A 67,680-nucleotide genomic window follows, 5' to 3' on the forward strand; every position below is an offset into this window, starting at 1 on the left:
TAACTGGGCCACAGGTACCAAGGGAAGAACCTCATCTACAAAGCAGTAATTAAAGGCTGGATCCCAATGTGTGTGCCTCAGGGGGCTGAGCTGAGGTTGCACAGGTGGATGTAACGCTGGTGTTTCCTAAATGTGGGCACAGGAGTCTGCAGTGCGGGTGATGCTCATCTCTACATGATAACGTGCTGGGGTGTTGTTTTAAGTTAACTGGCAGCAAAACAGGAAGCACATCTTGAAGGTGCAGCGTGCAGATAGCTGTGCCCTGGGCAGGGCCCCAGGAGGCCACTGCGACAGCCCAGCAGCAGCAACACGTTGTCACCGATGACAAGAGCAAAGTGGACAGCTCAAAGCCAAGAAATCAGATCTGGAGAAGCTGGAAGCAAAGGAGGAGTGGGGTTGGGGACTAGGAAGACCTTCTGGCTGACTGACCCCTTGCAAATCCACTGCTCATGATGAGCATTGCAGCCCTGTGACTCTGCAGTCTGTATGTTCCCAGTAACAATATACATTTTCCATTACATATACATATTCCAATAAATAGCTCTGGCTGCAGGGGAAGGATTTGATGGTCTCGATGGCCATGTTTGTTCTGGAGATGTAAAGAGAAACTCAGAGCTTCTCTCTTGTCGATCTTCCAGTGCTGAGGAAGAGCTGATGCAGTGCAAATGAGATACACGGAGCTGGTGGAAAGTGCTGCTCACAAAATGCAATCAGGCTACAGGACTGCAAGAAGATGTCATGTGGAATGAGAAGGCAGCAAGCTTCCAAAGGGCTTACTCATGTAATTGCCTGTTGAGAAAATCCAGTGTTGATATACTTAGTGATAACAAACAAGCTGGAAAGCTTAATCAGCCTCTTGCTTCAGAGCTCTAATGATTAGAAGTTGGGATGAGATGTGGTGTGGGGGATCATCATAGAACCACAGAATGGTTTGTGTTGGAAAGGACCTTAAAGCTCACCCAGCTCCAACCCCTGCCATGGGCAGGGACCCCTTCCACTGGAGCAGCTTGCTCCAAGCCCCTGTGTCCAACCTGGCCTTGAGCACTGCCAGGGATGGGGCAGCCACAGCTTCTCTGGGCACCCTGTGCCAGCGCCTCAGCACCCTCACAGGGAAGAGCTTCTGCCTAAGAGCTCATCTCAGTCTCCCCTCGGGCAGGTTCAAGCCATTCCCCTTGTCCTGTCCCTACAGGCCCTTGTCCAAAGCCCCCCTCCAGGTTTCCTGCAGCCCCTTTAGGCACTGGAGCTGCTCTAAGGTCTCCCCTTCAGGAGCTTTCTCTTCTCGAGGCTGAACCAGCCCCACTCTCTCAGCCTGGCTCCAGAGCAGAGCTGCTCCAGCCCTCGCAGCATCTCCATGGCCTCCTCTGGCCTCGCTCCAGCAGCTCCACATCCCCCTTGTGCTGCTGCCCCAGAGCTGGATCAGAGCTGCAGGGGGGGTCTCCCCAGAGCGCAGCAGAGGGGCAGGATCCCCTCCCTGAGCTGCTGCTCACGCTCTGGGGGTGCAGCCCAGCACATGGGGGGGTTCTGGGCTCAAGTGCCCACTGAAGCCGGGTCATGGGGAGCTGCTCATTGACCATCACCCCCAAGTCCTTCTCCTCAGGCTGCCCCATCCATTCCCCAGCCTGTGGCTGTGCTGGGGATTGCCCTGACCCAGGGAAAGGACCTTGCACTTGGCCTGGTTGAACTCCATGATGTTCCCATTGTCCCATCTCTCTAGCCTGTCCCTCTGGATCCACCCCTTCTCTCCCATGTGTGTTTTCTGCGTTTCTACTGTTCCAAATTCCAGCTTTTTTTCTGTTATTTTACTACCAAGGAGGAAATCACCCACCCGGGCAGCAAGGGAGAAGGTGGAATCTCACTGGGACACCAGAAAATGAAGCTCATGGTTACAGGTACAAGCTGGGTGCTGCAGAGCCCACAGGAGCGAGTGGGAGCATTAAGAGGGAGGGGAAAAAAGGGGCCAAAAGTAAAAAACCCACCAGATTTTAATCGATTCAAGTGCAGCAGGAAGGGAAATGCCCCAGAGCAGGACAGCATCAGCTGAAACCTTCCTTCGCCTTTTATAGTTACAGAATAGAAAAGAAATCCTCGTTCACATTACAAATACAGTCCTGTATAAAACCAAGCCAACGGAAAAGGGGGAATAAGGAAACCCAAAAGGTCACGGCACCAGTGCCTGGCTCCCTCCGAGCTCAGGAGGGAGGGCAGCTCCTCTGAATGAGTTAGGATGATTCCAGGCTTTTCCTTCTGCTTCCTGCTGGTTTGGAGAAGGGTTTTGAGCAGGAGGGTGTCTGCCCTGCCCATCCCACCCAACCCCATCGCATCCCGCATCCCGCCCCGCAGCAGGTCAGCGACAGCATCCTTGGTCCTGGAGAGGAAAATCAACCCCGGAGATGGTGTTGTCCCCGGGGCTGGGCAGCGCTTTGGGGCTGGGAATGTGTTTTGGGGATTTTGGGGAATCTGTTGCCTGAAAAACATTGTTTTCCTTGGAAAAAAATAAGGGAAAGGGTGGAAAAATTATTGCCTGTAGAGTTCGCAGCTTGGCTGGAGGCGATGGAAGGGCTGGTGGGGGGGATGCAGCCAAATCCAGGGGGATTTGGGCTTGGGCAGCTTCAGCTGTTGGCACTTCCCAGCTGCTTGTTGGGAAACACAAAAAATATCCCCAAATAACCCCTTGGATGGGAGGACAAACCCCTGGGAGGCAGAATTCACCCCCTCTGCTGATTACAGATGCCAAGGGTGGGCCTGGGGCCAGAGCCTGGAGACACCACATCCCACCTCTGGGAAGCAAAGGAGAAGAAGGAGGTTGGGAGGAGCTGGGATGCTTCATGGAACTTCCTTTTCCTTGCAGCATCCTCTGAGACTTCCCAGCTCATCTCCACTCACAAAGCAATCACTTCCCAGTGGATCTCGACCATTCCCCCTCTTCCCAAATCACCTTTCCCCACATCCCGATGTCGCCCTGCTTCTGCTGCCAGACCTGATGGGGTGGATTTGCCCCCAAGATCCCACAGGGATGGAGGGACCAGGAGGAGGTTGCGAGGCCCCAGGGTGCCCCGGGGTGGGCAGAGCGCTGCTGAAGGCACGGTGTCGGCCAGGGGCTGGGGGGGGGGGGGGGGGGTCGTGTTCAGCCACTGCTCAGGCACTTCAAATTAATACAAATTAACCAAACCCAGTAATTAAAAAGGAGAAAACCAACCCAAAACATTCATGAGATGCGTTAAAACAGCCGGAAAGGGGCTGTGTCAAAGCAGCGTCAGTATTGCCAACTTTGAGCAAGACTCCCCCCCCCAAAAGGTGGGAGGGGTGGGGGGGCTCGCAGGGGGATTCGGGGGGCTCTGTGTCCCCTCCATGTCCCCAGGCAGGGGGGGAATTGAGGCAAGATGCTGACAGCCGGATCCAGCTCCTGATGGCAAAGGGAATCATCCCGGACCGAACCCCTCTGACACTGTTCCATCCAGTCAAGGGGCTGGGAAATTCCTTCTGGGAGCAAAACCCCCATTTTTGGGGCCAGCCCGACTCCCAGACCTGGAATTTTGGGCAAGTGTCCCAGCCTTGGAGAATGAAGCTGGTCCCTGTCCCCAAAGCACTGTTCATCCCCACGCCTGGTCCCACTTTGATCCAAACCAGCTGGGTTTTGCCCCAACCCTGCTCCAGCCTCCTCCTGCCCGGAACACCAGGAAGGGCCCTGCTGCTCCAAGGGAAAACCAGGCTGGGAGAAACAGAAGAAGACGGTGTCCAGTGAGTGATGCCACATCCCTGCGTGTCCCCGTGTCCCATCCTGGCGAGGCTTTGGGAGCATGATGGGGAGGACACAGTGCAGGGGGTCCACCTGTATCCAGCCCCCCCCGCCATCCTGCTGTGAGTGCATGGTTTGGGCTCGGAGGCTTCCTGGCTGGATGGACTTGCAGCTCCCGGCTCCATCCTCGGGGGTCTTGCAAGGTGCAGGGAGGGGATGGATGTCTTGGCATCGTGTCCCCCCCCATTGCCGGGGGTCGTGTCATTGGGTGTGGGGCAGTTCACTCTCAGGGGGTCCTGTGGCCTCTGGCTCCCAGGCTGGGCTGGGGCTGGATCCAGGGCAGGTTACCCGGACCTGGAGGGGAAAGAGGAGATGTATTAGGGGTGAGACCCGAGGCATGGAATCACAGTCCCAGCCTGGGTGGGGTTGGAAGGCCCCTTAAAGCCCATCCAGTAAAGAGCATCACTGGGGCACCTGGCTCGGGGAGGGCAGGACACCCACATCCATCCCCATGATGTGTGTGCTGCCACCCTCGGGGTGACACCGTCCATGTCCCCATCCCGGGAAGCTCCCACCCCACCGTGCCCCGCTCACACTGGAGGGCTGTGGTGGTGGTGGGGAAGGACCAGCTCCATGCAGTGGGGCGCAGCACCCAGGGGTGCTCACACATGCCCTGGGGTGGGCACACGAGAGCCTGTGTGTGCCTAAAGCGCAGGGAGGGCTGAACAGCCTCACAGATGCATTTGTTCCACCGCAGCTCTCTCATTGCAGGCTCTGCCCTTGAGTTTGCATAGAAGGCTTTGGATATAATTAATTCCTGGCACCCAACAGGAGGTGAATCCCTTTGGATTTCACAGCCTTATCTCATTTCAGCCTTTATCTGGTTAAGCTTAATGGGGAAGGGAGCAGAGAACAGGGAGCTCATTTATCTGCAGAGCTGCTGCTCCCCACCTGGCCTGTGGAGCTCAGCAAACAAAGCAGCAAACAAGGGCATGAACCCCCCTAAAACTGCCCAACCCCAACCCTGATGGAGACTCTGGTCTTTATGGTGAGGCAAGGAGGATGCAGACCCGCATCTTTTGGGTTATGATGGTGCGATGAGGGACCTTGGAGGCGCTCCTGCATCCCGGACCATCCCAGAGCATCCCCAAGCATCCGCAAGACTTCCCAGCCCGGCACAGACTCACGTGTAGAGTGGCTGTAGCTGTAGGTGTGATGTCTTCTGTGGTGCCTGATAGCCATAGGAGTCGAACCCGCCAATGAAGTCGACTGGAGAGAGGGGCAGAGGAGCGAGGTGAGCTGGGGAGGGTGGTGGGGACGCTTCCCTGCTCCTCCCTCCACCAGCAGCACCCATGGGTAACGCAGCATCCTGGCTTGCAGCAGCACCCTAGGGAGGTGCAGCAGCACAGGGAATGCTACATCTCAGCCTGCAGTGGTGTCCTGGGCCCCTGCAGCATCCCAGAGTCACTGAATCCCAGCCTGGTTTGGGTTGGAAGGGACCTTAAAGCTCATCCAGCTCCAACCCCTGCCACGGGCAGGGACCCCTTCCACTGGAGCAGCGACCCCTTCCACTGGAGCAGCTTGCTCCAAGCCCCTGTGTCCAACCTGGCCTTGAGCACTGCCAGGGATGGGGCAGCCACAGCTTCTCTGGGCACCCTGTGCCAGCGCCTCAGCACCCTCACAGGGAAGAGCTTCTGCCTAAGAGCTCAGCTCAGTCTCCCCTCGGGCAGGTTCAAGCCATTCCCCTTGGCCTGTCCCTACAGGCCCTTGCCCAAAGCCCCAGGTTTCCTGTATCCCCTTTAGGCACTGGAGCTGCTCTAAGGTCTCCCTGAAGCTTCTCTTTTCCATCCTAGGTCATGGCACCATCCCAGGTCACCACAACATCCTGGGGAAGTGCTGCATCCCAGGTCTTGGCAGCAGCTGTGGTCAGACCAGCATCACAGGGACACGCAGTATCCCAGGTCACAGCGGCATTCCAGGCCTCAGCAGCATCCCAGGGAAATGCCATTGAGAGACAGAGGAAAGGAGCTGGACTGACACGCAGAGATCCCTGTGGCTTTTCTCATCACAACAGGTCTTGCATTGCAGGCTGGACAAAGTGGGTAAAATTACCCTGTCATTACCTCCAGAGTGGGCATTTAAGGAGAACTGTGAGGGAATTACCCTTCCTTTAAGGTCTGTCATTTAGGGAATTGCAGACACCCATGGATCAATGTTCACTGGTGCCATTTCCAGCCTGGTGGCTCCTCATCCTGCATCAACCACCTATTGAGCCCTTGGGTGCTCACTGGAGGGGTCCTGGTGGCAAATCCCATCCCTTCACCATAGCTGGATGCAGTGGGAACTATGAGGGGGCCTCAACATCTCCCGCGATCACCCCATGTGGCCCCAGACCTGAACCCTCCACCAGCACCCCCAGGCTGTGGTGCCTGAGCTGCTGCAGGAGCCACAGCATGACCCATCTCTCCAAACCCAATCCATTCACCCCCATGGAGCAATGAGCTGGATGGGTTCGCACAGGGGTGTCCATTAAACAGCAGCGTGCTCAAAAGGGGAAGCAAATTTATCTTCCTGACTTAGTATTCAGCCCGCTCCCAGTTTTGACGCCATCCATCCATCCGTTTCCAAACCTAATATGATATTCCATTGAAAATGTGCATTTGAATCCTGGGCTCCAGCAGCATTAATATTAAAAGTGTATCAAATGCAGGAGCTGTTTGAATGCAAACACACTCCAAAGCCGGCGGCGCTGGATAAACCTTTTTGCCAGCTTCTTGGATACAGAAACAAGTTATTCCCGCTGACAGTGGCCACTTTCACATGGAGATTTCCCTTTTCCACTACACTGGTTCCCAGCAGGCGGAAAACATGGGGATGCTGCACCTCAGCATCACCTGGGATGGGCTGGGACCATCCCTGGCTCCGTGGTGCCATCCTGATTCCAAGGAAGGAGCTGGATGCTGGGGTGGCTTTTGCCATAGGGGCCATTGCAGAGCATCTCTGCCTGTGGTGGCTGCTGGGAGCTGCCAGCTGGCAGGAATTCATTAACAGCAGATGAGCATTTAATGTGGTTGGATGGCTCCAGCCTTCACAGCCTGGTTAATTGGGGTGCTTGGTGCTTCCGGAGGGGGTTTGCTGGGATCAGATTGGAAAGCACAATGTAGTTCCTATGAAAATCAGCCTGTAGCTATCTTAAATTGCTGTTTCCCTCCCTGTTTTGGGTGAAACCTGTTTGGGTGATGCTGTCCATGGGGATGCTGGCTGGGGACACCCAGTATTTCCCATTCCCTTGTCCCTGAGCCCCACATGGCTGTCAAAGGGATTGGCAGGCAATGGATGGAGATGGGAACAGGGCTCTCCCACAGCACCCTGGCTGCGGGTCCACACCAGGAGGAGCACCCACCATGAACATATCAAAGCACTGAGGTGGATCTTTGCAGCGAGGGCAATTCCCTGCCACTGCCACACTGGAGCAGGCACCTGGAGGAGATGCTCCGAATTTGGGTCAGTGGGGAGCAGCGAGAGGAATGCTGAACCCAAACCCGGCCATACATGGGGGTGAGCTTCCCGGCTTCAATGGGACCTGGGGGACTTCATGGGCTGCTGTGGTGTCAAAGCCCATCCCCATTCACTGGATGAAAGTGGTCCCATTCCAGCACCCAAAGACTGTGAATGCTGCAGTCCCATGGGAGATGCAGCAGCTCAGGGCTCAGCATCCCCGTCCCTGTCCTCTGCCAGCCCTGGCCATGCTGCAGCGCCCTCCCCAAGGCTGAGGAGGGGCACTGCACTGGTGGCACAGGGTGGCACATCACACCCCAGCCCGTCTGCCTCAATGGGGATGGGAAAATGGGGCAAAAAAAACCCAACTAAAGGTATTCCTTCACCTGTGACCCAGGCATCATTCCCCATCCCTGGCTGGGAGCTGCCACCCCAGCAAGACACTGATTGGTGTCAGCAGAGGCTGTTTTGCAGCTCTCACAGCCCATGACGGGTACCAGGAGCACTTACAGCTGTCTTCTTCCTCCAGGAACACTTTGCTGACGTAGCAGGCATAGACAAAGCCAAAGAGCTGCAAAACAGAAGCAGTCGGTCACTGGGGTGATGGGCAATGGACCAGCACGGAGCCTGGTGCTGCGAGGGGATGCCTGGAGCATCCCAAGGGCACTGGGAGCATCCTGGGCAGGATCAGTGCCTTCTCTGGGTTGGTGGTGCTGGAGCCCATCTGCAGTGGGTGCTGGTCTGGGATGCAACAAGGCTGGATGGTTTCAGCTGCACTATGGGGACAAGGGTGATGGCCCAGGGTGGGTGATGAGCCCCACACAGCACCTGATGGGTTCAGGGCAGCTGCTCTGGACCCCAATTCCCTTTCAAGCTTTATTTCCTTGCAGCCCCCAAGGCTCCAGAGGAGTTTTGCATCCAGGTGTGCCCCCATCCCACCTCCCCATGGGATGAGACAGCCACTGGGATGCGGGGACCATCCCTTGTGCCAAGCAGCGCATCCCAGCGGCTCATCCTCCAGCAACACCTCTGTGCGGATTACACTGAGAGCTCCCCAATCCCTGCAGCACCCAGCCCACAGCCTGACAGGCTTTAGGGTGAGCAGCACCCCAGGGTGCTGTCATGGGCTCATTGCCCTCGATGCTATAAACAGGCACCGATGCGCGATGGCACAGTGGGACACCTCCAGCTCTGCCCACCCCGGTCCATGCCATCACCCCCTTCTCCCACTCCATGATTTGGGATTGGGGATGAGGAGGAAAGGAGCAGTGCTCACCGCCAGGAAGATCTGCGTGGCGCTGCTCACCACCTCGATGTACTGGTAGTCGAGCAGGCAGCCGCTGACCGTGATGACGTGATGGTCCTCGGGCGCCAGGTTGGAGTTGAGCACCGGCGTCACCAGGCACCCCGGCCCGTTCTCCATCCACCACGAGCGGTGCAGTGAGGTATTGAAGGTCATGATGAAGTCTCGGTCCTGCGAGAGGGGAGCGCAGGAGGAGGCACAGAGCGTGGAGCTCGGGGTCTTTGCAGAGGGGTTGGACAGAAAATGGGGTTTTCCGAGCCAAGGATGCTCCGTGAGACCCAGAGCGCGCTAACACAGTGCAAGGCATCTCCCTAACCTGCAGCCAGCACCCAGGGTTTGTGGCTTCCTCCTATGCTGGTGTCCATACATTAGAGGGGAAGAATCCCCCTCCTTGACCTGCTGCTTGAGAGGCAGAACCATGGGACCACCCCACCAGCATGGTGCAGGGATCCCATGTTTCTGCTTGCTAAAACAGCCTCAGGTGACCTGGAGCCACATGGGAAGATGGTTTCATCCATCAAGTCCCCCCAGAAGCCCTTCTCCTCACTGTGGGCAGCCACAGAGTGAGCAGCGACCTATGTCCTGAGCCCTCTGGGATGGCATCCTCAGAGCAGGGCACATCCTCAGCATGGGTACCCCAACCACGGGCTGGGGATGCTCAAATCACCTAATAACGCATTATTACATGGAGTTTTCACTACATGAAGTTTTGCTCTTTTCCATGCACAAGCTCTAATTTTATAGCCATGGGAGGGAAGGAGAGACAAGGAAAGGAAGGGGAGGAAGAGGAGGAGCGTTACCTGCGACAGGCGTCCGACCTCCAGGTAGAAGCAGATGATGAAGGCGTTCCAGCCGACCCACAGCACCAGCCACACCGCATACTGCCAGGAAGAGAGGTGCTCAGGGAATGCCCAATGGACACCCCCTGCTCCATCCCACCTCCAACCTGCTCGAGGGATCCCACCGGATCCAGGGATACAGGGAGGGACCTGGGGTTGAGCCATCCCCAGGGGGGATGATGCTGTACACAGGAGCAGCATCCGCGGTGGTACCTACCACCATGAGGTATTTGGATCTGTACTGGATGGTCCCAAAAATGCCCAGGATGACGGCCATGATGTGTAGGAAATTAGCCAGGATGGGGGCCCATTGGTAGCCCAGGAAATCAAAGATCTGCCTCTCCAGCGCTGCCACCTGCAAGAGAGCATGGGAAGGGGCAGGTATGAAAGCATCGGTCACCACAGCATCCCGGGATGCTGGAGGCAAAGAGCAGCTGCTGATGAATGGGAATTCCTATGGATAATTGGTTGCAATGGACTGAAACATCCCTGTGATGCCTTGGCTGGTGGGGGGTGAAAGCACGGTGGGGAGTGAGGGGTTACTTGGAATATCTGGAGCTAGAAGGGGAAAGCAGGAGATGCCAGCTTGTACCCACCAGCACCCTCCATGCCTCAGTGTCCCCATTGCTCAGGTCTTGGGCACTGCTTTGATCACCCTTTGGGATGGGTTTATCCCTGGGATCAGCCTGTCCAGGGGGAAACCTGTTCGGCTCATGCATGAGGTCCTGGGTACCAGCCCTCCCATTTAACACCACTGGGGTGTGATTGCTGTTATCATTGATATTCCATAAATAAAGACTTGAAACAGCTGAATAAATCACACAACACACAAAATCAGGGCCGGTGGCTTCGGATGGAACCTGCCTTTACCCCAGTACTTATTTATGGCTCTATTTATATCAGCTCAGGGTCTATTACTCTTAATTACAGGATTAGCTCAAAGCGATGTGGTAGCAGAGGTGATGTGGGAGCACTGGGGCACTTATGAATGGTTTTAAGGTAAAAAATGGAGATTGGATGAGGCTTTGGGGGTTTTAGGGAGCTTTTAGGGCTCCTGAGGGCTGAGCTGCAGCATCCGTGCCTCAGCAGCTTTGCAAACCAAACCCCCTCTTACATTTATCTTTGTGACAGCCCAGCCCCATCTCATCGCTCTTTGAGATGCCCCAGATTCACCCATTAAACCCCGCAGGGCCCCAGGTCCTCCCTGCAGCACCGTGCCTCAGTTTCCCCTCCCAGGGCAAAGCCCTTCATCCTGGCAGGGAAACGGGAGCTTATCCTGCAAACCACAAGAGAAAATGGGCTTCCCATCCCCTGCTGCGCTCCCCAGCACACAGAGAGCTGGGCTTAGGGGAGCTCCATCCTGGTGCTTCCTGAAGCTCCCTTAGGAAAATGAGGGCTCCGCAGCATCCCTGCCCAGCCACAGCTTCTCTGGGCACCCTGTGCCAGCGCCTCAGCACCCTCACAGGGAAGAGCTTCTGCCTAAGAGCTCAGCTCAATCTCCCCTCTGGCAGGTTCAAGCCATTCCCCTTGGCCTGTCCCTACAGGCCCTTGTCCCAAGCCCCTCTCCAGGTTTCCTGCAGCCCCTTTAGGCACTGGGGCTGCTCTAAGGTCTCCCCTTCAGGAGCCTTCTCAGCAGAGGCAAGGACTGCTGTGTCCCATTCCCTACTCTATCACTGGGATCCACGCTGGCAGGACCCCAGTTTCAACTGAAGGCGATGCAAAGCCACAGAGCAGCCGCTGGGTCCGTGGTGCCGTGACTGAGGCTGTTTGCATTGAGCTTAATTCACTTCCACACTATTTAAACTCTCTGAGGAAACAGCCTTTGGAAATACAACGGGGCTGTAAATCCTTTAAATTGAGGGATGTAAATAATAGATGATAACAGGGAGCGTGGTGCCCGGGGGGTTAGAGCCATCCATCGAGCTGGTGGCTGTTGACAGAGCTGCTCAGCAGGAGCTGGATGCGAAGGCTGGGTTTTGGGTACCGGTGAGTCTCCGAAGCGAGGTAAGGGACTCTGAGAGCATCCCATGGAGCTGGAGTGATGGATGGCACCTGGATGGCTCCTTAATTCAAGCCCATTGAGCCAGGACAAGCTGGGAAGAGCCTGGTCAAACCAAATCCTTCATCCCAAGGAGAGGCAAAATGAGGAGCAAATACCACGGTGTCCTCGAGGATGAGCAAGGGCTCATCTCAGGCTTCAGCTGGGACATTTGGGGGCAGAATTAGGGGTTTGCATAGTTTTACTATGTGGGCAAAACACCTTTTTTTTTGGGGGGGGGGGAGCATCCCTTTTTGGGGGGATGAAAACTCCTGGCTCCCTAGGATGTGCAGGAGCAAACCTGCCCTTGTCTTACTGAATGTCTTCACCAAACCACCCAGGCAGGGGCAGGGGATGTTCCCCCCTCATTTTTCCTAGAAAGAGTCAAAAATAGACAGGAAGAGGCTCCACCCCCCCTCAAAAAAGGGATGTTTCCCTCTGAAAACGCTGTCCCTAAAGCCTGAAGAGCCCTGAGCATGCGGCTGCAGTTCTGCCCGCTGTCAGTGGCGCCGGAGCAGGCAGCGCAGGCAGGATGCTCCCGGCTGCCCGCAGCATCTGTGCATCGGGCTGAGCTAAAGCCTCTGCACTCCCCTGGCAGGAGCGGAGCGGTGCCCCCCGATGGGATATTCTCCTTCCCCGGGTGATTCCCTCCCGCACACCATATGCCCGCGGCTCGCCGGGGATTTAACCTTTCATTTCACTGCGTTTTGGAGAGATTTGGGGGTTTATTCCGCCTTGAATCCAGCCTGAAGGTGCTATGGGAGCATCACTGCCCCCGCTGCTGAGCCCGGCCTGGGGAACTGGGGCAGAAATGCCCCATTCTAGGAGCTTGGGGCAAAAAAGTACCAGGGTTCAGGGAGAAAACACCTCCCAGCAGAGCTGGAAAGCAGGATCTGGCCCTAAGGGGATGCCAGATGCTGTTGGTCCCCATGAGGGATGTTTCCCATAAGCCAGGCCTGGATGTCCTTGCAGCAGGTCATAGAACCAGAGAATCATCACAGCCTGGTTCGGGTTGTAGGGACCTTAAAGCTCATCCAGTAAAGAGCATCCTTGGGCAAACCACGCTCCTGGGGCTCCCTGATCCTGCCCCATCCCCAGGAGGAACAACCAAGTCCAGCTCCCATCCTGCTACAGGCACCACACCACCCTCAGCATCCTATTGCAGGCTCTGCCACCGTTCATTTTGAGGCAGTTTATGGCATTTTGCTCATCTTCTTTTTGCCATCGGAGGTGTTTCCATCATGTGGTTCCATTCCCAGCTCCACCCGGCTCCACTTTGGGGAATGGCTGCGATTGGAATGAGCGAATTGACTATTAAGGAGGTGCAAACACTGCTGTGAACCCGGGGACTTCAGTTAATGACTTGGAAACAAGTTCTTGACCTACTTCCAACTTGCAAAAGCCTTTGTGAAATCACAGAGAGAAAGAAATTAAAGGGGCCAGAGCCTTGATTGCTCTGTGCTATGGGGTGGACATGAGCAGAATGCAGCCCCTGGCCTAGAAGATGCTCTGAGATGGAGCAGTACGAGCAAAAAGTGGGGTGAAAGAGCCACAAACTGGGACCTTCCTCAGCTGTTGCAACCTCAGTGGGTTTGGGGGGGGAGGTTCTGGCCTTTGCAATGCCCCTTTTTCCCCATTCCCGATGCTGGCATCATGGATTTAGGAGCTCGTGGAGCAGCCCAGATCTCCAGGATGCAGCTGCAAGTGCTGGGGGCACAGGCAGAGATGTAGTGAGGGGTGAGATTCCTTGCCACAGCTCCCCATCACCCACCCAGCACCCACCACCCATCCCATGGGCTTTCCTTCCTCTCGCCTGTGTTTTCCCATCCCCATTCCCCGTTATTTATTTCATTTCCCTGCATCCGGCAGCGTTGCCATGGGAACGCGGCGGCTGGATGCGCTTGTCTAGACGCTGCGCCCCAGGAGCCCGCCGCCGGCATCCCCCACCATGGGCTGGGTGCTAGGTCACCCCTGCATCCCTATGGCTGCATCCCCTCCAAGCTCCTGGCTCCATCCATCCCTGGGGTTTCCCTACAAGGAGAGCTGGGAAATGCAGCTTTGGGGTGGATAATGGGGATAACAGTAACCATCATCATCATGGAATCATCCAGTCCCAGCCTGGTTTGGGTTGGAAGAGACCTGAAGGCTCTGGACCTGGGTTCCAACCCCAACACTTTCCACTAGAGCTGGGCCCATTGCTCCCAAACCTGGAAGTTTTGGGTGGATTTGGCTCTGTCTGGCTCCGATCGCCCCAGCAAGGACTGCAGGGGGTTGTTATCCCCGGAGGAATGTCAACAGGGGTTATCTTTCCCAGCAGACATCACAGCTTACCCTATGAGGAGGCTGCTTCAGCTCTAACGCAATGTCACATCCATTTAACTTCCATCCAGGATTCTATCTCTTATTTCCACTGTCCTATAAGTGCTGAGATGAGACTTTCTGCTTTCCCTCATCTCCCAGCAAGGGAGTCACTTTTCCATGCCAGGGAAAGCCAAGGAAATCCAAGCAGCTCAATTCCCCTATTGCCTGTCAGAGGCTGAAGCCCCAGGGTCTCTGGTGCTGGCTGGGAAGGGCTGATCCTGCACTGCCCGGGTGCTGTGCCATGCCTCAGTTTACCTTGGAATTGGGCCCAAGTCCCATTGGCCTCGCTCAGCACCACACTGGGAGCATTTGCTCTCTTGGTCAGCTCCATCAGTGTAGATCTAATGGGGAAACTGAGGCACAGAGGGATGGTGGAGGAGACCAGAATCCCAAGCCTTGGAGAACAGCTCTGCCTTGAGGACAATGGGTTGGGAGCTGCTCCAAAGCCACCGGAGCAGGGCTGGGACTGCTGGGCTGGCTGGGAGAGATGGGATATGGGCTGAGTTACAGCCATCAGGCTAAATTAAGCCACAGGAAGCTCCCAGCTCTCCCTGGGGATTCCGAGTGGAGCCGCATCCCTGACCCCGGCGCAGCATCTCTGGTACCCAGACTGGTCGCATCTCTCCGGTGCTGGTTTTCCCATGGGATGCAGTGAGGAAGGGGATATCCCCCACTGCCCATGGAGACCCCAGCACTCACCCAATGCCTTTTCCTGTGGATGAGGTGGGAGAAGGAGCCTTGAAGGAACCAGCGCTCCAGCAGGACACCCATGGGATCCTGCCCTGCTCTGCGTGGGGAAAGGGGCTTGGAGCTGGGAATCTCGGGCTGAAACCTGGGAGAATTTGGGCTTAGATCTGAGGATCTTGGGTTTAAATTTGTGGGATTTTTTGCTTAAATCTGAGGATTTTGGGATTAAATTCAAGCGGTCTTCATGTGAGATTTGGGGAGTTTGGGGTATGAATTTAGGGGATCTTGGACATAAGTCTGAGGGTTGTGGGGCTTAAATCTGGGGGATCTTGACCTTAAATTGGGGAGATCTTGTGTTTAAATTTGAGGGACTGAGACTTAACAATGGGAGATCTTGGGCTTCGTTTTAGGAGACCTTGGGCTTAAATCTGGGGAGTTTTGGGCTTAAATTTGGGGGATTTGGTGCTTAAATGTGGAGGATCTTTGGCTTAAATTTGGGGGGTGCACAGATACGACAAAAGAAATGGGGAACCAGGAGAGATGCAGGGAGCCTGACACATAAATAACAATTGATGGGGGTGAGACACAGCGGCTGGACAAGGAACGGGAGTGAGCAGGAGCCGGATGCTCCAGGAAAAGCAGGGTGGGAGGGGATGGATCCTGACCGAGATGTCCCCATCCACCCGCAGTGGCCGAGCTGTTTGGCCAAGGCTTAAGCCTCAGGCAATTTCGATGCTAATTCGCCCCGCTAAGTTCTTTAGCTGCCATCTGCGAGGAGCAAGAGGTGTTTTCCTCCACATCTCAAATGATGCCTCAAAGACAGCGTTAATATAATCCCATGGGGGAGGAAAGGAGGGGGAAATACATACAGAAATATATATAGATAGATACAAAAATCCAATTTACTGACTTATTTAGTGACACTTTGTGTAATCAATTCTCGCAGGAAAGAAAGGCTGATTAAAGCCAAGCGCATCGCTATGGAAACCGGCATTCCCTCCTCCCACGACCCGCCGGCTGGGAAGGGTGAGGAAATCTGCCTGGTAACAACCCCGTTAATGAGCCAGGGAGCCCAAAGAATCCCTGGAAGCGCCGCTGCAGCGAAAGGAGCAGCCGGGAGCAGCCGGTGGGGAGGCGAAACGGCGCCGCGCTCCCCAAATATTGATGCAGACGGAAGGGGTTTGGAGGAGGAGGGGATGCTCCTGCATCCAGGGTTGGTACCCAGGGGTGCACCCAGCGAGCCCTGGGAGTGCCGGTGTTTCTTATGCCGTTGTTTGGCCTTCAAAGAGAGGATGAAGCCACCCCGACACGAAGGTTTGAGAGATTCAGGAGGCAGCTGCCAGCACAAAAGGGGTTTCTACGATAAACCCAGCGGGTTTCCCTCTCTGCAGGGTGATTCCCCAGCCCATGGGCATCACTGCCCATCGCCTGTGCTCATCTGCCCCCATGGGCCAGAGTTCCTTGGGGAATTGGGGATTTATTCTTATCTCTTCATTGGATAATGGCCCTCATGGAGGGTTCAGGGGTCTCCTCCTGTCTGGATGCATCCCCCACCTCAGCACCCTACGAGGAGAAGATGCTTGAGGCACCCACGGGTGCTGCTGAGGCAAGGGTAAATATTCCCATGGGATGCATATAAGCCCTCCTTAGGTGGTGGGAAGCAGCTGGGGCTGGCAGTGAGCAGCACAGAAGGGACTTGGCCATTTCCTCATGCACCTGTGATGCTTTTTGGGGTGCTTTAAGGAGCGAAGGTCTGCACAGGGCATCATTACTGCTGCTCCTTGTCTATTGAGGGATTTAACAGCAATCCCATCCCGCATTTTCCTTAAATTCCTTCCATTATCACCACTGTCACTGTGACCAGGGATGTGAGTGGAGTCCCTCTGCTTCAGCAACAGGATCATGGTCCAGCCCGGGGACCAGAGCATCCAGACGCTGCATCACCCCATCCACCCACATCCCAGGACTATCACAAACCGGAGCATCCAAAGGGATGTGACATCCCACTAAAACCAGACACCTGGATATTTTGAACCATTCCAAGGAGCTGTTAAACCCTCCCATTCCTTCTGAGGAGCATTCACTCAGGCTCCTCTCAGTGTGTGCTGTGGCCACCGGCACGTTGTTAACGCATCCATCAGCAGCGGCGTGGCCGGGAGCTCATCAGAGACACCTCCAACAGCCGTAAAAGCCACTTGTATTAATGGCTCTCTCCTCTTTTTATCCCCACCACGTCCAGGAGGGGGGTTTGGGGGTTGATTTCACCACCCCTTTTGTTGCCTGGTGGTGGATGGGGAGCATTGGATCCATCCCAGTGCCCACACTGGGGCCTTCCTGCTCTACTCAGCCACATCCTTCAATGACACTGGGGTGACAACGCCACAGCTGGGATGATGCCACCCCAAGCATCCCAAACCCTGCGTCCAACAGGGATGTGAGCCCATCCCCCTGGCATCAGAGCCAGCCCCACATCAAGGAAAATAGGATTTTCCTCAAAACCTTGGGTTTTCTCCCCCATAACCCCATGGGATGACTTTGCCAGCTGGGTGATGGGTGCTGCTCCAAGCCACCCCCTTTTGGGTGCACCCACATGAGGGATGAAGATTTCCATCTCAAAATCTCTAGGGAAAACCCAACCCAGCAGCTCCCATGGCCTGGACACAGGAGTTGGGGGGACTCCTGGGGTCCCCATGTGGGACACCCCATGTCCTGGACACAGGACTGATGCTCCCACCACCTCCTGGAGTTCCCCTGTGGGTCCCCCCATGGGCAATGGGGCTCTCCCTATGTCCCCCTGCTCCATCCCCATCTCTGCTGGGTGGCGGACACTCACCTTGGCACTGATCCTGCTTCCCCATCCTTCCCAGCTCTGCTCTGTGTCCCTCCCAAGGGAAAGTGGGGGGATACCATGGGTGTCCCCTGGTGATGGAAATCTGACCATGGCCAGGCTGGGCATGAGGACCCCTGACCCTTGGGGACCAGCCCCACAGCATCATCCCCACCAAAGCCCGGCTCCGGTACCATGGAGCTCTCAGTGGCCCCACTGCCATACCAGGGGGATGCCACCACCAATACACAGGTGCCACCCTGCCACAAGCCCCATCAAGAGCCATCTCCAGCCCTGGGGAGCAAAGAGGCACCCCCAGACCCCCCAAACTTCGCTGCACTCCAAGCACCCCATCAGCCACCCCATAGGCAGGGACTCAGTGCCAGCCCTGAGCCACCCCGGTGCCTGTGTCCCCTCCTCCCTGAGCCAAGGGAAAGCAGAGCCAGATGCCACAGAAAGGGGCCAGGAGAGGATGGATTCGCCCAAGAGCACTGGCAGCTGCCAAAGGGAATTGGCAACCGGGTGGTGATGGGCTGGAAGGGGCAGCAAGGGAGGGGACAGCAGGGGCCAGGAGCAGTGGGGATCCTGGAGGTGCAGATGGGGATGCTGTGCCCCTGGGTAAGGGGGACAGGGCTGGTTCCTGAGCCAAAAGAGAGCGGAAAAGAAACGGATTGAGAGTGCAGGGAGAGAGCCCCGAGGGGGACGGGACAAGGACTGTGAGCGTGACATTTCCTGGCACCATCAATCTGAGCCATTACTGCACAGGAGCAGGAGCAGACAGGGCTTCCCAGGGGCTCCTGTTAGCGTCAGCATCCCGCCCTGTGCTGCACGAGCATCCTCCATCCCGCTCGAAGCATCCTTCATGCTCACCCGGAGCATCCTCCACGCTCATCTCAAGTACCCTCCATGCTCACTTCAAGCACCATCCACTCCCCGAGCGTGAGCACCCTGAGCACCCTCGACTCCCACCTGAGCATCCTCTGTGACGATGCCAAGCATCCTCCACTCCAACCGGAGCAGCCTCTGCTTCCACCAGGGACATTTCCCACTTGGGGCTCGTACCTGGGCGTCCCTACGGGATGGGACAAGGTGCCGGGCAGAGATGCACCACTCCAGTGACAGCAGAGTGGAGGGGATTCTCCTCTACTATTTAAACACGACCAGGGCTGCTCGCTGCCTTCCCACTTCTCCTGGCTGTGATGTCCAGAGATGGGCAATTGGAATAAACAGCAGCTTTCAAATGGGGGGAAGGAAAAAAGCCCCATGCCCAGGGGCCCGTCCTGAGCCCCTCCGAGCATCCCTTGGGATTCAGGAAGAACACCTCACTCAACCCCCAATGCTCCATCACTTCCAGCCAAAACACTGCCCCCAGCTCCACGCTGTGATAGGGATAAGGACATCCCAGGGCATCCCGGGAGGATGAGGCATGGGGATATAGCCTGGAATGCTGGGATGAGAGGGGTCTGAAGGCGCCTGCCCGTCTGCTGCTCGGCTTGGCCGGGCGCTGCAGCGATCAATAGCCAATAACCTGCATGGTGCTGAGGAGCTCTGAGGACGTGTGGCTGGTGCCGAAGGGAACGTCAGGGTCTTGGGGGGGGGGGGGTGTCTTTCAGTGCTGCCGGGGGGCTCCTGACCTTTTCCTTTCCCCTCTATAAGGATATCCCCAAATCCCCTCCCTGTCACCCCATGGACCACCAGAGACCAAGCTCCTCGAGACGCTGCTTTGCCACATCCTCCAAACTCAGCTCTCCATTCCCAATCCCCTCCTGATGTCCTGCGGGTGTATTTTGGGACGGGACACCCGGCTGGCAGGGATGTGGTCCCAGGAGTGATGCTCGCTGCCCCCCCTTCAGTCCACACGTTTCCTCCAGCGCTGGTTTTATTCCTCCTCTTCTTTCTTCCCATTACTGAAACGAGCATCATTGATTTTTTATAGTGCTAATTCTTCTCCTAACAGAAAGCCACCTGGGATCACATCAAATTGCTTATCAGCATCCAAACACTATTATGGCAGCTCAGGCCCTTTCAGCAGCCAAACCAGTGAGCTCAATAAGAAACAGCATCAAGTTTGGCTGGATGAGGCTCCTTTTCCCAGACATCAATTAGGCCACCTACTTTTAGGCTTTGCTGATCACATCATGCATCAACCTTCCCTTGCCGTGCTCTCATGGCTTCACTGTCAGGCCGTGCTCATCCTCTTTATTTGCTCTACAACCGAGACATTCATTTTCCAGTGCCCGTTGCTCCCAGCTCCGTCAGGAACGGGTAGGAATGATTTAAGGAGTTCTTCAACCACTCGTGTTAATGCTCTTGGGTGCACATTTGCTGGTCTTGTAAATGTAGACACACTGCACTTTAATCGCGGCTTTAATTGCGAGCGGGAACGTTCCTGCTTCCCAAACGTGCCCATAAACCTTTATAGCTCTGCCTGGGAATAATGCGGCTGCAATGGAGGATGCGCGTCCGTTGGGATGGAATAAGAGGATCCCAGGCTGGTTTGTGTTGAAGGGACCTCAAAGCTCCTCCAGCTCCAGCCCCTGCCACGGGCAGGGACCCCTTCCACTGGAGCAGCTTGCTCCAAGCCCCTGTGTCCAACCTGGCCTTGAGCACTGCCAGGGATGGGGCAGCCACAGCTTCTCTGGGCACCCTGTGCCTGTGCCTCAGCACCCTCACAGGGAAGAGCTTCTGCCTAAGAGCTCAGCTCAGCCTCCCCTCGGGCAGGTTCAAGCCATTCCCCTTGGCCTGTCCCTACAGGCCCTTGTCCAAAGCCCCTCTCCAGGTTTCCTGTAGCTCCTTTAGGTACTGGGAGCTGCTCCACAGCCACCCCAACCCATGGTCCCTTTTTGGCTTGGTCACCCAGGCTGGTGATGAGGTGGGTTGGGGTTTTTCATGCCTCTAATACACACAATTCCCACCTTGGAGCCATCTCCAGATCCTCAGCGCTGCCCATCCCTGGAGCATCCCTATCCCTCCACACCAGCACCCACCACCCCGCAGCATCCCTGGGCACGGAGGCATCACCGCACTCATTGTGTCCCATCCCATGGGATGGGGTGCAGGGATACGAGGGTCTCACCACCATCCCTACACCACTGCCAGCCCCCCATTGCCATGGCAACCATGCAAATGTGAAAGCTTTCCATAATCATTAGGGAGCAGAGCAGTATAAACAGTGACTGCAGCAGATTACATGCCTATTATGAACAGTCGCACCTTCTGAGTGCTGATAATTATACCTAATTGTGCATTTAATTGTGTAATTGAAAACCCCCATCCACTGTTCATCCCGGGCTCTGTTCCCCTTTCCCGGCAGCAGGAATGTGGTCAGGGGCCGCTCCGGCCCCGCTGTCCTCAGGTCATCCCTGTGCCGGGAATGGGGCACGATAGGAACCGCGTGAGGACAAAGGATGCCGGTGGATGTTGGAGGTGCCAGAGCTGGAGGGTTGGTGGCCAAAAGCAGGGAGATGGGGACAGCAGGGTCAGGAAGCACCCGAGGGTGCAGTGGGGTCCTGCTGGGGATGGGGATGTCAGAGAGGGCTGATGGGTGCTTCAGGGACACAGGGATGGCCTTTGCCCATCCTTCCTTAGGCCGACCCTGTTAGCTCTTCATCCAGGCTTGGTGATGGGGGGAATTCACATCCCAAAGGCTCTCAGTGCCCTGTGTGAAGCCCATGGATCAGGGAAGCAGGGTGGGATGGATCCGTGGCCCCGCTCCCTGCACCTCAACCCTGGGAGGCTGCGGGGGGAAGGATGCCAGTGCTGGAGTGGTACAGCACGGCACAGCACGGCACGGCACGGCACGGCACCGCGCGGCATGGCACAGCACCGCAAGCTGCCAGCCGAGCAGGCTCAGCCGGGCAGGAGGTGCCAATGGAGCTTTGCTTTTCCAGCCAATTAAAGGAGGAGAGGAACAAAGAAGGAAAAGGAGCCCTGGTTCGGAGCAAAGCTGAGCTGCATCCCACCCCCAGTGAGCCCTGTGCTGGGATGGGGTCACTGCGGGATGGAGGAGCCCACATGAGCAAGCACCAGCTCCTAAGCACGGCCCCAGGGTACAGAGCGGGATGGCCAGATCCAGCCAGACCTCAGCTTCCAGCATCCCACATCCTGATATCCTGTATTGCTGCCCACAAGGTTGGGTACAACCCTCGGCAGCAGCACAACTGTCCCGGTCTGCAGCCAACACCATTAGGCTTCAGAGTTAACAAGAATCATGGCTTGTGGCTCCATGTCCACACTTGCAGTGATGGGGTGGTATCACCACCAGGTCCATTTCCCATCCAACCACCTCAGCGGCTCTCATCTTCACGTAAAGATAAATCCTCCCAACAGCGTCCATCCCAGAGAAAGGATCCCAAAGCCCCCGGAACCCCCCAGGCTTTCCCAAATGATGGGAAGGACCAGCAAAAACCTGAGAGTTTCGATTTCATCCCATCTCATCTGCACAAATATCTCCCAGCAGCTCCTCTTGATGTGGGGCAGGGCCGGAGGGCATCTGGCAAATGCATCCCTGGGTTTTTCCCAAAGGAAAACCAAACAGAGGCAAAATCCAATCCCTTGGGAATGGTGACCCTGGCGTGCAGCATCGCCTCACTGAGTGCTCAAGGAGCACATGGGATGCTCCAAAGCTGCCGTGCCATGGCCCAAACACCGGTTTCCCAAACCTGGTTCAGGCACAGTCACTGCCCCAAGGGCTGCGCTGGGCTCTGCCTGCAGCGTCCTGCCCCTCCAGACCTGCCCTCTCCCACCCAGCACAGGGGACCTGGCCCCCAGTGGGTACCAGCAGCATCCTCTGTCACCATGAGCATCCCTCCCGGGGACACAGGGGACCAGGGGCGCTTCCCCAGGTTGCAAGCACTGGGGAAACCGATGGTTCCATGGTGGCACGCAGGGAGCAGCAGGAAGGTGCCTGCAGGAAGGGGGCCCAGCAGTGAGGACCAGCCAGAGGTGATGGTGTCACCCAGGGCAGGCTGCTCCTCTCCCACACTGCTTTGCTTAAGGGAAACTGAAGCTGATGAGGTTTGGCAACCAGCGTGCTGGCTGTTGGCACAAGGTGACCCTGCAGCAATGGGGCACCGCCAGCACACACCAGTCCAACCCCAGGCACTGGGAGCACTGGGAGCATGGCTGACATCTCCCCCCAACAGCACAGAGAGGCAGGGTCAGGCATCATCCCTGCTCCCCATCATCCCCTCCCAACCCTCAGTGCTGACCAGGCTGCACACCCCGACCATGCCACCCCAGGGATGAATATTGGCCTTGGTACCCAAGGGGACCCTGATGGCTCAGCCCAGGGCTGACCCCCCCCTCCATCCCAGGCAGGGCACCCCGTGGTACCTTTTCCTCATGGCCCACATGGGTTCCACTGCTGCGGAATGGGGTGCTGAGGGCAGAGAGCATCTCCCCATGGCCAGCCGGATGCAAGCTGCTGCCTCCAGAGCTGGGAGAGCATCCCACAGGCTGGGAGGGGATGAGCTGTAGGATGGGGTGAGCCCGAGGTGGAAGAGCCACTGGTGGGGGGCATTTATGGAGCCAAGCCTTTGGGAATGCTGGCAGCACCAGGACACACAGGGCAGGGGGTGGAGAGCAAAGCCTGACCCCCATTTGCAGCACCAAGTTTCTCTGGGTGCAAGCAGGAGCTGCTCCCCCAACTCGGTTCAGTTCTTCCCCTACAATAAATAGGTTAAAACCCCCTGGATTTGGGATATGTCAGGGAATAAACCCCAACAAGTGACCGAGAGCCAGAAAACTCCTGCACGCCCGGAAAACAGCCGTCAGGTTCATCCTAAGGGGGAAGGCGAGCAAAGCGCAAAGCAAGGCTTTACAGATTGAACCAGGGGGACAGCTGGGGACACAAGAGGCCATTCCCACTGGGAATGGCAGGATTTCAGCCTGCGGTTGAGGGCCGGCTTGGAGCATTGCTGCATCCCGGCAGGAAAGCCCAGTTCCCCCCCATCCAAGAGTGGGGACCCTTCCGCTCGCTTCCTGCCAAAGGATGGAGACTGAACGAGAGCAACGCCGGGAAGAAAGTGCGGGTCAGCAGGATAACACCGTCATCCCTGGAGCGCATCCGGAGGCTTTCCATCACCGCCTCCATCCACCCCATCACCCCCAATCCCTAGGGACACCAGGGCTGACCACCCTGCGTTTCCACAACCCACCCCTGCCTTCCTCACCCCGATGAGCCCCAGCGTGGCCATGGGGCGAGTTGTAGGGAGCTGATGCTCTGTTACTGAACCACCCAGCCGGGATAATCCATCACAAGCTGGTTTTAGTGGAAACCCCCCCCAAACACCCCATACGCTCCCATCACCGGCTCCGCTGTGGGCAGCCTGATGAGGACTGACCCCCAGGCAGCAGCCAGCACAGCACCCAGTGCTTTTGAAGGCCAACAACCCCATTAAACCCTTCCGTTCCCTCTGCTCCCAGCGTCCCAGCATCCCCCCGCCGCGGGCACACGGGTCCCACTTGGAAGCAGGAGAGTTTCCAAAGTGCTGGCAGCGGCTCCAAGTTTCCCTCTTGCCCCAGCTCGGGGGACCAGGACCCCGAGAAACATCCTTGGAGTGACCAGGATGGGAAAGCGCCGGAGGGAGCGAACCGGGAGAGGGACGAGGATGCAGGTGGAAACAAAGCTCACACCTGCTGGAGACGCATCCCCAGGCGCTGACAGAGCAGGGAACCGGCTCCCATCCGTCTCCCCAGCCGTGACTCCAGCCAGCGCTGGGTTGAGGCAGGGGATGATGGGGGGGGCATCTCATTCCTCATTGAGCATTAAATCTCCTCGGGGTATAGGGGGGGTTTGGGTGCCAGTGAAGCATCCCCAAGCCGGTCCCACAGCAAGGTCACCGCCGACACGGCGCGGGTAGCGGTGACAGCAGCGCTCGCACAAAGCACGACCCGGCATGCTGATGAGCGCGGGCCGCCCCTCGCCTTACCAGCTGCAGGCAGCAGAATCCGACCAGCGTGCATCTCCCATTGCATCTCCCCATGGCTTCCCAGCCGGAGCCGCGGATTTTCCCCCACCGTGGCCTCGCGTCGCCGTCCTCCGGCTCCTCAGCGGCAGAGCCGACACCCGGCGAGCATCAGCGGGGCACCAGCACCATGTCCCGCTCCGCAGCCTCCGGCCAGCCCCGCTACTTTCTTCACAGCAGCCCCGCCATCTCCCGCACCCTGCCCGGGCAGCGCGGGGCCGGGCTGGGCTCAGAAAGGGGCATCGCCCCCCATTCTCCGCCTTTCCCCCCCCCCCCCCCGCCCCAAGCCAAGTGCGCTCCCCCCCGAGCCCGCTACAGCCCCATCGCTTAGCGCAGAGCCCCCGGGGCCGCGCAGCCCTGGCCGCCCATCCCCGGAGCCCGCAGCTCTATTGTCTCTCCCGCACAGCCCCGGGGGCGGGCGGGGAGGTGGCGGCGGGGTGGGGTCGGGGGCGCGCCGGGCAGGGCGGGACGCGGCCGCCGGAACAACGCCAGACGCGCTCCCCAGCGGGGCCCGGCGGGCGGAGCGGCCGGGTGGGGCGGAGGGGAGGCCGGGCACGCTGCGCCGCGACGAGCCCTTGGCGGCTTCCGGGGGCGCAGGGAGGTGCGGACCCTCCGCTGCTAGGCGCGGCTCCCGGTAGCGCCCGCCTTCCCTTAGCGCCCAGTGTTGGCCTTTTTAATCGCAGATTTCTATTCTCTTATTTTCCAGGTGGGGATGGGTTAAACCCCGGCGATGCGAATGCAAAGGGGCTGCTGAGCTGCTGCCCTCCCCTGTCCCTCGGCCCTGCGGCCCTTGGGCGGTGCCTGGACCCGCAGTACGGGGACCCCCCCGCAGCCGCCTCCTTTGGGGCGGTGGTGCCGGGGCAGCAGCGGGGCTCGCAGGGAGGAGAAGCCCCCGGAGCATCCTCCCCCTGCGGAGCCCTCACCCGGGCACACGCGGCTCCAGGGCCGGGAGCATCCGCGGGGCGGCATCCACCGGGCTCCGGGGCTGTGGTCCTGGAGGGCTTAAACCCAGCAGAGCTGACAGGGTCCGGCCCAAACCCCCCCCCCACCCCGCTCGCCTTTGTTCTGCTTTCACAGCACGGCTTCAGGGGGATCGGAGAGCGCACATCCTCCACGCAACAGCTGGGATGCTGCTTTAGGGACCTCCTGCTGAAATGCCACCGGCGCAAGGACTCCCGAACACTTTGCTGCTTTTCCCTTCCATGATTTCTTAATCCTCAGCTCTGGTTTTTGTGAGGAAGCATCTCCTAAACCAGCCCCATACACTGTTGGTGTAGAGTTGATCTGCACCAAACCTGAGGGGCTGCAAACCTTACAGGTACGTTAGAAATCATAGAATCATAGAATAGTCAGGGTTGGAAAGGACCTCAAGATCATCCAGTTCCAACCCCCCTGCCATGGGCAGGGACACCTCACACTAAACCATCCCACCCAAGGCTTCATCCAACCTGGCCTTGAACACTGCCAGGGATGGAGCACTCACAACCTCCCTGGGCAACCCATTCCAGTGCCTCACCACCCTCACAATAAAGAACTTCTTCCTTATATCCGATCTAAACTTCCCTGTTTAAGTGCACATTAATGTGCAAGTGTTGCCTGGCCATGGTCTAACCAAGGGCCCATCCCATCGCCATGTGCTGCTGGGACCTCGAGCTTTTCCTTCATCCTCCATAGTGGGAATTTCTCTCCCTCCCTGTGTGTGGCTTCAGTGAATGCAAAAACCAGACAGGGGGTTCACCAAGTGATGCTCTGAAGCAAGGGGCCTGCAGAGGTGATTGCACTCAGGCTGAACCGGTCGCTGTTTGAGACACAGGGACCTCTGCATTTCTTCTACCCTACCCGCAGGCCCTCACCAAGAGCCTGAGCGAGATCCCATCACGCTCATCCCGCGGGGAGAGGTGTCCCGTGCTCCTGCAGGTTATCCGGATGCATTAGGAGGAAGGAATGGACCCATGTCCAGCATCGAGCTTGTGGATTCCTCTGGGATTTAAGCACAGCAGAAACCCAAAGCAGAGGGACTGGTTTCACCCCATGGGTCAAAACAAGGCCCAAGCACCCCACAGCATCTCCTTGGCCAAATCTGCCCAGCTCAGCCTGCCCGTCCGGCTCCTAAACATGTCAGGAAAAGGCAAAAAGCCCTGATGTAAACCCACAAAACCCAATCCAATGGCTCCCGAGCAGGGGGAGCTTCCTGAGGAATCAATTGGAGATTAGAAAAGGTCAACAGAACGTGTCAAGTGCTTCCCTAGAAGGCGAGGAGAGGACTTCATCTATGCTGCGGGTGAGAAATGCACCCACCTTTGGCTTTTGTTCCCTCTTCTGTTGCAAGAAAGCACCTCAATGACCCTTACTGCTCCCTTCCCTACAAGTGCCTGCCAGGAGGATGGAGCCAGGAGGGGCTGGGCCCTGCTCCCAAGGAACAAGGGATGGGACAAGAGGAACCGGCCTCAAGCTGCACCAGGGCAGGTTTAGATGGAGATTAGCAATGGGGACCCCAAACCTGGGCATCAGCCTCCTGCCAGCGCAGCCGTCCCCAGCCCTCACCCAGCACCTCTGCTGCTGGCCTTGACCCTGAACCCATCCTCCTCCTCCTCACCTCACCTGGACCAGCCCCAACCCACAGCGACACCAAGCAATGGGACCCCTCGTGTCACCCCATGGGGGGCATCCTCCAGCTCCCAGCCCCAGGAGAAGGATCACGATGGAGCAAAGCAGCAAAGACCCCTCTATTTAACCAATTCCTCCCCGATTTTAACCTCATGAGCCCCCATACTGCAAATCCCCCTGAATTCCTTGGATCACTGTTAATGGATCCCTGTTCCTCTCCCTCATGTTGAATTGATAAATTAAAATGCATTCACACCATTGTAGTCTTATTCACTCCGTTGTCGTCTTATCTGGCTGTCTCGCGAGCAGCCTGGCACATTACAGAACCCATCAGCATTGAGCCTTTGTAGCTCGCAAAATTCATAATTAACCAAAAACTTCTATTCACTTGTTCATGTAATTTAATTAGTTTCCCATTAAATAGACACTAAAGTATCCTCTATTTCCCAACAGAGCAAATAATTGTTTTCTACCCTCTTAGAAGTTATCGCTTGCTTATTGTAACTATCACAATTCATTAGGAGCCTCCGAGCAGCACGGGGACAAGGACTGGAGGAAGGACAGGGAGGCAGGGCCAGGAGTGCCCTTGGCTGAGCCAGGACCTCCCAGTGATGCCCCTGTTGTGCCCAGCACTCAGCACAGGATCTGCATCCAGCCCGGATCTCCTGATGATGCTGAAGGGTCAAGGACTAGGATGCGGATGAGGATGCAGGGGGTCCCTGCCAGCTTTCCATTCCCCATGGGAAGCAGCACGCAGGAAAGCTCAGAGCAGCTCTATCGCACAGAGGCCGTTTATCTGGATCCCAGGAAGGATTTAATTTACAGTGGAAATCTCTCAAGCAAAGACCTCCCTTGGAGGAGTGAACCTGTTCAAGAAAACAATTTGCTCTGTGCTTGGATTATGCCTTGAACGCTTTGCTGCTGCGATGCCCCGGAGCTGCCGTGGCTCCGGTGTGGGATGGGAGCCAAGAGAGGCCCGAGGGAGGGACTGGGAACCCATGGACAGGGAACTGGGGGGAAAAGCAGCCCCAAATCCCCTGGAGCTGTGGTACCTGGTACACAGCATCACCCTGACCCCAAGGCCTGGTGCTGGCCCTGACAGTCTGAGGGGCTGTGAGTACATGGAGGTACACATGGGTACATGTACGAATGTGCACGTGCAGGGGAGTGTGCATGGATACATACATGTTTGCACCTGTGTGCATGTGTGTGCTTGTGTATGCATGCATTTGTGCTGGGCTGCACCCCTAGACTGTGAGCGGCAGCTCAGGGAGGGGATCCTGCCCCTCTGCTGTGCTCTGGGGAGAACCCCCCTGCAGCCCTGATCCAGCTCTGGGGCAGCAGCACAAGAGGGACGTGGAGCTGCTGGAGCGAGGCCAGAGGAGGCCACGGAGATGCTGCGAGGGCTGGAGCAGCTCTGCTCTGGAGCCAGGCTGAGAGAGCTGGGCTGGGGCAGCCTGGACAAGAGAAGGCTCCTGAAGGGGAGACCTGAGAGCAGCTCCAGTGCCTGAAGGGGCTGCAGGAAACCTGGAGAGGGGCTTGGGACAAGGGCCTGCAGGGACAGGCCAAGGGGAATGGCTTGAACCTGCCTGAGGGGAGGCTGAGATGAGCTCTTAGGCAGAAGCTCTTCCCTGTGAGGGTCCCTTCCAACCCAAACCACGCTGTGGTTCTATGGAGTTAACATCTGTGGTTTCCCTGGGGTGTATACAAGTGCTCGATTTAGTGTTGGACATTGAAGAGTAAACCAGAACAACAAGTCCCACACACACAGTTCTTGTAAAAAGCCATCTATTTTTCACCGTATAAAAAACCCAAGAGAAACGGACAAGGAATATACAAACCACATGTGGACCTTGAACAACTTTTACCAATTTCAAGTGATCTGGGGAAGGGTTTTATCGTCTGTGGTACAGCCAAAACCTTTCAATTCCTGTTTTTCCTTCCTCCCCAGAGAAGGGAGGTTGGAAGGAAGCCGTACAGTGACATTACAGCCTGAGGAGGGCAGTTTGTCACATTGAGCTGCTTCAGCGTTTTCCCAGTGCCATCAGTGTCAGGGGGTCTGGCACCAGCAAGAGGCAAAGTCAATCCCACCTCTGTAAACCAAGGATCATGGATCCCATCTCCTTGTTGGCTTCACTGGATCTCCCCCATGTACAGCCTTTTGTCACTGGATGCAGAGAGAACTGAAGGAGAGAGATGGGAAAAGGGGGATGTGTTAAACACAACAGTTTGGGATCTCCACAAAACACACAGAGTTGGAATTGAACTCATTTCATTTCCTGCTTGTGAGCTATAAAGCCAAATTGCATTTTCTCCCCAAAACCACCCCCTGGAATTGCTCCTCTGACCACTGCACACTATGGTTGCCATTCCCCCAGCCCCAGACAGGCATAACCACACACTGCCTGCAACATCTGAGCAGGAAAGCAGTAAAGAGAGATGTATGAACACGCTGGTAGCGCGCTCTGGAGCATCCCAAGGGGTTGTTTTCACAGCCTGGATGCTGCCGGGGGCCTGCAGGCCGCTAGAGGGCACAGGCTGCCCAGGGAAGCCTCGATGGCGGTGGTAGTGATCCAGAGCAGGGTAAAGGCAGCTGGAGCTCAGCTCCAAAGCACCACCTCCATCTCCAAAAGGCTCTTCAGGGGATTCAATACACAAGAACAAGCCAGAAGCGCCACTCTTGACACTGACAACGGCTTCATTTGAGCCCAGGAGAGGTCTGGTTGTTTCTATGTGAACTCACACGCTGCTGTGTCGCTGAGCATAGAATCACAGACTGGGTTGGGTTGGAAGGGAGCTTAAAGCAAGCTGCTCTAGTGGAAAGTGACCCTGCCCACGGCAGGGGGCTGGAACTGGATGAACTTTAAGGTCATCCTTAAACCACAAACCAGGCTGGGATTCCATGAGATCTGTGTGCTACTCAGGGCTCTGGGCCACAAGCAACTGTGGGGCTGTTTCCCAGAGGATGAGCAGTTCAAGCAGCCCTGAAACTATAGCCCCTTCTGACTTCAGGTGGAGAGCACTTACTGATGGGTTCCTCTGGATGGAAGGCCAGCTCGTTCACTGACCCAGCGTGGCCTGGCAGCTTGTACAGAATCCTCCTGGATGTGGTGTCCCACACGTACACAAACCTACAAGAGAGGCATTGTGAGTGCATTGAGGAGGGAAAGCAACTGCCCTCCTCCAACAGCTCATCCCTGCACTGGCTCAGCACCCGGCCTGACACAGATCCAGCTCCTGGTGTGGAGGGGAGCTTTATACGGAGCTGAGGAACAATTCCTTCCCCAGAGGGTGCTCAGGCATTGGAACAGGCTGCCCAAGGCAGGGCTGCAGTCACCATCCCTGCAAGTGTTCACACACGAGGCCCTCAGTGCCATGGGTTAGTGGTGGCCTTGGCAGCACTGGGGAACGGTTGGACTGGATGAGCTTAAAGGTCTTCCCGAACACAGTTGATTCTGTGGTTCTGACCACTGAGGAGTTATTTTGTACACAGACAAATGACACATTTATTTAACCTTGCTTTGCTTTCCCAGCAGAAACTCCTCAAAACCAAACTGAAAAGCTCAAGAGATGGCAGAAGGATTTGCACAGCCTTGTCTAACCTGCCCTGGGACCCGGCTGCCTGCTCTTCCCCATGGAACAGCATCACAGCTACAGTCAGACCTCAGAGCTACACCAGCATCTGCAGAACTAACCCAATGGCCCACCGCTTGGAGGGACACAGGCATCGCTCCACCATGTGCTGCAAAGGAGTCACAGCTCAGCCACTTGCTGTGACAGCTGCCCCACTATATCTGGCCAATGAGAGCTAAAGTTCTCCCTCTCCTCTGTCAGAAACTCATTAATCTGCTGATTACTGCTCCAGGTCCTGGCCTCCAGCCTGCAGGAATTCCTGTCTCCATAGCACTGAGGGTGCGTCTGGATTTGCTCCAGTGGCAGTTGGTATCCTTCACAGTGACCTTCAGTGTCTGGCATGGACCCTCTGCTGGCTTCCTCCCTCTGCCCCTTCCACTCCTCAGCTGCTTTAGTTTACAGAATCTCTCATTGTAAAGCCTAATATGTGCTAATTTAGCCAGGTCTTTAGTTCTTGTTACATGAATTAAAGTAAGGATCAAGAGTGATCCTTGGAACACCACTGGTGCCTCATTTAGCCAGGTCTTTAGTTCTTGTTACACGAATTAAAGCAAGGATCAAGAGTGATCCTTGGAACACCACTGGTGCCTCGTGCAAGCTGCCACACAGTAATTTAACCACTTAATGTGGTCCTCAGCAGTATAACCCCCAGATTACACACACTTCCCAGACTCCCTGGGTGCTGAAAAGTCTCACAAGCACCTGCGAGGATGACTACATGGGTCCTAGTCCAACATCAACCATGCTCCTGTCATCTGCTGGTCCTGAGGTGGGATCCCATGGTTGAACATAAGCAGTAATGCAGATCTCTTGACAGCTTTTGACAATAAGATTTTACAACTATATGGTGCTCCTCCACTGCCACACAGGCAACAGAAACACATCATTGTAGTAATCAGGGCAGCCGACATGATCCAATTCATTCCAGGAGTGCCTGGATTCACGGTAACAGGGAAAGCAGCAGCAACTCACCTGTCAGCTGAGCCCCCTGCGATTTTACTCCCATCCGGGGACCAAGAGCACCTCAGAAGGTTCTAAAATGAAAGAACAAGCAGAGATCTGTTTGCAAAGGAAGATTTAGTTTTCCCCTTCTACTCGAGTTAAGATCACCACGAGACTTTCAACATCACAAGCACCACTTTAATGATCCCGAGGAGATGGTAATTACAGATTTTGGTTTATGGCTGTATGGCTGGCACCATCCAGCGCCTTGTTATTTCACACCAAGTAGGTAGTAAATGTAGAAAATACTTAATTTACAGCTAATTACAGTGAAGTGAGCAAAGAAATCTGGTTACTGCAGCTTTAATTGGAATCCCAGTTTGTGCATTCATCTTTCTTTGAGTTCTTATTAAAGCTTTTCCGGTTGAAACTCGAAGAAACAATCTGGAGAGCAGTTAATAGCAGCAGCACTTCACAAACACCACATTCTGCCCTGCAGGACACTCACCTTCTCGAAGTTGTGCACGTTGCCCTGGAAGATCTTCACACATCTCTCCTTAGGGGCGAAGGGCCGCACGTCCCAGATGCGAACTGCAACACAAGAGCTCACAGTCACCAGCTGAAGGTGGCACAGGGCAGCTTCAGGAACGCTTCTTTCCCTAAGACATGCTGCTAATGAGCAAAGCTCCTTGTTTTCTCTATAGAATCACAGAATCACAGACTAGTTTGGGTTGGAAAGGAGCTTAAAGCTCATTCAGTTCCAACCCCCTGCCACAGGCAGGGACACCTTCCACTAGAGAAGGTTGCTCCAAGCCCCTGTGTCCAACCTGGCCTTGAGCACTGCCAGGGATGGGGCAGCTACAGCTTCTCTGGGTCCCACCACCCTCATAGTGAAGTTTTAACAAATATCTCCCCAGAAGCAAAGGGAAAGCAGCAGCTTCCTTCCCCCTGCAGAAAGCGCTGGTGTGAAAGGTAAAACACAGACATTTATGATCACACCAAGACCCCACCAAAAGGAGGAGAAAAATCCAAGCCAACTCTTACATAAATGAGGCACCATCTCCTTACATGAACCTTCTCTTTGTTCTAACACTCCTTGACCACGGTGCTGAACAGCTTCACTGAACACCCCCCAGGAGACAGTTTGGAATCTGCTGTCATTCCCGCTGCAGGGAAAGAGCCAAACTTCCCTGACAAGAGCCAGGCTGAGGCTGTGTTCCACTGTCTGTGCAAACAACGTGTGCCACAGTGTGTCCTCCCTGCCCTTTGGAGCCGTGACAAACCCTACGCTGCAGCTGCTCCCTCCCTGCAAAGGACACGACTGTCACTGCTGTAACAAGAATTCCAGTTTTATCTCTGGAGCCAGACTCCCTTCAGCTTATCCCCATGGCTGGATCTTGTGTTTCTACATCACACAAGCTGAGCTGTTCCTAAGCGTGGTGCAAAGCTGGTGCAAGAGAGCAGCCCTTGGCTGCTGTGCCCTCAGAGCAGGTAGGATGTACCTGTGTTGTCCATGGCGTTGGAGAGCAGGTAGGAGCCTTCGGAACTCAGGCTGAGGCCTGTCACTGAGTCTGCGTGTCCTCTCATCGTGTAAGTGAGCTTGTTCTGGCGCAGGTCCCACACCTTCACACACAATAGAAGCAGGGTTTAGCAACAACATGGCCAGGACTGTTGGAACTCATGGTTCCAAAGTGTTTCACACAGGTACTGATCACAGCAAACATCAGCTTTTGATTCCAGCTGGGGAGGTCTGAATGGCTAAAATAAGAGACTAGAATTTATGTGTGTATTAGGAGAAGTGGAATTTGCCCCTTAGAACATGCTCAATCACCAAGGAGTTTAATGTCAGCAGCCCCACACATGCAGGAATCCCTCTCCATCTGGCTAGAGCTCCCCCAGCTCCCAAATTACACTAATGGCACAGAGCAGTTGTTTAATCCCCCAAATTCCACTGTTCTTTCCCAAAGTGGAGCAGTAGGAACAGTTCTTCTGCTGATGCCACGCTGTGACAAGCACACGCTCCCCACACCTAGGTGAGATGTGAGGCTGGAGCCTGAGGCTAAAGGGCCAGGAAGACAGATTAAACCATGCAGTATCAGGAGAATCTCAGTCACCAGCTGAATGAAACCCTGACCTCGCTCTTAAATAAGAACTTTCCACACTAGCAGGTGACAAAGTGAGCTGCAAACTGGAGCAGAGGTCATAGAGTACAGATGCGTCACCACATTTTCTTTAGTTTACCTCATATATGGCTCTGGAGCCTCCAGGACAGGCACACGCTGCCAGAAGAGCAGCATTCCATGTCTGCTCCAGCGGGTGACAGCAGCACTGGGACACATGGCCAGGAATGCCAGGGCTGCCCAGGCTGTCACATGGCAAAGAGCCCTGGAGCAACTACCTCAGAGCTTATTGGCCCTACATCAACAGCGAGGTCAGACACAGGAGGTTCTTGTGACTGTAAAATTAACCAACAGGCTTCCACATTTGGCCTTGAGGAATGGAAGATGGGATGGAAAAGGTGTGCATGGTTGGAAAAGCACGCGAGGATAAGGGTGTCCTACCTTAATGTCGTTGTCGATGCCTCCGGATATGATCTGATCACTGGTGTCATTGAACGTCACAGCCAGGACCTGGTATGTGTTCTGGAATGTCTGGACAGCAGCTTTTTTCCTGATATCCCACAGCTGAAAAGACACAGCACTTGCAATAAGAGATGCACAGAGATAATGACAAAATGACACACAGTTGCATGGATGCATAGAATCATAGAATGGTTTGGGTTGGAAAGGACCTTAAGATCACCCAGTTCCTACCCCCTGCCACACGTGGCAGAGGCTCAGAGTGCTCTCCTGAAATTCCCTCTTTAGATCTCAGGAGGTCTCTATAACCCCCCTGAGAATGACAGTGATAAAGGAGCAATCAAATTTGATTTCAATGTCTTAATTTCTCAAGACTAAGTTGTTACCTAAAGGAATGAGAACAGTGATGAAAGGCTCAATTTAACCCACTTAAATCTCTTTCGGAGATGCCATCTTTCAGCCCAGACTATCTCCTCCCACCACACACTGACCTTCACTGTCCCATCATCACTGCCTGTGCAGACGAGCTGGGGCCCTCGCCTTGCTGGGTAGCAGGAGTTCACAAAAGATGTGTGGCCCTTCAGCCTCTTCACCCTCTCTCCAGTCTCACTGTCCCACACAGCCACTGTTTTGTCTGTGGACGCTGAGAAGAGCATGCTGCAAAGGAGAGTCACTGTGAGGATCCCAATTTCAGGAACACTTCTTCCCTCCCACCTTTTTAACTCTCAAGTTGTGTGATCAAAGGTGGGAATAAGCCATGGAGAAGAATCTCCTCCACGCACCAAGACAAAGGTGGTGTTTCAGAAGAGGCTGACTGGTGGTGGGGCAGCTACACTGGAGGCAACCCCGTTTCTAGACACACAGACATTGGATTTCTGCTTTCTCTAACACTACCTGGAAGGAAAACTGAGTGGTAACGGCTTAGACGCAACAGTGGAACGGTCTTTTAAGCCAACAGATATCCTCTGAATACCAAGACTGGATTGTTTCAGGCTTATACAAATAACCCGCTCATGTTCTTTCCCTCCCCAGTGCCTCCCAGATACCAACATTAACTTTCCTTTGCTCCTCCAGACCAAAATCAAGGCTACTAGTAATGACTTTGCTCAAGCCCAAGCTGGCACCATTCCTTGTCTGGGAAAGCCACACCACAAGCACTGGCCGTATGAGGACCAAGCAGAGGATGTGGTGGGACTCCAGCCAGCAGAAAGCACCTTCAGAAAGAGCTGTGACTGAGGCCAGGTACCACCAGCATCAGCTTACCTGCCATCAGTGTTGTAGTGCAGCTCCATGACCGCCCCACTGTGTCCCTTCAGCGTGGCGTAGTTATCACAGTCCCCGTAGACGTTCCACAGCACTGGGGGAAAGGGAGGGAATTGGGAAGAACGGGAAACATGGAAACACCTCCCTGCTGCAAAGGGCTGGTCTCCAGGAATTCAGCAAAATGAGCCCTGTATCACCACCACAGTCATCACCACCAGGGATGAACAGCAACAAAGAGGCACTATGTGAGTCCCAGGAGGACAGAGCTGGTTTGAGCTGATTTATGGGTCTAGTTCAAGCTGAATTTATGATGAAAATAACCATCTCAGCAACCCACAGCACTAAAGGCTGTGTTTCTGCAGGGTGCTGCAGGCACAGACTGGGGCACACCAAGCTATGAGCCCCATCTGAGTGTCCTGGGATAGAGAAACCTAGAATAGCTTGGGTTGGAAGGGAACTCAGAAGCTCATCCAGTTCCAACTGACTGCCATGGGAAGGAACATTTTCAATGAGATCAGGTTGCCCAGAACCACATCCAGCCTGGCCCTGAAAGGCTCCAACTGATGCCAGTGTTTTACCACCCTCATTGTAAAGATTTCTTTACATCCAGCCTGAATTCCCCCTCTATTAGTTTAAACCTATCATCCCTCATCCTATCACAACAGGCCCTGCTAAGAAGTCTCTCCCCATCTTTCTTATAGGCCTCTTTTAACAACTGAAAGGCCACAATAAGGTCTTCCTGGAGCCTTCTCCAGGCTGCCCCAGCCCAGCTCTCTCAGCCTGGCTCCAGAGCAGAGCTGCTCCAGGCCTCGCAGCAGCTCCATGGCCTCCTCTGGCCTCACTCCAGCAGCTCCACATCCCTCTTGTGCTGTTGCCCCAGAGGTGGATCAGGGCTGCAGGGGGGGTCTCCTCAGAGTGCAGTAGAGGGGCAGGATCCCCTCCCTGAGCTGCTGCTCATGCTCCTTTCTCACACCCCTAAGGTGAAGCTCAGGACCCAATACGATGAGGGCTCCACCCCAGCAACCTGATGTACAAGCCCCAACCCCACGGACCCATCACTGGCTGGGACCCTGGTGCCTGGTACTCACAGATGAGCCTGTCGAAGCCAGCAGAGGCGAGTGTGTTGCCATTGGGGTGGAACTTGCAGCAGTAAACCTCCCCCTCGTGCCCTGAGAGCAACATGATGGGTGCCTGCAGTGAGGAGCAGCGCGGGGGGCCCTGTGGAGGCAATGGGAAGAGGGTGAGAGCGATAAGAATCATGAAACCACAGAATCAACTGGGTTGGAAAAGACCTTTAAGCTCATCCAGTCCAACCATTCCCCAGCAGTGCCAAGGCCACCACTGACCCATGGCACTGAGGGCATTGTCTCCATGGTGTGTGAGCACTTGCAGGGCCGGTGCCTGCAGCCCTGCCCTGGGCAGCCTGTTCCAATGCCTGAGCACCCTCTGGGGCAGGAATTGTTCCTCAGCTCCATCTAAACCTGCCCTGGTGCAGCTTGAGGCCGGTTCCTCTTGTCCCATCCCTTGTTCCTTGGGAGCAGAGCCCAGCCCCTCCTGGCTCCATCCTCCTGTCAGGCACTTGTAGGGAGCCATCAGGTCCCCCACTGAGCCTCCTCTGCTCCATCTGAACCCCCCAGGTCCCTCAGCCTTTCCCCATCCCTGCTGTGCTCCAGGCCCTGCACCAGCTCCATTCCCTTCTCTGGCCCCGCTCCTGCCCCTCAATGTCTCTCTTGCAGTGAGGAGCCCAGAGCTGAGCACAGGATCCGAGGAGCGGCCTCACCAGTGCCCGGTGCAGGGGCACAGTCCCTGCCCTGGCGCTGCTGCCGCGCTGGTGCTGACCCAGGCCCGGACGCTGGGGGCTCGCTGGGCACAAGCCGCTCATTCCCAGCTCCACCACTCCAGCCCCTTTACCCACGAGCACTTTCCAGCCGCTCCCCCCAGCCCTGGAGCTCTGCACCAGCGCCGGGGCACGGCCGGGCCCACCGCTCCCCACCACCGCCCCCCGGCCCCACATTCACATCCTCCGGGGCCTTTCCCCTCCGTTGTCCCCTCACGGCCCACCCCGCCCCCCTCCCGCCGTACCGCCTGCAGCAGGGCCCCTGGCGGGGGCTGCCCGCCGCCCCCCGCGCCCGGCGGCCCCGGCAGCTCATGGCGGGGCCGCTTGGCCGGCACGGGCACGATCGGGAGGTCGGCGCCGGGCGGGGGGGAGGCCCCGGGGGCGGTGCCGGGGGGGGCGACGGGGCCCGGAGCGGGGCCGGGCCCGGGGCTCCCGGCTGGGCCCTTCCGCTTCTGCTGCTCGATCATTGCCGTCCGCTGCGCGCCCGCCGGCCCCGCTATTGGTCAGCCGCGCCGCGTCCTGCCGCGCTGATTGGTGGAAAGCGGCAGGATGGCCCGCCCACAACCTCAAGCTTGCATCCGGCGCGCAGGTGACGGCAGAGAGGCGCGGAGGGTCGGGGGGGTGTTCCACGCACGGATTGGCTGATGGGGAGGGCGCAGCCTAACACGGGTAACGCTGAGTGGATAAAAGCTGACACCCGGCAGCATTGCGCCTGGTGATTGGGAGAGTGTGAGGTGCTTCAAGGTGAGGGGGGTGTGTGTGGAGGGCTAAAATGGCGGCGGGCGGGCGGCGCTGAGAGGACCCGCTGTCACTGCGGTCTCCGGGCAGGCCCGGCCCGGCCGCGCCTCGGGCCCGGCTCCCCGCCGCTGAGCACACGCGGTAGCCGCGCAGGGGCGGCCGGAGCGCAGTGACAGGCACCGCGGGGCGCTCGGGGGTTGGTGCTGGTTGTAGCTTAGGTCGAGGCGAGATGTGGCGGTAGGGCAAGGGGCGATGGGCGTAAACTGAACCCGGGGAGGTTCGGGTTGGAGATGAAGAAGCTCTTCCCTGTGAGGGTGCTGAGGCGCTGGCACAGGGTGCCCAGAGAAGCTGTGGCTGCCCCATCCCTGGCAGTGCTCAAGGCCAGGTTGGACACAGGGGCTTGGAGCTGCTCCAGTGGAAGGGGTCCCTGCCCACTGAATGGAACTGAAAGCCCCTCCCAGCCCAAGGCAGTCAATGAAACAACCACCGTTGCCTGTGAATGAGCCTGTCTGCAGGCGCCTTCATGTATTAATCAACTATTTCTTCCCAGGGTATCTCCCTGCACCCGGGTGATGGATGTGTGATGCCCTAAGTGAATTCAGCTGCTGTGGGGCAGCTGGAGTGGCTCTCACCTGGACACTACAAGGCTGCAGCCATGGAGGTGCTGCCCGAGCTCTACTCCATCTTCCAGGGAGAGGTACTGAGGGCATTGCCTGTGGTCAGGACCCAGGGGAAGGGCAGGCTGTGGGTTCTTCATCTCTGGGTCTAGTGAAAGGTGTCCTTGCCTGTGGCAGGGGGTTGGAACTGGATGGGCCCTTAAAGCCCATCTTAAGTCCATTCCAACCCAAATCACGCAGATTGTGTAATATATATATGTATATATATGCACAAGGTGGTCATCTGACTCACATGGAGTGCTTGGCTGACTATACCCACTCCCGAGTTAACCAGCACTGCTCTCTCTAACCTGCTCTGATATCTAAACCTGCAGGAGAACCATATGGGCTTCTAATGCCTGTTCTAAGCTGTGGTCTGAGAGTGGGTGTTTTGTCAAGGGTTTTGTGTCACTTTTCTCCCCAGGTTGCTGCAGTGACAGAATATGGGGCCTTCATCAAAATCCCAGGCTGCAGAAAACAAGGTTTGTTGCTGCGCTTTTCTTCAGCTGTAGTTTCCCATTGGGGTGTGTAGCTGTTGTCTGTGGCATGAAAGGCTCACTGGTTTTTAGCCAAAGCTCAGAAAAAGGTATTTTTCCTAAATTAGGAAGAAATTGGCATCTCAGAAGGTATTTGCAATCTGATGGTGAGTTTGCATGAATACTACAGTGACTCAGAAGGCTTTTTGGTAACTTCAGGATGGTCTAGATAATCATTTGAAGGTATTTGGTGAACTACAGTAATCTCTTGCAGTTTTCTGCTTTGCCCAACTGAGTTCTTCAATGTCCAATGTAACTGAGTTAATACAAGTGACTGAAGTGAAGCTCAAATACGAAACTTGACAGGAAGAGCTGATTGCCAGCTCCTTTGGTGCTTGTGGAGAAACCTGCATAGGAAGCAAACTCTTTTTGCAGAAGAAACAGTGCCTGGTGGATGCTGTGTCAGGTGCTGGCACACACAGCCTCTCTCTGCCCATGGCAGGGGGTTGGAACTGGGTTATCTTAAGGCCCTTTCCAACCCAAAGCAGTCTGATTCTATGAAACAGGCTCTTTATGCCCCAGTGCCCAGGGTGGGGACAGGCAGGAATGGAGAGCTGTGACTGCCTGCTGTGCTGTTCCTTATGGGCATCCGGTGTTTTGAGTACAAAGATGTTGCTTTGGAGGATCTGCTTCTCTGGGTTATTTGGAGCAGATCTTGATGAGCTTAGCCATGTCTCATTGCTACAAGTACTTGATTCTCACCTGCTTAATGTACTGGGGGAAGGAAATGGTTCATTTTGCTTAGGGGAACCATTGAGCAGCTTCTCTGTGGTCTCCAAAGGGGTTTGGGTGTGCACCCTTGGGGCATGATCAGTTGAAATCAGTTAATCAAAGAGTTATTGAGCACCTCCTCAATGTTTGTTGATAAATTCTGTACCTGTTCTGCTGTACTAATGTCATGAACATTATAAAACACACTCAGAAATGAAGACAGGATGAGCTGAAGATGAAATGAGCATCCAGCCCACTTGGCAGACTGCAGATCCAGAGGGCAAAACTGAGCTTCAGTGGAGACTTGGCTTAATTTTTCTCCTTCTCTTCCAAACCCATGCCCAGGCCTAGTCCATAGGACCCACATGTCCTCCTGCCGCGTGGATAAGCCATCGGAGATAGTAGATGTTGGAGACAAAGTGTGGGTGAAGCTGATTGGGAAGGAGGTAATGTTCATTCTTGTTTCCTCAGTGCTCTGTAGATACGATAGCCTGCAAACCCACTGAGAGCTGTCCTGAGGGGCTGTTTCTGGTGCTGTGTTGGCATTCGAGGGCCTCTTGTTTTACACACAGGTAGATTCTCTTTACCTCCAGACATGACTTTGGGCACAAGGCTTTGGTGGCTTGTAGCAGAGCAGGGACTTCATCAAAGCTTTTGGCTTAAAATTCCCTGGAAGCGTTCACACACCGTGTAGCTGAGGCCCTCAGTGCCATTGGTTAGTGGTGGCCTTGGCAGTGCTGGGGAATGGTTGGACTTGATGATCTTGAAGGTGTTTTCCAGCCCAGTTGATTCTGTGGTTCTATAGTTCTATATTTGAGCTTGTCTCATGACTGAAGTAGCTGCTGAGCAGAACCAGGTTTATTTGCTACAATACTAAATGCAGCTACAGACAGAACAACACTTTGGTGCAGTATCCCTTGTGGTGCTGCTCTTTGCTAACCAGACTTCTCAATAGGCCTCCAGACACAAGGCTTTAATTAACAATGTTGTCATGAATCCTCCCTTTCAGATGAAGGATGACAAGCTGAAGCTTTCCCTCTCCATGAAGGTTGTTAACCAAGGCACAGGAAAAGACCTCGATCCAAACAATGTTTCCCTTGAGTAGGTAAATCTATTGAGCAGGATCTGACAGACCAGCCAGGTTGCTTCTGCCTTGTCCTCCTGCCTCTCCTGCCATGCTCATCCTAGAGTTCCGCTCCCATGGAGGGTGGGAGGCCCAGCCTCAGCCTGGTGATGTCTGGCTGGAGGGTTGGCTGAAGGCAATCCCTTGGCTACACTCCCTAGAGGCAGGAGCAGGAAAAGGCTGCAGCAAGTTCCAGCCCTTTACACTGCAGCAGGATTTTCATTCCTGTCATGATGGGCATTAACTTGTGCAGGAAGGACTATTGCTCCAGCTGGGCATTTGTCTCACTTCACATACTAAGAAATCAAATTGTAACTGAGTGTTTCAGAGCTTCTTTATCTACTTTTTATTGCTCTTTTTTTGTCTTTTGATGACAACTCTTGCAGATCAGAATCCCAGCCTGGTCTGGGTTGGAAGGGACCTTAAAGCACCTTAAAGTTCCACCACCCTCCCATGGGCAGGGACAACTTCCACTAGACCAGTTGCTCCAAGCCCCATCCCACCTGGCCTTGAGCACTGCCGGGGATGGGGCAGCCACAGCTTCTCTGGGCACCCTGTGCCAGCGCCTCAGCACCCTCACAGGGAAGAGCTTCTGTCTAAGAGCAGAAGATCTCCATCGTCCCTCTGGCAGGTTAAAGCCACTCCCCCTTGTCCTTTGGATAGGCCTTTCTCCAAAGGCCCTTGTTAAATACAAAATCACTTTATTTTCACACTGGGTGAGTTACAGATGTGTGTTCACATACCAAATAAGATGTTAGCATAAAGGATATATCTGCAGCTCCCTGTGTTTGTCCGCTCTGTGCAGAGAGCGCTCAGTTCGCCTCAGAAGCAGATGATGATGGGCAGTACACTGTTAAGAATGTGCTGTGTTGTCATGAGCAGTTGCTCAGCTCCATTCTTTGGTTTAACTTGTGGGACTTCTAGAGCAACATTTGGAAACAACTGTGTTTAGGTTGTGTAACTCTTTAGAGATGAGAGTGGATTGAAAATGGAACTGTCCTTCCCTTTCCAGTCAGGATGAGAGGAGAAGACGCACGTTCAGGGACTACACGAGTCAGAAGATCACACTGGAAGCTGTCCTGAACACCGTGTGCAAGAAGTGTGGCTGCAGAGGTATGTTCATGGGCTGCCTTGTTCGAGCCAGGTAGTGACCTGTAGGCTGGATTGTATCCACATCCTGCTCATGGTGTGTGTGAGGGCTGAGTTTTGCTTCCATGGGCCTTAGAGAGCTCTGTTTTCTGTCTCTTATGAAAAAGAAAGACTTGGCTGAAGTTCTGTAGAAGTCACATTTGAGCTTCCTATAGAGAACTTTCCTGCTGAGTGCAGGTCCATACAGGGTCTCTTCTCACAAGATTTGTGTTAATGCCTCTTGTTAATGAGGCATTTGAAGAAATACACGTGCCTTCACCACAGAGCCACAGGGTAACTAGTTAATGCTGTTCTGGAGAAGGTTAGTAGCGATCTGGTTCTCTGCAGTGGTGGTTAACTATTTAAAATACCATTTTAAAGAATCCCCTATACTTTAAACTGTATTCTGTGCGTTTCCAGTCTGGTTTTTAACAGTGGTGTCCCCTCTAAGGGGTGGGTGGGCAGATGCAGCTTCCATTACAACTGTGTGTAGGGCTGATGTCTCCAGAGTAGAAAGGATTGAAGCAGAATGAGCTGCTCTCATTGCCTGTGGCTTTGGTCTCATTACCAGGTGTCTGTCACACCAATTTACTCTTTCCCATCCACCTTCCCTGTTTAAGACCTTGCAGAGGCATGTTTCTACCAGTTGCCCTGTTCAGACAGGAGCATCTTAGAGTTTCTCCTGACTCATCTTTCCAGAATGACCTGGGTTGTGTTTGCTCCTGGCTTGTTTAATCAGGGCATGTTAAACTAGCTGAGAGGCTGGGTCAGACTATGGGTTCTCTGTGTTTTAATAAGGTGAGCATTGGCAGCACTTTAGGTGTCTGAAATAGAGTTTTAACAAAAGAATAATAGTAAAAAAGAGGTGGCTTTCTCCTTCAAACACTCTTTTCCAGGTCATTTTGCCAAGGAGTGTTATGTGCAGCCTGGAGGTACCAAATACAGCCTCATTCCAGAAGAGGAGGAAGAGGAGGTGGTGGCAGCAGCACATGAAAGACAGAAAAAGACCAGCCTGGCTGATGAGCCTGCAAAGAAAAGGAAAAAGGTACAAGGTGCCCTGCTGCTGGCCTGGAATAATGAACCACATTTGTCCTGTGCGACTACATCTGCGTTGCTACAGCACCGTGGCTGTGAGCAGCCAGTTCTGGGCTGAGGAAGTGGCTCAGCTCTGGAGCAAAGCAAAAAACTCTGCAGTCCTTTGGGTCATTCTCATACTTTCTCCCTTTATTCTTGTTAAACCATCTTGAAGGTGGTTTTGTGCTGTAACACAGTCCTCAAAAGGTATTTTAGTGAGAAAAGGGTTATTTTTACCCTGCTTTTTGTGAGGCTCTATAGAAATTGCTCCAGTTCCCTGAACCTATTTCCCTGTTTATCCTCTCTTCTCTCCCCTCTTGCCCTGCCCTGTCCTTAATCTGCACTGGCTGTGCCCTGCAGCGGGTGGCCTGACCCAGGCGGTGCCATGTGCTCTGGGCTTATCTGCCCCCACGGTGGGGGAAAAGCACCAGTTGTGTTTGCACAGGTAGCACGCTCCACTTCCAGGCTCTGCAGCAATTCTTGTCCATGGGAAAATGTCAAGAGATAAGAGATGTTTTGCATCCAGTGTTTGAGCTCTGTCTTCAGAGCTAGTGTAAAGCATAGGGGAAACCTGAATCCAAACCAGGAGCTGGTCAGTGTGTTTGTACAGCATCGAGTATTCCAACTTTAGACTTCAGTAAACAAACAGTTTCATCAGCCCCTTCACAGCTGGAGTCCAACTTTCAATTACACTTGCAAAGCCTGCCCTCTTTCTTCTTTCCTCTCTTTTTTTCCAGCTCTGTGACCAGTCTGTATCCCTAGAGAGAGGCAACAGGCAGAAGAGGTGGTGGGTTTGGGTTTTACAGGAAAGGGACAAGGACAGTGTTAGCAATTGCAGAGTAAAGACTAACTTCTGAGGGCTTAGTTCTCCCAGGCTCGCTGTGGAGTTAAGCCAGGACTGATCGCAGCAGGAGAGACTGCAGATGGGGGAATGGAGAAGTCTGTTTTGTTGGCAGGACTCAGACCAGTTCAGAGTGACTGACACTGGTGGCTGAAGTGTCACATGCAGTGATGTTATTCACTGGTAATGTGGTTTCTGGCACTTTGGCACACTCTTGCTGAAGAGAGATGGGGTAGCTGGAGCTGTCTGTGGTTGTAGATGGTGGCTGTGCTGGGGAAGAGCCACGTGTGTGTTGACTTCCCTTGTGCAGCCCCAGCCCTGTGCCAACCTTGTTCCTGCTCTACAGTCGGTACAAAATGAAGCTTGTGTTCATTTGATGCCTATTTTGCAGTTGTTTGCCCAGTACTGCTCTGGATCCAGTAGCAGCAACAGGATCACCCTTGGTTGTAGATCCTGTTGCCTGGTTCCATCCTGAGCTGTTCCATCTGGGACCTTAAAGCTCATCCAATTCCAACCCCCTGCCATGTGCAGGGACACCTTCCACTAGAGCAGTTTGCTCCAAAGCTCTGTGCAGCCTGGCCTGGAACACTGCTTGTGTAACTGTTACTTAAATGTTATGGAGGGAGAAGTGACACTGAGGTGTGCAAACAGCTCCTTGTTGTACCAGTGCCTGTCCACTGGGGTGGGGATTCCTGGTGAAGTCTCCCTGCTGAGACTACAAGAGATCTGGGTCACTATCCTGAATTTGTTACTAGTTTTGGGGTTGGGTTTTTTTGGATTAACAGCTTTCCTTTCAGTCCTGCTGCTTCCTTTGATCCTCTTCCCTTCTCAAGGAGGAGATCAAAAGTTTTCTGATGTTTTCCAGTGCTGCTTTGAGCTTTCTAGAGGCAGGATGTGGGATCCTTGGTGTGAATAGCTCTCTTGTTGTCTTGAGTGCCTGCTGTGAGCTTGTCTGGGAGCCTCCTTGTGCTTCCCTGTTTGCCTGGAGCCCCGGGGGAGTTACACACAGTAGAAATAGCTCATTCTACCTAGCGCAAATTGCCTCATCCCATCCAGTGCTGTAACATGAATGCAGAGCTTTATTTTCAAATGAGTAGACAAGGAACTGCTCTTTACCTATATCCCTTCAGTGTCATGGCAAAGGCATGAATACTTTTGGCTGCTCACAATCAGCACTTTTGCCTGCCTTGGTCTGATCTTTCCTTGAATTTTCTGGATGCTCTTTCTCTTCCCCGCAGAGATACTCTGGCCTCATAGACTCATGGAATGGTTTGTGTTGAAAGGGACCTTAAAGCTCCTTCAGCTCCAGCCCCCTGCCACAGACAGGGACACCTTCCACTTCTTGGAACTAAGAACTTCTGCCTAAGAGCTCATCTCAGTCTCCCCTTGGGCAGGTTCAAGCCATTCCCCTTGGCCTGTCCCTACAGGCCCTTGCCCAAAGTCCCTCTCCAGGTTTCCTGCAGCCCCTTTAGGCACTGGAGCTGCTCTAAGGTCTCCTCTTAAGGAGCCTTCTCTTTTCCATGCTGACCCAGCCCAGTTCTCTCAGCTTGGCTCCAGCAGCACTTGGCTCTGTCCTTTCACTTTACTCCTTGGGTCCCAGGGTGAAGGAGCTCCCATGGGAACCAGGAGCATGCCTATGCTGGGCTCGTGTGGGAGGCAGGTGTGCTGAAAGACATGAACCCTGCCCATTCCTCTTCCTTCTCTTGTCTTTCAAGAGCAGATCTGCAGTTTCAACTGTAGGAGTAGCCCCTTTAGTTAACTTCTACAAAGCCTCCCATTTTCTGCTCACATTGACTCATCCCTGGGGTAGTTTGCAGATGGTTGTTGGAACTGTGCAGTAAATGGGACCTGTGATGCCTTCTGGGCAGACTTGCTGCTCCTCCTCCCACCTGGAAAAGGCTTCCGGGCATTCTCCTCGCAGATGTTGTCTCTTCATGTCAAAGCCACACCTCGCTTTGTTGTTTGCTCAGTGACCTGTGGCTCATCAAGCCTCAGCCCATTCTCCCTTGTAGCTGGTGCTTGTTTTACCAGTTCTTACATGGCATTAGCTTAGGGCCCAGCTCTTCACACACTGTGCTGTTTCCTTACTGTCCTCTGTGCTTACCTGAACTCTGCATTTATTAGTGCCATAGAGTAGGTTCTGTTCATCAGATTAATTCTGACTGGACCTTCAGCACAGGGTGCACTAATGCCTTCTGATTCTTGTTTGGAATTCAATGGTGGGGAGTGGAATTCCGCTTTTTTGCTTGTTCTCTTTAAGTATAAACCCTCCCAGAAGGATCACTGGCACCTCTGGAGATGCACAGAGAGAGATACCTGGAAATCCATTCCAGTTTTTCACAAGGACACAGGCATAAAGTCTCTGAATGAGGCCATAGCTCCCTGAAAGAGTCTGACAAAAATGTTTAAATGCTTTGGAGAGCTTTGGACACTCCTGTCTTATCTCAAATACCTTTACAAGGAATGAACTCTAAGCATAGCTTGAGGCACCTTGCCTTGCAAAGGGCAGGAGAGACCCTGGTGGGTGTTGTGGTCCCCTTTAGCTTGTTTTTTAATGTAAGTAGAGCAGTAGGAAATGCCCAGCACAGCCACATGCTGGGGGAGACTGGATGAAGCAGCCTGAGGAGCAGGTCTTGGGTCTTGGAGCAGCTTGTTGGGTGATGGAAGCTCCCCATGACCCAGCTTCAGTGTGTACTTGAGCCCAGAACCCCCCCGTGTGCTGGGCTGCACCCCCAGAGTGTGAGCAGCAGCTCAGGGAGGGGATCCTGCCCTTCTGCTGTGCTCTGGGGAGACCCCCCCCTGCAGTCCTGGTCCAGCTGGGCTGGATCCTGACACTGGTGGTATCCATCAAATAGTTGTCCAAAGCCCCTCTCCAGCTTTCTTGTAGGGGGGACCCCTTTACCCTCTTGCCTGCTGGTTTGCTCCCTGCAGTATCCATAGCCCAGTGCACGCTCATGTGCTGTGGTACTTCCATTGCTGCGTGGAAAGGGCTTTTCCTGTGCTGCTGTGAGCACTTTGCCTGTAAGAAGTCCCCCGAAAGGGGACAGGGACTGGGTTGTTTTTTCAGCCAGCACAATATCCATGTGTGTCCTTCCATTCCCCCTGCAATCCTGAAGGAACGTGTGTGACATCCTGTCCTGTCTTCAGCCTTCCCATGGTGAGAAAGTTTCCCAAGCTCCGGAATGGAACTCTCTCACTTGCTAAGGTCTTGTCAAACTTTCTCACCATGTGCACGGGCTGGAAAAGCTTGAGAAAATTCTCCTTGCTGCATCCCTTTCTCTGGGAGATTTAACTCTTTACCAGCCTTTTCTTCTAAAGACACTTACAGCTTCCTTCTGCCCTTCATCTGGGGGTGGGGGACTTTGTAATGCGGTCTTGTCCCATGATAAAATGCAGACCCTCCAGTTTTGGTGACATCCATGACCGTGGTGCTGTTGTGGAACTGCACAAACCTGTTCCCTGCCAGGGGTTTGTTAGGTGTGGAGTGAACTCACCTCTGCTCTCCCCCCTGGAGTCCCAGAGGCCTCTTTGCTCCATGTGCAGCTCTGTCCATGTGTTGTCTCTGCTCTTCTACCTCCCTAAAAGAGTTGTTCTGTTTCATGTTAAATGAGCTACCTCCCTCCTTTTTGTGGTCCCTCACTGGTAACCACTGTCGTTCTGTGATCACTACACCAGCAAAAGCCTTGGTAAGGCAGATGAAAAGCCAAGCTTCCCACCACCACCACCTCTAACTGCAAGAGGGTGAATAATGGGGAGTGTTCAGAGCAGGGTCCTGCACAGGTTTTGGGGAGCAGCACAATGGGAGATAGACCCAAGTCAAGTGCCAGTCCCAAGCATAAAACACATGTTCTACATTCTCCTGCAGAGCAGAGTGTAATGGGAGAAGCCTGGAGCCCCAAGCCAAGCACTCTGCTTCCTTTCCTTGCCAAGAGTGTCCCCACCAACCTCAAGGGTACCCTTGGGCTTGCAGTGTGTTACTGGAAGAGGTTTGCTGTATCACCCCTGCCTTGGCAGGGATGCTGGGGCCGTGCCCTCATTTCACAAGGAAGCAGAAAGAAGCAAGTCCAAGGGCACAGTTACGCCAGCCACAGGACAAGGAGTCCTCAGAGAGGCCACCTCCTTGGCTGAGGACACCAGAGCACCCAGGAGCTAAGCCAAGGGAGAGAGAATGAGCCTGTGATTACATGAGGGAACAGTGGCAAAGAGCCAGATACATAAGAGACCTGAGCAGCCCAGAATGATTGGGGTGGGCAACTGTTTCCACCTGCTCCAGCACCACCAGATAAGCACAGGGCTGGCCATGGGGGGTAAAGGTCTCACATCAGTTTACACTGAATCATAAGATGGTTTGTGCTGGAAGGAACTTTAAAGCTCATCCAGCTCCAACCCCTGCCATGGGCAGGGACACCTTCCACTGGAGCAGCTTGCTCCAAGCCCCTGTGTCCAACCTGGCCTTGAACACTGCCAGGGATTGGGCAGCCACAGCTTCTCTGGGCACCCTGTGCCAGTGCCTTAGCACCCTCACAGGGAAGAGCTTCTGCCTAAGAGCTCATCTCAGTCTCCCCTCGGGCAGGTTCAAGCCATTCCCCTTGGCCTGTCCCTGCAGGCCCTTGTCCCAAGCCCCTCTCCAGGTTTCCTGCAGCCCCTTTAGGCACTGGAGCTGCTCTCAGGTCTCCCCTTCAGGAGCCTTCTCTTGTCCAGGCTGCCCCAGCCCAGCTCTCTCAGCCTGGCTCCAGAGCAGAGCTGCTCCAGCCCTTGCAGCATCTCCATGGCCTCCTCTGGCCTCGCTCCAGCAGCTCCACGTCCCTCTTGTGCTGTTGCCCCAGAGCTGGATCAGGACTGCAGTGGGAGTCTCCTCAGAGCGCAGCAGAGGGGCAGGATCCCCTCCCTGAGCTGCTGCTCCCACTCTGGGCGTGCAGCCCAGCCCATGGGGGGGTTCTGGGCTCAAGCGCTCCCTGAAGCTGGGTCATGGGGATCTTCTCACCCAGCACCCCAAGGCCTTCTCCTCAGGCTGCTCCATCCAGTCTCTGCCCAACCTGTAACGATGCCTTAATTGATGCATTGAAGTGAATATCCTGCACTTCCCCCACCTCTTGGCACAGGCTCAGCCAACTCATGACTGCTGTAACAGAGCTCAGCCCTCCCGAGGTGGTGGCCAGTGTGGAGGGCAGTGCCATGGCTCCTTGCTCATGCTCTGCTTTGACCTTCAGCTGCAGTGCTGCTGTGCCATCTCGACTGCAGGCTTTGTTCTTACAACCCCAGGATGACACCAGGCTAGAGAAGATGTGTCCAGGAAGGAAAAGGGACGTGTAGGGAGAAAGCTTTGCTGTGATGCTCTGCTTTGCTTTGGGATGCTCTGCCCAATGACATTCCAGTGGGAGATACGTACCATGGTGCTCATCTTGGAGTAATCTCCACTTGGGAGTCAGATGCCTCCACATGGAGGGTTTAGATCCATTTCCACCTTCCTCAGGAGCTTTATTCCAGCACCAGCCATTCTCATCCTGCATCTAAACGTCATCTCTTGAGCTCTGCTTATCTTTTGCTTCAGGGCTTTGCAGAAGCGCAGCCCAGAGGCTCGATGTTGCTGTGCTGGGGAAGGGAGAGGCTGTGCAATCTGCCTGGAGATTGTGCAAGGGCTTGCACAAAACCCTCACCCCAGGGAGCCTCTGACTGGCACTGCTTGGGCTTGGGCTTTCCCGAAAGGGGAAGGGTGTGTTGGGAGTGCTCCAGCACGTCTGCACATTGCGCTGCCTGGTCTGGGGCTGCTGGAGATGTGGGGATGGTGCTCACGCCCATGTGGCTGCTGTACAGACCCGTTTGGTTGGCCAGAAGGCTGCATCCTGCCAATGTCTATTACTAACAGCCTCAAATAACAGAGTAGGCTCTGCCTGTGGAGCAGGGGCTCTCTTCTTGTGACCTAACTGACAGTTTTCAGGCTGGGATTTACACCCTGACACCCTCCTCTGCTCACTGCAGCTTGGACAGAGCAGTAGCTGAATCCAGCCTCATGGGTCAGAGCTGAGAGCACATCCCAGGTAGGAATGGGCTTGTCCCTGTCACAGCTTGTCACAGGGCTCATTGCAGCGTCTCTCACTGCCCTGGTGCGCAGAGGTGACAGGTTTCCCACCTTAACTTGTTCTCCTTTGTTTTCTAGGAGAAGAAGAAGAGAAAGAAGCACAAGCATCAGCCCTCCTCCTCCTCATCATCCTCCTCCTCCTCCTCATCGGCTTCAGACAGCTCAGACTCAGACAGTGATGGGGCTCAGACAGCCAGCAAGAGGAGAAAGCACTCAAGAAAGGGCAGCAAGGCCCAGAAGAAGAAGAAGAAGCAGAAGAAGCATAAGAAGAAGGCCTGAGGCTGAGCAGGCTGGTGGGGTACCAGTGATGTGAGCCCCTGATGTGCACCATGAGGCGTGAGCAGAACTGAACAGCACAGCCACCATTAAATAGCCTCCATCTGCTTTGGGATGCTCTGCCCGATGCCTTTCCAGTGGGAGTTGTGTACCACAGTGCTCACCTCGGGGTAATCTCCATACACCCCTTCCTCAACACGAGGCCTGGCTGCAGCCTTGTGCCCCACTGGTGCTGCCCTTTCATTGTCTGTGAAAGGTGGAGCAGCTCAGCAGTGTGTCCTGTGTCCTCCCAGTGCAGTGCCTCTTGGCTTTAGGCTTAAACCCTCCCCTGGCCTCACTCATGTTGGCTGCAAACATTGGGAGTGGACAAGCAAGGAACAAAGAGGTGAATGGAGATATTTTAAGTAAACATTAACTGTGGTGTGTTGGCACCACGGTAAGGGGTGGAAAATAAACCTCCCCGACATCCAGCTGCACTTTGTACCTGGTCTCATCCTTTGTGTGTTCTACTCTTGGTCTTGGGCAGTGAAAGAGTCGGGGTAGGGGTGAGGTCTGTACTGAAGAGGTTGGTTGGAGTCCTGGCTGCTTTGTGAGGTTCCCTGCAGTGGGAAGGGAGGGTGTAATGAGGCAAGAACCCTTTTGGTGGGGAGGATGAGCCTTGTAGCTGGAGCTGAAGGCCAGGGGAAGGGGTGGCAGAGCTGGGCGCTCCTGTACCGGTGACTGCAGTAGGTCCCCCTGTGTGTCCCAGCCAGGCAGATGTGCCACATGCGAGCTGTTGCTGCTGTGGAGGTGGGAATGGGGCTGGATGGAGCTCAGCCATTGGCATGGCAGGACACAGAGCAGCTGCTCCTTCTCCTGCTGCTTCTCACCCCGCTTCCCCACAGCCAAGCTCCCTTTGGGGCTGGTTCCTTCCCAAACCCACACCTGAGGTGCTGGTGGCCTCAGTCCTTGTCTTGGCACTGCTTTGGGTTGTGGAATGATGGCTCTCCCTGGGATGGAACACGCCAGGGACGCGGAGCAGCGATGCCAGAGCTGCAGTGGGGATAAACCCAGTATTCCCTCTGGAGAAGCACATTTCTACCCGTGACCACCTCTGTTCCCACAGCTCAAGAGACACTGAGGCCACTACAGGGATTGAGCCTCCTTAACCCCATCAGTGCTGGGGCTGGTTTAACCCCCCCATTCCCCACGGCTGGAGCCTGCAGGTGAGCCCGAGCCAACCCCCCCCAATCCCAAGGCACTGCTCCCGGAGCTGTAACAACGAGACCTTTATTCATCCTTCACGTGGCTTTTTCCCATTATCAATAAAAAACAAAAGCCCTGACCCACGAGACGGGCCCCAGCAACCCCTGAGCGATGGGGACAGGGGCAGTGGGTGGCCCCATGGCATGACGGGCTCCAGGACCCCGGTGTGGGGCAAGGGCTGAGGTGTGGGGGGCGAATGTGGCACCAGGTGACAGGCAGGGAGATGGGGATGGCTTCTATGTGGCCTTCTCGTAGATGCGGGTGGACACGACGTTGCCCATGGTGAGAGTCTGGTGGTAGAAATTGGGGTGTCAGTTGTGATGCTGGCGCAGCTCCTGCCTGCCCTGGCCTGGCCTGAACCCTTCTGCATGGAATCCCAGCCTGGTTTGGGTTGGAAGGGACCTTAAAGCTCCTCCAGCTCCAACCCCTGCCACGGGCAGGGACCCCTTCCACTGGAGCAGCTTGCTCCAAGCCCCTGTGTCCAACCTGGCCTTGAGCACTGCCAGGGATGGGGCAGCCACAGCTTCTCTGGGCACCCTGTGCCAGCGCCTCAGCACCCTCACAGGGAAGAGCTTCTGCCTAAGAGCTCAGCTCAGCCTCCCCTCGGGCAGGTTCAAGCCATTCCCCTTGGCCTGTCCCTACAGGCCCTTGCCCCAAGCCCCTCTCCAGGTTTCCTGTAGCCCCCCCTCCTCTTTTTTAAAGCATGAGTGCACCCCTTAACTCACACCATTCCCATTATGGCTTTTAAATAGATTATATATCATTGATTTTGCTTCCTGTATCCCCAAAGCAGTTTTTCTCCCTGGTTTTCCCACTAATCCACCCATTCTCAACACCAATACCACTTGTTCTCCTTTCAAACCTTTTCTATTTCCTTACCAGGATTAACTTCCCATCCTTCAGCTCCCGCACCAGTGATGTCTCCTTCCCATCCCACTTCTGCACATGGACCAGTTTGCCTCCATCCAGCGTGACCACAGACTGAGGGGAGAGAACAAGACCTACCATTACCAAGGGCAGGTACCAGGGCAGGTACTAGGAGAGATGCTAAGGGATGTATCAGGGCACGTATCAGGGATGGTACCAGGGCTCTGATCCGAACCAAAAGGCCCTGGGAAGGGTTTTGGAGGGGCTGACCCAGCAAACGCCAGCGCTCCGGGGCTGCTGTTTGCACAGCTGCTGCTGCTGACTCAGCACCCAAACCCTGCCAGTGCCAAGGTTATTGTGAGCCTGGGGCTGTGCCAGGACCACATCCTGCCCTGTGCCCCACACCGGGTCCCCCCATGGCTCTGGTTCCTCCTCCCCAGGGCTCAGGTCTCCCCATGGTGATGTCCCCACCCAGGCTCTCTGCGCACCTCAGGATCCCCACAACTCATCTTCTTGCACAGGGTCCCACAGCCCTGGACCCACACATCCGGGTGCCCCATAGTGTGGCAGCCCCACGGCCCCATCGATGCAGCCCCATGGCTCGGGCAGCCTCCTGTGCCCTTTGGCCACCAGCCAAGGAGCACCCGAAGGGCACGTCCTGGGTTGTGGCAGGGGCTGGTGCCGGTCACATGCTCTGCTGCTCCAAGCATAGTTTCCACCAGCTCCAGCCAGTGTGAGCAGGGATCCGCTGTGGACATGGATCTGCTTTGGGCATGGATGTGCTGTGCACATGGACCTGCTATAGACAGGGACCTGCTGCCCTGTATCCTCCCAGCACCCATCCCGTTTCAGCCCATCCTCACTCTGTGCCCAGCTCTTGCACTTGCTGCTTTGGGGCTGGGGAAGGGGATTTGTGTCCAATAAGCCTCAATCCGCCCCCCCCACGAGATGCCTCCTGGGCTGGGGGGCACAGGGCTGCCCCATGCACAGTGTGTGTAATGGTGCATGGGATCAGCTGCTGGGACTAGGAGACAGCAGGGGCAATGCTGCAAGGGACAATGTGCAGGGGGGAGAGGCCAGGGAAGGAGCTCGGACCCTGCTTGAGGTGGTTTTTCCTTGCTCTTATGGGGAGGAACAGCCCCATTGGGTGCAGCATCATCCAACTGCTCCATCCCTGCTGCAGCTCTGCCCGGAGGGGGCTCAACACCGAGCTCTGTGCCCCGATCCCTGCCCTGGAGCAGGGATGACGCTCGCTGCCACCCCACACATCCTCCTTTGCCTGCTCTTGAGCAAGCCCGGCGCTTGCACAACCTCCCTGCCCTCCCGGGACACCCCAGCTGAAAACGGGGTGCATGAGACCGGGTTTGAACCCCAACCCTGGAGCAAAGAGGCTTCGTCCTCCCATCGGCAACAAGGCTGGAGCCCCAGAGCTGTGCGGTGACGGCCGGATCCCATTGATCCCACAGATCCCACTTGGGGGCCAGGGCTCACCTTGACGTGCCTGTCGTCCGCCGTGGTCTCATCGAACTCCTGGCCCAGCTTGAAGCTGATCTCCGTGTTCTTGAAGGTGCTCTGGGTCTTCACCGTCACCTTGTCCCCATCCAGCTCGATGATGGTGGTGGGCTTGGTGAACCCGGCCACCTGCCGCGTGGCAAAGCCCACGCCTGAGGGTGCAGGGATAGGGTGAGGGTGCGCGGAGGATGCAGCGTCACCCTCCAGCATCACCTCATGGTTGTGGGGGGTGAACCCCGAAACTCCCCACCCGTGCTCCCGACGCCCCCCCCCAGTCTTTTCCTGCTGTGCTTGGGGAGGGGTTTGGGATGGCAACAATGGGAAAAAAGGCTGGGAATGCTGCCACTGCAGCGCCCAGCTCCACGGTTGCGCTTTGGGGGGGGGGGGGGTGTGTTCACCGGTGTTCACCGGTGTTCACCAGTGTCACCCCCTCATGGACCACTCTGTGGTGTGGGATGCACAGAGGTGATGCAGGTTTGGGGGGGGGGGTGAGGGTTGGGGGGTCCTGAGCAGCTCCCCCCCCCCCACCAAGGGCAGAGAATGATGAACACCCCCGACCCCCCCATAGCAGCGCCCCCCCAACCGCAGCCCCATGTGCTTGAGGTGGTGGTGGTTGGGGGGGGGGGATATAAACCACGCGGAGGGCGATGCCCGGCTCCAGCCCCCCCCCCGGTTCTCACCCAGCGCCTTCATGTACTCATCGAAATTGGTCGTTTCCACCAGCTTCCAGGTGCCCACGAACGCATCCACCATGGTGCGGGGTTCCGGGGAGGGGTGGAGAAAGGGGGGGGTCACCGGCAGCGGCTTCAGCAGCGCCCAACCCGCAGCTCCCGTCCGGCCGCGCCGCCGCCTTAAATAACGTCCCCATCACATGATTGGAAAGAGCAGACCCGCTCCAGAAATACTCCTCCTCGGCAGCGCTGCCAGCGCCCACCCCGCGCCCCGACCCCGGGGCTCCGGGCGCAGCCATGGGGCGAGTGTGGCCTGAGCCGGGTCGGGTCCCGGCTCCCCAAAGGGAGAGGGGCGATGGGGAAAGGGATGGGGGGGTGGTTTGGGGTCCCCCATGGGGATGTGCGCTGAGGAGGGGACAGTGGGGACCCCTGCTCCGTGTGTTGGGGGGGGGGGGGGGGGGATGTGTGACCCCGGTGATGCTCTGTGTGTGCAGGGGACACTGGGGACAAGGGCGGCCATGGGACACACACATGTCCCCCGTGTGCCCCCTTTTGCTTCGGGCTCTGGTGGCAGTGGGGTCAGTCCATCAGGACTCCATCCCCAGCACTGGGCGGGGGGGGGGGTGTCCCACTTTCGGGGTGGGGTGGCCTCACCCGCATGGGTGCAGTGTGTTCCCCATGGGGTCTTAGGGACAGCGGGGTCAGAAGCGGGTGAGGGAGGGACCCGGGGACACCTCCTCCCTCTCTCTGGCCCCAAGGTGTCATTGCAGGCACCCAAAAATAGCCGGAGCTCGTGTTCAGCCTCCTCTCACTGCGCTGCCGGTGATGGGACCCATTGCGGTGGGGAGATGGGGACAGACCCCGTGGGGTGGGTGACATGGGGGGGGTGTACCATGTGTGCAGAGTCCGGTGCCCACACACCCCCTCCAGCTCCCCCCCCTGCAGCAATGGGACCATGGGATGTGGATGAGCCACATGTAGGGCACAGAACACCCATCCGAAGGGGCACCCATGATGGGACACCGTGTATGTGGGTACCAATGCACATGAGTACCCCTGCACATGAACGTGTGTGCGCACACCTGCACATGTGCATGGATACCTACCCATAGGAGCACCCGCATGCATGGATACCCACACACAACAGGACATCCCTGTGTAGATATCCCCTCCACGGACACCCATGCACACAGGCACCCACACACGCATGCCTGTGAACATAGGCAGCCACACACATGGACACCCGCTCACATGCTTGAGCACCCATGCACATGGTCACTCAGGCACATGGACACTCACCCACAGGAGCACCCGTGCACATGGGCACCCATACTCACAGAGACCCGCCACACGCATGAGCACCCATGTGCATTAACACGCATGCCCATGCACATAGATACCCACCCATGGCAGCACCCATATACAAGGACACCCATGCACGTGGACATCCATCCACATGAATGTACACGCATATGGACATCCATGCACATGAACATGCGTGCACATGGTCATCCATCCGCATGAATGTACATGCGTAAGGACATCCATGCACATGGTCATCCATGCACATGAACATGCGTGCACATGGTCATCCATCCACATGAATGTACATGCATATGGACATCCCTGCACATGAACATGCGTGCACATGGTCATCCATGCACATGAACATGCATGCACATGGGCATCCATGCACATGGGCATCCATGCACATGGCTGCCTGCACACATGAACACCTACCCGCAGGAGCACCCATACACATGGCCACCCATGTGCACACATGCACACTGTGTGCACAACACCCACGCACATGGATGCACAAAGGTGCTCACACCTGGGTGCTCCATGCACAGAGGCACCCATGCGTGCAGGTACCCATGAACAAGGCTCCCCATGCACACACACATGCATCCACACACGTGTTGCTATGTCCACGTTGGCTGGACACGGTGACCCCATACGTGGCCCCACACCAGTGTCCCTGACCCGGTCACCCCCAGGGTGGTGGCCAGAGTGGACCTGGGCTTTGGGCTTCCTTTGCTGGTCCCACAGCGACAGCTATAGGTGACCATGGTGATGGGGACGGGTCCTGCCCAATGTGCAAGCTCTGCCTGGCTCCAGCTTCCCACAAGGAAAGCCCGGCCTGGGCAGGATCCAGCCTCCCAAGTCCTTCCCAGCCCCTTGGTGCCCGGGCAGGGGGTCCCCATCCCATCTGCCAGCAGGTTTTGGGGAGCAGCGCCTGGGAGAGCCCAGCTCCATCTCACACCCTCCCATTCCAAAGCACCGCAGGACCCATTTGCTGCCGTTCCCCCTGCTGGGTATTCCCCAGGGAATACGAGGGGTCCCAGGGCTCTGGGCAGGGGCACCCATGGGTGGCCCTGGCACAGAGGGGATGCTCAAAACAGCATCACCCTGCTAATCCCCCCCCCCCCCCCCCAAACCACCAGCATCCTCTTATCCACAGAGCTGAGACCCCAATGCATAGGGTAAGGACCACCCTGGGATGCTCTGCTCCTTGGTAGGAACCTGCGGCAAGGTGCTGGCTGCCTTTGCTGAAGGGCTGGGGGGGGAGGGGGGAGATGTTGGGGTTGTGCCCCCTCTTGGAAAAGGCCCCCGCATCACGCAGGAAGAAAGGCGAGGAGACGGAGGTGGTACCCAAAACATCACAGTGAACACCACACTCAGCTAGAAACACCACAGGCTGCTCCTGCGGCCAGGAGGAGCCCCCCCGGAGAGCCCCCTGTGCTCGGCTCTGCCCAGTGTCCCAGGACAAACACATTCCTCCCTTGAGTCCTCGCCCCAGGTGGGAATCATCCCGGCAGGTCCCCGTGCGATGCTCGCCCCATGGCGGGGGGATGATGCCCGATGGCAGCACCGAGGAGAACCCAGCGGACTCCGGCCGTGCCAGGGAAGCTGGGCTGATGCTCCACAGCCTCCTCCTTCCTCCGCTGGTCAGCAATGGCCCCCCCCCGGAGCGGGGTTAGGACGTGTCCTTCAGCTCGGGGCTGGGGGGCTGCGGAGGGGGCACCTCCGCCGAGGGCGACTGCATCTCCTGAGCGCTGCCTGCGGGAGAGAGCCGGGATGAGAGAGAGCACGGCCCATGCAGTGTGTGTGTGTGTGTGTGTGTGTGCTGGGCTGCACCCCCAAGGCGTGAGCAGCACAGGGAGGGGATCCTGCCCCTCTGCTGCGCTCTGGGGAGACCCCACTTGGGTCCTGCATCCGATCCTGGGGTCCCCAGCAGAGGGACATGGAGCTGATGGAGAAAGGCCAGGGCAGGCCATGAGGATGCTCAGGGGCTGGAACAGCTCCTGTATGGAGCCAGGCTGGGAACATTGGGGCTGCTCAGCCTGGAGAAGAGAAGCTGTGAGGAGACCTCAGAGCAGCTTCCAGTGTTAAGGGGGCTACAAGGATGCTGGGGAGGGGCTCTGCATCAGGGTCTGTAGGGATAGGACAAGGGGTGATGGGCTCAAACTGAAACAGGGGAAGTTCAGGTTGGAGATAAGGGAGAAGCTCTTCCCTGTGAGGGTGCTGAGGCGCTGGCACAGGGTGCCCAGAGAAGCTGTGGCTGCCCCATCCCTGGCAGTGCTCAAGGCCAGGTTGGACACAGGGGCTTGGAGCAAGCTGCTCCAGTGGAAGGGGTCCCTGTCCGTGGCAGGGGTTGGAGCTGGGTGAGCTTTAAGGTCCCTTCAACCCAACCCAGGCTGTGGTTCTATGATGAGCAGCCCCAGCTCCTGCCCTCCCCACGCCATCCTCCATGGTCCTCATCACCCACCTGCGCTCAGGGACATCTCTGCCAGCTTGAGGGGCAGGTCAGAGGGGCTGACACCGGCCGGAGAGCCCAGGATGTCGGGCAGGGCATTGCGCCTGCCCGTCCTCCCGGAGGATGCGAAGTCCAGCACGGGTTCCACCTCGGTCATGTTAACCCTGCGGAGACACGTCCCTGCCCATCAGCCCCCGGGAGCACCGAGGATGAGCTTTAAGGTCCCTCCCAACCCAAACCATTCCATGATCATGGAGAAACGGGCTCCCACCAACCCCCCCATCCCCAGCAGCCTTACCGGGCACCCTCCAGCCTGGCCTGGTGCTGTGCCTCCCCCGTGCCCAGTGTCCTGCTCTGCTCCCTGGCTTGGTGCTTCCTCCTCCCAGGGTCTCACAGGCAGTGAGGGACCCCCCAGTAGATGGGGACCACCCGGCTGGGTCCTTCAGGCTCCAACCTGGGGGAAGAGAGAGGAGGGGTCAGCAATGGGGCAGTGCAGGAGGGAGCCTCATCCCCATGGGTGGTACCCAGAGCTCCCAGCACCATTCTCCCTGCAGTTGGAGAGATGGATGGAGAGCAGGGATGGGGACAGGGAGGTGGGATGTGAGGGTGGCACAGGGCACCCAGAGAAGCTGTGGCTGCCCCATCCCTGGCAGTGCTCAAGGCCAGGTTGGACACAGGGGCTTGGAGCAAGCTGCTCCAGTGGAAGGGGTCCCTGCCCGTGGCAGGGGTTGGAGCTGGATGAGCTTTAAGGTCTCTTCCAACTCAAACCAGGCTGGGATTCCATGATTCTATGGCAGCAAGGCAGGCTGAGAGGGCACTGTAGCGTGTGCTTGTGCATGCATGCATCCCCTGGCACACATGTGCATGCGTGTGCACCCCATGTCAGTGCGAGGGCTCCCAGTAAGTGCCAGGGCTGTGTCATCCCCTGGTCACAGAGGTTCCCGTCACACATCACACATCCAAGTTCATGTCCTCCATGTGGCACCAATTGTGGCCGCCCTGACCCTGGGCACCAGGACACGGGCAGGACACAAGCAGCATCCATGTGCGTGCCGGAGCAGCCACCGTGTCCCACTGTCATCCATTGGGAACAGGGGCTGGGCTGAGACGCGACGTGTGTGTGATGGTGCGCACACACACACACGTGTACACTCGTGTTCACACACATAGTCCTGTCTGCACACATTCAACTGCACCTATGCACACGTACACGTGTATACACACATAGATGCTTGCACGCACACACACATCCAGCAGGGCAGGAGCCCCACAGAGCCGGATCAAAGCCACTTCCCAGCAGCTCCCTCTGGCTCAGGAGCTGCAGAACCAGCAATAAGGAGTCTTCAAGGCCAGGCTGGATCCTGCCTGTGCCCATCCTGCAGCTCCAGGAACACGGGGTCGGGGTAGCAGGGGTGCAGGCGGGGGTTCCATCGCGTCCGTTCCTCAGACACATGCAGAGAGATCAGAAAAGGTGCTGGGACCCTGCAGGGGTTGTCATGGGTGGGGATCCTGAGCACTGCTGGGTGCAGCATCACTGCCACAAGGAGCCCATCGCGCTGTCCCCATCCCGCTGCATCCCTGCGGTCCCATGGGAACCTAACCCGTGCCGAGTGGTCCCAAACCCAGCGCAGCCTGGGCAGGGATTTCCTCTCTAAGCAGGGACTGTTTCTGTGGTGCTTAATATGGTCTCATCTTGAAATAGCTCCTGGAGTCACATGAAAGGTCCTCGGGGCCACTGGCTCCTGCTTTAATGCCCCTAATGGGATATAGGAGGTTGGGGCAGAAATAAACCTTAATCCTTCCTGGAGATGGGCCATGGTGGAAGATCCTGGGAAGAGGCGGAGGGAGGACATGGCACAGGGATGCATCATATCCCTTCAGCCAATTCCATTGGGAATTGAGCCGGCCCCTCCCTGCCCCAAACCTAGGGCATCTTCAAGCACCGCAACGTTCTCCCAACACAAGAGCATCCCATCAGGTGCTGCTGAGCCCTGATGCTCTCGTGCCACAGAGGTGAGAGCCATGGACAAGCTCTGAGCAGCTTGGCTTGGGCTGGGGATGCTCAGCAGCATCATTTGGCTGCAGCAATGACCAAGCACAAGAGGGGAAAGTGATGGACACCAGGCACATGAACCAGGCCCGCTCTAGGGTGTTTAGGAGCAGGGAGATGGGACAACGATGGCTGGGAAGTTTTGCTAAGGATTCATTTCCCCATAGGATTTGCTTCTTCAGCTTCTAAGTGGTTGATGCGTCCTTGGCTCATCTGAAGAGTGGGTTTGGGCCTTTTCATGTCCTGAGCTTGCTTTATAAGGGGGGTTCTTCATGCTCCTTTAGTTCAGTGTGGTTCAATGGGGTCTGTGCTGAGCCTCTCCAGCTACAGGCTGGGAAATGCTGCAGCCCAGCCTGAGACATCCATGTTCTTAAGGGATGATGAATGGGATGAAACATGGGAAGGATTTACCGAGGCATAGCTGTAACACTGAATTAAATGAGGCTGCAAGCCGGGAAGGAAAGAGCTGCCCTGGATCAGAAGGGGATGAGAGCATCATCCAGTGATGAGTCCGCATGGGAGGCAAATCCAATGGGCCTGTTTTAAGCAGAGAGCGACAGGCACCAGGCAGAGCAAACAGCCCCTGGAGCTGGTAACAGCAGATGGCAATGATTAAACACAGGATAAAGTCTGGAGAGCTGAGGGATCCCCCATGGAGGCAGCAGGTTGGGACCCAGTGGGTTCATCCCCAGGGATGTGGCTGCAGGCACAGGAGGTGCTGAGCAGCACCCGCTGCCATGCTGCAATGGGCTTTGTCAGCTGTCAGCAGCCCATAAACAGCGCCCAGGATCTAGGTGAGAGGGAAGGATGGGAATAAATGTTGTCCCAAACTCATCATCTCCAGGACATGGATGGAAGAAGCCTCAGGAATGTTGGCTGGTGCTGGAATATTGATGCGGAAGGACACAGAGAACAGGTTTTGCTTCAAGCCCACCAGTGAGGTGGTCTCAATCCAAGTGTCTGGAGATGATGATCACTCCTGTCGATGGATGCAGCCCATGGAGGATGCTGACACCCCATTGCCTGCCCTTGGCAGCAAAACCTCTCTGACCACGACTGCACTTTTGTCCCTAAACCTCCAGCTTTCCAAGGGGAAGAGCTCGGATCCTGCCTGGTGCCTTTCCAGGGATGGTGGCACCGTCTGGAGCAAACCTGTGCTGGGGCGCTCGGAGCATCATTGCGGTCTCACACTAACCTCACCTGCTTCCCCTCTTCTCCGCAGCTCCTGCTTGTGCTTGGGTTGCCTCATCCATCCTGGGGCGCACTGAAGGGTCTCTTCCTCCCCTCCATCATCCCGACATCCCTCTCATCATCCTCACATCCCTCTTCACCCCTTCCCCTGCTCCCTTCCTGGTCCCCATCACTGCTTTGCAAGTGGGCAAGGCCAGGTCTAAGCTCAGTGACCACATCTAAGCTCAGTCCCATTCCTGCTCATACCCCAATCCTGAATTATTCCACCCAAACCTCTCCCAGGATTACAAGGATGCTTTAAGGATCTTCGTTCCCTTGGATTCTCCCCCCATTTCCTTCTGGATGCCTTAGAGATGACTTGTTTTTTAAGGATCTTTTCTCCAGCTGTTGGACCCAAAGTCTCTTTTTCATGCTAAAACCTGCGATGTGTTCAGGCTAATGCCAGCCTAGATGGGGCTGGTTGGATGGGGCTTGGAGCAAGCTGCTCCAGTGGAAGGTGTCCCTACCTGTGGCAGGGGTTGGACCTGGATGAGCTTTTAGGTCCCTTCCAACCCAAAGCATTCCATGATTTTGGACCAAACAGAAACACTTCCCTGTCTCTACAGTGGGGCTCATCCACTCCTCTTGGATATTGGTACCTGAAGTCCCATTCGAGGCAAAGATTGAGAATGAAGGAGTCCAAAACGCGACACTGATAACCTTCATTCCCCATAATCCCTGGATGCCAACAAAGAGATGAGCCCCAGAGGTGGCTTTTTCTGCTGACATCCATAGGATGGAGTTGCTGGGAGGAACAAAGGATGGTTCTTGCTCCATCAATCCCTGTCTCATCATGCACAGGGATGACGGCAGAGTTCAGCTCTGCTTAATACCCTCCCGAAAGCAAAATCCAACCTGAGCCTCTCCAGACAGGATTCCAGGCTGCTTGCAGGAGCTGTCACTCTGGTTTATAACACTGCGAACACAAATCAGAGCAAGGCCTGCTGGAGGGTAAGAGTGAAACCAGCTCAGGCGCTCGCTGCCATCCCAACCCAAAGCTTCCCCCAGCATCTGCGGGGCAAACCCAGCGCTGCCAACCCCAATGTGGTGCTCACCACCGTGTCCCACATCATGGCTTGGCTCCCCCAAAGGGCAGTGACCACAGGGAAGATCCCTTTTTCATCCTGCAGACCCGGACTGGGCCAGGAAACAGCGCTCCAGAGGTCTCAGCAGTTTAATCCCAACTCAGCCCTGCTGAGCACAGCATCTCCTGCAAGTCCCTGCATGGATAAGATAGAGGCATCTTTCCTGTGGGAGCAGCATCCCAGGAAGATGCCAAAAGCACTGGGGAATCCTGAATGTGTGGTGTCCTCTGGACCGTGCTGGCTTCATCCCTGGACAAGCCTGAGTTGCTCTCATGAAAGAAGAAAGCACTAAAAGCTCAGCAGAGCTGGTAGTGCAGCATCACTGCTGGGCCTTGCTGGGCACTTATCCTGCACCCAAAAGCTCCTCATCTCCATCCCTCTGGAATCTGTTGCTCCCAGCCCAGTGCACATCACTGCTTCCCATTTCATCCCATCTCCCCTCGGATCCTTGCTCTCCTCTGGGAAATTGGGAGGGGAAAATCTTCCTTCTCTTTGTGCTAACAAGAAGCACCTCCAGCTTTTATTGACCTAAAGAGCAGGGCCCCTGCTCCCTGGCTGATGGGACCTGCAAGATCCCTGTGCAGAGGTGTGGGCAGAGATGAATGAAGGGATCCCATCACATCCAGTGGAGGGACGGAAGGAGGGATCCTACCTCATCCCAGGGAAGGAACCCACCGCATCCCAGGGAGGGATGGAGACATCCCAGGGAGAGATGGAGGGAGGGATCCCATCACATCCCAGGGAGGGATGCAGGGAGTGATCCCAGCAAGTCCCAGAGAAGGATGGAGGAAGGGATTGCACCACATCCCAGGAAGTGATGGAGGCTGCTCCAGCCACTCCCAGGCCAGCCTGTGCTCATGCCCATCTCTGCCCCCACTCCATCAGTTCATCACCTTCAATTGGTGTGGTGGGAGAAGAATCTCCCCTGGACGGGGAGTTCAGGTGGCTTTTGGGGACCCCACAAGGGTGCTGGGTGTGAGGGCTGAGCCCATCTCCCCCATCTTCCTCATGCTCTCAGGCCCATCCTTTGCATTTGGGTCCTTATGGAGTCCAAGGGGGAGATGGAACAGCCCCATTCACAGGGCGGTGATGGAAACCCACAGTGGAGAGGACCTGGCACCGCAGGTAAAGCAGTGCTTGCTCTCGTAGCCAAGGGAGATAAGCAGGAGCTTCCCCTGCCACACAGCTCCATTGCAGAGCAGGTGATCTAATGGGAGGTAATTGCAGTGATTGAGCCCTGGCTAATACAGCTCCCACCGTAACCCTGAGTTAGCTGCTCCCTGGCAGCACAAACTGTAATTTGGCACAATGAACGTGGCACCCACATCTCAGCCTCTTCCATTCTCCATCACTTCCAGGCTCCCTCCTCCCCACATGGCTTTTCATCAGCTGCTCCAGCCTCAGCATCCTGGTTGGGAGCCAATGGACCCGATCTGAGCCGCTGGGGACAGGGACAGCCTGGATGCTTCTGGGTGTGGAGCATGTGGGTGGCTGCGGGATTTGTGCCAGGGGAAACCCAAGGAGATGTGAGGATGCGGTGACACCGGCTGTGGGATGCAGGAGCTGGGACACTGCGGGGCCTGCTGGGTACCACTGTGTTCATTCTGGGTTGTGCTGGGTGACACGAGCCACCAGACATCTCTGATATGCAGTTGGATGGCCCCAGGCTCACCATGAATTGCAGGAGCCTCTTGTCTCATTACAAGGTCCCTTTACTCCATCACTTTACTCCTTTACTCCATCACTTTACTCCTTTACTCCATCACTTTACTCCTTTACTCCTGGTCAGCACCAGGAGAGGAGCGTGGTCCAGCTGGGTAGGGTGGGGAAAGCAGCTTCCCTAAGGAAGCAGCATGGGATGCAGAGGATGCTCCCAGGCCTACCAGGACACATGCATGCTCCCCCAGATCCTGAATTCTGGGGGCAAAGCCAGCTGAGGCTTCCCAGGCCACGTGCAGCACGTGCTTCCCCCCAGGGCCTCTCTCCTTCCCACTGCAGCTCATCCAAGCAGGGATGTGGAAACCTCCCCGGTGTCCTGCTCCCCAGGCAGCGTCCTCTCCTGAGGATGGGTCTCCCTCGTGGTGAGGCATCACATGGAGGTGATCCAGATGCTGCCCCCCATCCCTGCATGGATGCCAGGAGCATCATTGGGATTCCCTGATGCAGTGGCTGTCACCTCATTGCCCAGTGACACCCACCTGGCCTCTGGGGAGCTGGGGGAAAGGACTGAAAGCCAAGGAGGGAACAAATCCATGCTGGCACCCTGGGATCAGAGGCAGGGACTGGAATCCCCAGCCTGGATGGAGCAGAGCTGGATCCATCACCCCTTGGCTGAGCCAGGCGCTAGAACCTCCCGCCCAAGGAGCCAAGGTCGGAGCAGGGCTGTGGGCACCCTCCCCATCCTTCACGGTGCCATGTGCCCACAAGGGAGTGGAACACCCTGAGGGAGCACAGGGCCAGGTCAGGATCGGGTGCCAGAGCTCCACTGGCTGAAACAGCAGCTGAACCCCAAGGCAGCAACCAGAGACTCCAACAGCTCCCCACCGAGCATCCCCCTGCTCCCGGGCAACTTCTCCACCTCCTCCGAGCATCCCAGTCCTGGAACCAACACTGTGAGCCCCCGAGCTTAAAGGAATAAGGAGATCCTGGCTCTGCCACCACCTTCCCCTCCAAAACCTCCTGCTTCAGGGGGGGAGATGCTGCTGAGACCATAAAGGGTGGAGGTGGTGGTCAGGCTCTCACCCCCCATTGCATCTCCCACCTCTTCTGCCTGGCCATGGTGAGTGGGGATAAGCTGGGAGGACCCAGGCTGCCAGCAAGAGCTGTGGTGTCCCTTGGTGGACAGCCCCAAGGTCACAGGCTGTGGGTACTCGAGGTGAGCACAGGGCATCCTGCCTCTGCCACCTCCTTGGTGTCCCTGCCACCCAGCCAGGGGACAGGAGCCAGCGCCGGGGACCAGAGGGACCCGATCCAAGCATCTGCAGGGGCAACCTGCCAAAAGAATGCCCTGAAGGCAGCGGGGAGGGGGTGTCCCTGGGGAAGCCCTTTCATCCCGAGAGGATGCCACGGGAGAAGCCTGTCCCCTGCACAGAGCAGAGCTCAGCCCGTGCTGGATCTCACTGCTGGGACCCCCCCCTCCCCAGCTCCCCAGGCCTGGAATCAGCTGGGAAGCTCAAATCTGGGAAGGTGAGGGCAGGAGCTGGGGGGATCGCGGTTATGGAGATGAGGATGGGACAGGGTGGAAGGTGGTGGGGGCAATGGTGACCCTAGGACCTGCCAGGGAGAAGGGAGCAGGGGCTGAGGGCCCAGGATGGGACAGAGGTGCCACCATGGGGGCTGATCTGAAATACCCACCGCAGATGGATGAGCCTTGCTCAGTGCCTGATCGCTGCTCACCCTGATCCTCCCCAGAGCCACCTACCCCCAGTGCGATGGTCACAGACCCCCCCCAAGCCCTTGAGTACCCCCTCGGCACCAAGCCTGATGTTAAGTTTCCTCCCCCTAAGCCCCATCTGTGCCCTAAAGCCACCACCACCTCCCGAGCCTCCTCCTGCCTTTGCTCTGATGTGCTGCCATGGAGGTGCCCAGGGTGGGCACCCAGTCCCCATGGTGAGCACCCCATCCTCAGCACCCATAAGCACAGGGCATCCACCACCGTGGCCCGGGTCCTCAGTGTCACCACATCACCAGCACCCACCACCCATCAGCTGCTCACCTGGGCTCTGCTCGAGCCGGTGCCTACGTCGATACCGGAGCCAGTACCGGTGCTGCTGGCGGTGATGATGTTGATCCCGATGCTGGTGCTGGTGCTGATGCTGATGTTGACGCCGATGCCGCCGCCGGTGCCGATGCTGCCACCGGTGTCAGCGCTGCCGCCGGTGCCGCTCGGTGACCGCAGGAGGGATGCTCTGCGCTCCGGCTCGCAGGCGGCCCTGGGGGCACCGGGGCCGAGCCGCCGCCGCCGCCGCCGCTCCCGGCCCACGCTCCGTGCGGGGGGGACCCACCCGCCGCCCCCCCCAGCCGCCGCCGCCGCCGCGCCCCGCCCGCCGGTGCCGCCCCGCCGTGTCCTCCCGTGTCCCTCCTGCGCTGTGCCCCCCCCCGGTACCATCACCCCCCCCCCCCCCGGGAGGCTCCGTACGAGACCCCCGGAGCATCCAGCCCGGGCTGGGGGCTCGGAGCGCGGGGCGGGCAGCAGCTCCGCTCGGGGGGTGAAGCGCTGAACCCCCGGCTCCTGATGTATTCGGGTCTGCGGATGGAGCCCCATGGGGGGGTGATGGGGGTTCCACTTGGGGCAGCTTGGTCCACACACACGAACCCCCCCCCCCCCCGCCCCGGCGCATTTATTCCAGCCCCAGGCTCGAAATCTTAGGGATAATAATTAAAGATAATAAGGGGATGCAGCCCCGGGGGGTTGGGGCTGGGAAAGCCTGGATCCCGCTGGAAAATCCACCCGAGCGTGCCCCAGCCCATGTTTTGCCCAACGCGAGGGCATGGGCAGCACCGAGTGTGTGTGGTGAGGGGTCCCCACCCGCACCCCTGAGCTGGATGGGAGCAATGAGGAGGGGAGAGCAGCCTGAGCGTGAACTGAGATCAGCCCAAATCTGCACCCATCCCCTCGGCTGCCATTGCCTGTGTGTGTGTAACTGGGGCTGGGGAGAGCCTCCAAACATCCCCTCCTGGCTCTCGGGGGGGATGTGCAGGGCCAGGTTGGACACAGGGGCTTGGAGCAAGCTGCTCCAGTGGAAGGGGTCCCTGCCCGTGGCAGGGGTTGGAGCTGGATGAGCTTTAAGACCCCTTCCAACCCAACCCACTCCGTGATTCCATGATCTGTGGCCAACCTCTTCTCCCTGCCGGTGGCGAGGGGTGATGCTGAGCACCCGCAGCAAGGTGCTCATCCTGTCCCTTCCCTGGGGGGCTCAGCACCACTGCTGGTCCCTGGGGAGGGGCAGAACTTGATGACCCATGAAGGGCGATGCTCTC

The 67,680-nt window shown here is 56.3% G+C and overlaps 5 protein-coding genes across 8 annotated transcripts; 1 reads left to right on the forward strand and 4 right to left on the reverse strand.

The window, feature by feature from the left end:
- Positions 1–3,895: 3,895 nt before the first annotated feature.
- NKAIN1 (sodium/potassium transporting ATPase interacting 1) lies at positions 3,896–24,518 on the reverse strand. The gene is made up of 7 exons (XM_065697550.1): positions 24,222–24,518; positions 9,594–9,731; positions 9,338–9,418; positions 8,511–8,708; positions 7,745–7,805; positions 4,924–5,005; positions 3,896–4,090 (listed from the first exon to the last, which is right to left on the reverse strand). The coding sequence occupies exons 1-7, from the start codon at positions 24,273–24,275 to the stop codon at positions 4,081–4,083; spliced, it is 624 nt and encodes a 207-aa protein (XP_065553622.1). The 5' UTR covers positions 24,276–24,518; the 3' UTR covers positions 3,896–4,080.
- Positions 24,519–28,635: 4,117 nt separating this feature from the next.
- On the reverse strand, positions 28,636–37,618 carry SNRNP40 (small nuclear ribonucleoprotein U5 subunit 40). The gene is made up of 10 exons (XM_065697947.1): positions 37,364–37,618; positions 36,370–36,499; positions 35,282–35,375; positions 34,510–34,675; positions 34,001–34,123; positions 32,942–33,062; positions 31,948–32,030; positions 31,470–31,531; positions 29,892–29,995; positions 28,636–29,047 (listed from the first exon to the last, which is right to left on the reverse strand). Exons 1-10 carry the CDS (start codon positions 37,583–37,585, stop codon positions 28,998–29,000), a joined length of 1,155 nt encoding a protein of 384 aa, XP_065554019.1. The 5' UTR covers positions 37,586–37,618; the 3' UTR covers positions 28,636–28,997.
- A 184-nt stretch (positions 37,619–37,802) lies between these two features.
- On the forward strand, positions 37,803–50,750 carry ZCCHC17 (zinc finger CCHC-type containing 17). Of its 4 annotated transcripts, XM_065697951.1 has the most exons (9): positions 37,874–38,052; positions 38,407–38,553; positions 38,937–38,994; positions 40,105–40,205; positions 40,769–40,860; positions 41,895–41,995; positions 42,907–43,055; positions 49,905–49,963; positions 50,083–50,170. In XM_065697951.1, exons 2-8 carry the CDS (start codon positions 38,512–38,514, stop codon positions 49,923–49,925), a joined length of 564 nt encoding a protein of 187 aa, XP_065554023.1. In that variant the 5' UTR covers positions 37,874–38,052; positions 38,407–38,511; the 3' UTR covers positions 49,926–49,963; positions 50,083–50,170. The 4 variants fall into 4 exon arrangements, with proteins under 4 accessions (XP_065554022.1, XP_065554023.1, XP_065554020.1 ...); XM_065697950.1 differs by lacking the exons at positions 37,874–38,052; positions 49,905–49,963 and adding an exon at positions 37,803–37,862 and having other exon boundaries at positions 50,083–50,750; XM_065697948.1 differs by lacking the exon at positions 49,905–49,963 and having other exon boundaries at positions 50,083–50,750.
- Positions 50,751–51,533: 783 nt separating this feature from the next.
- On the reverse strand, positions 51,534–54,750 carry FABP3 (fatty acid binding protein 3). The gene is made up of 4 exons (XM_065697953.1): positions 54,585–54,750; positions 53,884–54,056; positions 52,405–52,506; positions 51,534–51,815 (listed from the first exon to the last, which is right to left on the reverse strand). The coding sequence occupies exons 1-4, from the start codon at positions 54,655–54,657 to the stop codon at positions 51,762–51,764; spliced, it is 402 nt and encodes a 133-aa protein (XP_065554025.1). The 5' UTR covers positions 54,658–54,750; the 3' UTR covers positions 51,534–51,761.
- Positions 54,751–57,362: 2,612 nt separating this feature from the next.
- Positions 57,363–58,716, reverse strand: LOC136023391 (cAMP-dependent protein kinase inhibitor beta-like). The gene is made up of 3 exons (XM_065697804.1): positions 58,634–58,716; positions 58,348–58,499; positions 57,363–57,638 (listed from the first exon to the last, which is right to left on the reverse strand). The coding sequence occupies exons 2-3, from the start codon at positions 58,490–58,492 to the stop codon at positions 57,556–57,558; spliced, it is 228 nt and encodes a 75-aa protein (XP_065553876.1). The 5' UTR covers positions 58,493–58,499; positions 58,634–58,716; the 3' UTR covers positions 57,363–57,555.
- Between the last annotated feature and the right edge of the window lie 8,964 nt (positions 58,717–67,680).

Source organism: Lathamus discolor, chromosome 18 (genome assembly GCF_037157495.1).
Source record: "Lathamus discolor isolate bLatDis1 chromosome 18, bLatDis1.hap1, whole genome shotgun sequence".
Classification (NCBI taxonomy): Eukaryota; Metazoa; Chordata; class Aves; order Psittaciformes; family Psittacidae; genus Lathamus; species Lathamus discolor.

Excerpts from the sequence above, each read along its gene's own strand:
- NKAIN1 (XM_065697550.1), bottom strand. The coding sequence starts at position 24,275 with ATGGGGAGATGCAATGGGAGATGCACGCTGGTCGGATTCTGCTGCCTG. Across the intron at positions 8,709-9,337 it reads AGGTCGGACGCCTGTCGCAG|GACCGAGACTTCATCATGAC; the intron begins GTAACGCTCCTC and ends CCCCTCTCGCAG. Across the intron at positions 7,806-8,510 it reads CCACGCAGATCTTCCTGGCG|CTCTTTGGCTTTGTCTATGC; the intron begins GTGAGCACTGCT and ends TCTGTTTTGCAG.
- SNRNP40 (XM_065697947.1), bottom strand. The coding sequence starts at position 37,585 with ATGATCGAGCAGCAGAAGCGGAAGGGCCCAGCCGGGAGCCCCGGGCCC. Across the intron at positions 31,532-31,947 it reads ACGTGCACAACTTCGAGAAG|AACCTTCTGAGGTGCTCTTG; the intron begins GTGAGTGTCCTG and ends CTTTCATTTTAG. Across the intron at positions 29,996-31,469 it reads GCAGGGGGCTCAGCTGACAG|GTTTGTGTACGTGTGGGACA; the intron begins GTGAGTTGCTGC and ends CCTCTCTTGTAG.
- ZCCHC17 (XM_065697950.1), top strand. The coding sequence starts at position 38,512 with ATGGAGGTGCTGCCCGAGCTCTACTCCATCTTCCAGGGAGAG. Across the intron at positions 38,554-38,936 it reads ACTCCATCTTCCAGGGAGAG|GTTGCTGCAGTGACAGAATA; the intron begins GTACTGAGGGCA and ends TTTTCTCCCCAG. Across the intron at positions 40,206-40,768 it reads TGAAGCTGATTGGGAAGGAG|ATGAAGGATGACAAGCTGAA; the intron begins GTAATGTTCATT and ends CCTCCCTTTCAG.
- FABP3 (XM_065697953.1), bottom strand. The coding sequence starts at position 54,657 with ATGGTGGATGCGTTCGTGGGCACCTGGAAGCTGGTGGAAACGACCAAT. Across the intron at positions 54,057-54,584 it reads TGAGTACATGAAGGCGCTGG|GCGTGGGCTTTGCCACGCGG; the intron begins GTGAGAACCGGG and ends CTGCACCCTCAG. Across the intron at positions 51,816-52,404 it reads AGGATGGGAAGTTAATCCTG|ACTCTCACCATGGGCAACGT; the intron begins GTAAGGAAATAG and ends TTCTACCACCAG.
- LOC136023391 (XM_065697804.1), bottom strand. The coding sequence starts at position 58,492 with ATGACCGAGGTGGAACCCGTGCTGGACTTCGCATCCTCCGGGAGGACG. Across the intron at positions 57,639-58,347 it reads AGAGATGTCCCTGAGCGCAG|GCAGCGCTCAGGAGATGCAG; the intron begins GTGGGTGATGAG and ends TCTCTCCCGCAG.